General features: G+C 41.0%; 4 protein-coding genes across 6 annotated transcripts; all 4 read right to left on the reverse strand.

Annotated features, from left to right (window-relative positions):
- Positions 1-1,540: 1,540 nt before the first annotated feature.
- Positions 1,541-9,787, reverse strand: josd1 (Josephin domain containing 1). Its single transcript, XM_061756112.1, has 6 exons — positions 9,622-9,787; positions 9,262-9,389; positions 8,729-9,163; positions 8,516-8,644; positions 6,472-6,666; positions 1,541-5,022 (listed from the first exon to the last, which is right to left on the reverse strand). Exons 2-6 carry the CDS (start codon positions 9,288-9,290, stop codon positions 4,923-4,925), a joined length of 888 nt encoding a protein of 295 aa, XP_061612096.1. The 5' UTR covers positions 9,291-9,389; positions 9,622-9,787; the 3' UTR covers positions 1,541-4,922.
- A 2,112-nt stretch (positions 9,788-11,899) lies between these two features.
- LOC133469378 (GTPase IMAP family member 4-like) lies at positions 11,900-17,027 on the reverse strand. Of its 2 annotated transcripts, none has more exons than XM_061756338.1 (8): positions 16,889-17,027; positions 16,672-16,761; positions 16,290-16,367; positions 15,699-15,749; positions 15,527-15,577; positions 15,384-15,434; positions 15,025-15,075; positions 11,900-14,597 (listed from the first exon to the last, which is right to left on the reverse strand). In XM_061756338.1, exons 2-8 carry the CDS (start codon positions 16,715-16,717, stop codon positions 13,852-13,854), a joined length of 1,074 nt encoding a protein of 357 aa, XP_061612322.1. In that variant the 5' UTR covers positions 16,718-16,761; positions 16,889-17,027; the 3' UTR covers positions 11,900-13,851. The 2 variants fall into 2 exon arrangements, with proteins under 2 accessions (XP_061612322.1, XP_061612323.1); XM_061756339.1 differs by having other exon boundaries at positions 16,672-16,738; positions 16,889-17,013.
- A 123-nt stretch (positions 17,028-17,150) lies between these two features.
- xrcc6 (X-ray repair complementing defective repair in Chinese hamster cells 6) lies at positions 17,151-25,684 on the reverse strand. Of its 2 annotated transcripts, none has more exons than XM_061756337.1 (13): positions 25,601-25,684; positions 25,194-25,275; positions 24,922-25,031; positions 24,702-24,843; positions 24,044-24,295; positions 22,920-23,106; positions 22,626-22,812; positions 20,462-20,630; positions 18,549-18,710; positions 18,331-18,460; positions 17,976-18,076; positions 17,788-17,904; positions 17,151-17,667 (listed from the first exon to the last, which is right to left on the reverse strand). In XM_061756337.1, the coding sequence occupies exons 2-13, from the start codon at positions 25,264-25,266 to the stop codon at positions 17,459-17,461; spliced, it is 1,839 nt and encodes a 612-aa protein (XP_061612321.1). In that variant the 5' UTR covers positions 25,267-25,275; positions 25,601-25,684; the 3' UTR covers positions 17,151-17,458. The 2 variants fall into 2 exon arrangements, with proteins under 2 accessions (XP_061612321.1, XP_061612320.1); XM_061756336.1 differs by having other exon boundaries at positions 17,151-17,670.
- Positions 25,685-27,000: 1,316 nt separating this feature from the next.
- shisa8b (shisa family member 8b) lies at positions 27,001-55,609 on the reverse strand. The gene is made up of 5 exons (XM_061756767.1): positions 55,255-55,609; positions 54,173-54,839; positions 41,111-41,235; positions 32,798-32,911; positions 27,001-30,335 (listed from the first exon to the last, which is right to left on the reverse strand). The coding sequence occupies exons 2-5, from the start codon at positions 54,811-54,813 to the stop codon at positions 29,794-29,796; spliced, it is 1,422 nt and encodes a 473-aa protein (XP_061612751.1). The 5' UTR covers positions 54,814-54,839; positions 55,255-55,609; the 3' UTR covers positions 27,001-29,793.
- Positions 55,610-60,948: the final 5,339 nt, after the last annotated feature.

Here is a 60,948-nt window from a genome sequence, read left to right on the forward strand (position 1 = left end):
GTGTCCTGGAATCGGGAGGTGATTGCCTTTCCTGTCGTTTGTTGAGTCTTCTCTAACTTGTTTTCTACGTTTTCTAAGTAGCCCGAATTGACTGCAAGGTCAAGACAGCCGTCTGTCATCTTGTCACGTTCAGGACTGCCGCGCTTCAGTCTTGTGCCTGCGACTTCAAAGAAGCAACCGAACAAAAGGTCCCATCAACAACTGACATCAAACGACGACACGTGACACGGCCATCACCCCAAAGGCACGCAAACAACCAATCAATTACCAACAACAATAATGTCTTCAATTGTTGCTATTCAATACAAAATTGGACTGTAAATATGTAAATGACTATATGGACTGTATATAGTCACCAGTCGTGGAATGAATTATATCAATGAACTACACGGTTAGGTTACACATTAGGGATGGGCGAGTACCGATAGCAGCTATCGTATCGGGCCCATACTGGCCTTATTTCAATGGATCGGCTACTCGTGAAGGTTGGCGATACCAGTAATCGATACTTCAACCGAGGATCCGCTGTATACCTGAATGTTGGCAATCCACTATTTTCACACGTGTTTGGGAGATTTTGTTCACGTTTAATAAAACCAAGGTTGAACTTTTTGGCCATAACGGCAAAAAGTTTTGTTTGGCGTTAACACAATACCGCTCCTCACCAGAAAAACACCATACTTACAGTGAAGCGCGGCGGCGTCAGCATCATGCTTTGGTGCGGTTTTTCTTCAGCTTCAGTTTTTAACCGCAGCACTTCAGTCAGTAATAGGAAGCAATGAAGTACAAATACTTTGTTACCGTAGTGAAGCAGATGTTTCCGGTACAGTATCTGTACTTTGAGTATTCTTCTGACAACTTTTTACTTTTACTCCCGACATTTGAAAACAAACATCTGTACTTTCTAATCCTCAACCTGCAACTACCAGCCTCTGTGTTAAAAAAACAAACAAACAAAAAACAATCTGTCTAATCATAAACATACAGGTGAGGTCTAACTTTTCAGTTATGGCTAGCTAATTTAGCTTTTTTGTTTGTTTGTTAGTTGGTTCAGATTGTTGACAAAACTATGAGAACACGTTTTGATAACGTGTTATCGTTCTCCTCCAATAATTATTTTTCATTGTGCTTTCATTTTACCCTTTCAGAATCCATACATTTTTACTTTCACTTCAAGATTTGAAGCAGTACACAACTGATTTTGACACAACTGTCTGTCCTTTTACTTAAGTACAGAGTGTATGTACTTTTGCCACCTCTTCCATCTTTTAAGATGCTTATATAAATCTCATTAGGCTCACGGGTGAGCTGGAGCTTATCCCAACTGACGTTGAGCGCGAGGTGGGGCACACCCCGCACTGGTCGCCAGCCAATCGCAGGGCACATATTGACAAACAACGTTCACAATCACATTTCCACCTGTGAACAATTTACAGGGATGGAAATAACTTGTTAACTTGCAAATGTTCCCTTTCACCTCCGACCTCCCAACTGGGTCGAAGGAGCAAGTATCCGCTAAGACGACGACGACAACAAATAAGTCTTTCGGAGCAATGGCCCATTTAATACACTCGCACTGCAGCTTTGACATAAAGTGCAATTATAAGCATTTGACATTTATACAGAAAAAAACCCTAAACAAATAACATAGTGATATTTATAGTTGTTGTTTTTTTTAAACTGGACGCAATGATATGGATTGCTATGGCAAAGAAAGAAAAAATGTTTTGTCAGACATCATATGCTATGGCATTGGATTAGGACAGGAAAACGATCATTGTATCAAAATGAAAGCATTGTAAATCACAAAAATCCTTGGCAACAACAGCGAAGACATCTTTGATGGACTGCTCCTCAAAATTAGTGCTTTGGAATACATGCGTGAAACTGCTCACCCACCTTTCATGTAAACAAGTTAAGGCCAATATTGTCCCAAAGACAATACATTGAGCTGAATGATCTCAGAGCTACAACAACAAATCTCTCATAAGGCTCATTTCACAAGACAACCACGTAGTACTTTTTTTTTTTAACATTGTTAGACCAAATTAAGACAAACATTCTCTGAGGAGCTTCGAGAGGAGCTACAAATTGCCAAGTGTCACGTTAGTGAATTGTCTACCTGTGTGGCGACGCATCATCATTTGGGCTCCAATTATGTATAATAAAGTCATCAGATGACTTCCAACATCAACAGTTACTAATAGATACTAATCTTTATTTGCTTGTCCTGACGCTTTTGACTGTGTGACAAAATCAATGGAGGAATTCAAGTGGGAATACAAAAAAATAAATAAAAAATAAAAATCATATTGCTCTAAGAGCATGTCATCGCTGACAGGCGGAAGCATGTCCAAATATGGTCAATTTCATATATATAGATTTTTTTTTTTTTTACAAATTGATACTATTGGTCTGCCCCCATTAAATGTGTAGAAAACAGCTTGAGAAAAAAATCTATTAACACTCTTCAATGCCTAACTGCCTGAGAAGTGTTGTAAAACGCCACAGTACGATAGCAGTAAAAGGTATAATAGCAACTGAAAAAATGCGAGGTTTGGTAACTCAAGAAAGATGACGCCTTTTTGTTTTTGTTTTGTTTTAAATTATTTCCTGACAAGTAGTGATTTTAGAGATGTGATGATTCTGCCCGACAGCAATGATAGACTGTGTGCAAAACAATTCTGCCTTCACAAAATATAATCATCCTCAAGTTTTGATTAATTTCATGTTTAATATAGTAAGGCCCCGCATTTTATCAATTATTATTATTATTTTTAACCTATCCTCCATTATTCACTGTTTACATGTTTAGGCCCAAGGAATAAAAGTAATGCTTTGGCACATCGGGTGGCTCCTTGCGGCCATGGAACTGTTGAGGTGAGTTGAGGAGCTTCATTTAGACTAGTCATTTGCTGCATCTTGTGGTATCTATAAGCAATTACAGTACAATGTAAACCTTTTTTTTTTTTGGACTCGCGGCAGGGTTCAGTCTTTATTCATCCACTGAACACTAACGTGGCTGTAGTCCTGCAGCGGTGAAGAACGGCACTGCATTACTTTGGTTCTCTCATGTAGCTAAATGAGGTACCCGAAATATTAGAAACACCTCTCAGTGGAAAATGTGAATCATCCATCCATCCATTTTCTTTACCGCTTATCCTGACTCGGGTCGCGGGCAAAATGAGAATCCTTATATTTGTCAAGGCACATTGTACTTGAGCATGCAGTTACTGTACGACAATTAAATGAAAACAATGCTTCATTTAATTATGAGACAGTACATTCATAAAGTAAAACAGAAGTTTTTCACATTTCGGTGCAAATTGTATTTTTATACTGTAGGTTTATCTGTGCCGCTGGAAAACCCGGAAACTATTTGAAAGGAATGTCACACCTGACATTCAGATTACAATCGTGGATTTGTGGGAAAACAAAACCTCCAGAACAAGACACGTAAGTAGACATACAAACTCAGCAGCTAAACCGACCAAAAGTGTAACACGGGGCCACCTGATGATTATGAATTGGCTTTTATCAATGCGCCGACTGCCTCGCTAGCTGCTCAGAGACTGGGTTCCTGAATTTACCCCACTGCCACTTTGAACGGTGAACTAAAGCTACGAGCGCCAACTGTGGCGTTCCACTTTGTCACTGCAGACGCCGCTATTACAAAAACAAACAAAAGAAGCTGATACACACTCTACACTGGATTGTTTTTTGCATTAAACGGAAGTGTGCAAACATGGTTCTGCCATTTTATAATTTGGGAAATGCTGTGACATACGGGAAGGTGGTTGAGCATTTATTCGATATCCTTGATATCTAGCTGAAGGTACATGCACTACTACTCTTTGTCTTCTCTAGTAAAACAATTCTGCACACGAGTAGAATGTATGTCTTACTAGTAACATTTCCCCCCCCCCCCCCCCAACTGCTAGTGCCACTTTTGGCCTACTAGTATGCAATTAAACCTTACTAGTAAACTACTGTAAAACACTAGTAGGCACGTATCATTCACTAGCAACCTTCTTATCAAGGGTATCAAATAGATGCAAACGGCTTTCCAGAAAACCTTTTGAGCATTTATTCGTTGTCCTTGATAACCAGCATAAGGTCGGTGCACTGGTACACACTTGAGGACACAGCGCATACTAGTACATGGACCTTAAGCTGGATATCAAGAATATTTAATATTTGCTCAAACAGCTTTCCGTAGTGATATTCTCATATTATACTGTAGTTTAAGGGCAGTAAGTACTGCTTTAGCATTATTTGTTGACTACAGATTGAAAGGATGCACTACCCAAAATAATCGCTAGTGAGTATTTGGTGGGTGTTGCATTGTTTTGTTGCCGTCTTATTAAAGTGTCGCATCCGCACAGACTGTACGGTCTGCGAGATGCACCCTCGTCTTGCCTGCGGCACGTACGCGATATAAAAAGTGACAAGACGAAGCAATCACAAACGAAGAGTGAGACGCAGAAGTAGTGAAGAAGGGCACGCTTTGGTGAAAGTGAAGGAACGGCGAAGAAATGTTCCCTCCGCGAAGGGCGAGACGACAAGACAACATTTCAAGAGTACTCCCGGGACTTTGAGGACGTGAACCGTAAAAAAAAAAAAAAAAAAAAAAAAATTAGAAACCAGCAGATCACAACCGACTGAAAAATAGTCAAGTTATGTTGTACAAAAAAAGCAAAAAGAGCAGAAATTGAATATCTTCTTTGAAGTAAAGAGCTGTCATTCACTGATCCTCCCTGGAAAGTGTTTGCTTTCTTCATTTGCTTTGCAATCCGTTCAGTAGAGTCCAGCAATTGATCGTGTAAACACCCCCTCGCCCCCCCAAAAAAAACAAAAACATCCACCAGTGAATAAATCTCAATCGCAGGGCCAAGCGTGGCTGTGATTGGCTGCTCGAGTCCTCAGCTGTCAGACCGCCACGTTTGTCGCGCCTCCACTTCCTCCGACACCACCAACAGAAGTTCACAGTTCTTCCCTCGCAGCTGCTGGCGGAGGAACTTCCTGGTTTGTGGGCAGGATTTACAAGAAAACAGAACAGCCTCAGTCCAGAAAAAAAACTCTCGGTCCACCGGAGGAAAAACTACAAACCAACGACACAAAGACCAATTTCTTTTGGGAAAGCCTTTGACAGCAGTACAAAAAGCTTTTTGTATCCAGTTGGAAACTGCAAAGTTCAAAGTGCATGACTGTCAAATCATCAGAACGAGTGTCCCATTTGTATATTTCATATTTTAAAAGGAGAGGGAAATGTTGCCGTCTTCAATCCCAATCCACGACATGAGTGGTTCCCAAACTTTTTTACTCTCCAACTACCACAGATTGACCAACATTATGATGCAGTAACATAGTAGACCTAAGTGTTCATCAAAATATGAAGTTTTACTCATCAAATTCTTCCTTTTAAGCCACTGTAGCATTATGCAAAGTTTGAACATTGTCACTGCACTTAAATGTAGGAAAAGAAAAATAACGGGTCAATTAATATGTACTGCACATAAATGTTAAAATTATTACGGTACTTGAATGTTTTAAAACAAAACATTTCTTAAAGAGTAAATGCAAATGTATTGCACTGTACTTAATACTAAAATACATCTGAACTGTCCTTAAAAAAACTATATTTGAAAAGCAAAAAAAAATGTACTACTGTACTGCATTACAACAAAGTTTAAACAGGCGGTACGCATATCTACAAGCTTCATGTTTGATTGCATTTCATGCTTTAAATTTACGAGGTATTGTTTGATTTTTGATTTTTTTTGGCACAAGACAAATTCACGAGTTGTGGCGTGAAAATATTGTTCATGTAAGCAGAGCAACACACCTCAACAAGGATGGCTATAAATTGCTTTGTTTGTATTCATTCTCTAAAATACACGTAGCGCAAAAGATTATGTTATTATTATGTATTCGTTTGTTCAACATTGTATACACAAATTTGACCAGCTGACGTTGCTCTCGTACACTGTAAATATACGCCGGCATTGACGCAATTAACAGTGCGCCCGAGTCGTCAGCCAATCAGAAAATGGGTGACATGTTGAGAAAGAATAAAGTTTTACTCTTTAACCCTAATTTGAAGGCGTATTTGACCAGATTTCCTATAGGCGATATCATACAAAAAAGGCACACAAAAAACAAAGTTTCACCGGAAGCAATGATCCGATTTTCTAAATTCTTGCTGGGGGTTGCACTCAGGTTGAAGCGGCCGTTCCGACCAGACTCCACCATTTTGACAGATTGTCATTTTGGGCAAATCTTGTCACGTTGCTATTAAAATTATACAGTTCTGAAAAAAAATAAGCATTCAGAATATGCTTAAGTATTATTATTATTTCAAACAAACAAATAAACAAACAAAGATGCTAAATAAAATCCTCCTCTCGATCCACACCTGCTACTCCCCGGAGTTGAGGAAACACAACATAGTTAAGAACCCGAGAATCTCACCTGAGCTCATCTGGACTGCCGATGGGTTGAGGACCACGCAGCTTGGAGTCCAGGTTGTAGTAGACCCCCGCCACCTCTCGGACCCCGATCCAGTGCTGGCGTTTGAGCGGCAGCTGCAGAGGCCCCCAGCGCAAATTGGACGGAACGTTGAGAATGAAGCCGGTCACGTTGGACAGCGCGATGCTGCCGACGTCCCTGCACGGAACAAAGGCGACGTTTGTATGTTTTTGTCCTCATGTCACCTTTTGAGTTGCAGTTTTGTGACAAACATACCGTTAAAAGCAGCAACCTAACTGGCACCTTCGCACCAATGCAGCAAAATTTAGATTTAAAAAGAAGTGGCCTCTTTCACACATATTAAGACATACAGCAGACTCATTGGGCCCAAACATTAGGTATGCCTGCAACAATCTAATAAGATCCAATACAAATACTTGTACCAAAATGTTTGCCTTTATAGCGGTTAAAATACTCAGTTTTGACTGATACTGTCAGAGAGATATAAGGTATATTTAACAGTATTTGTATTATTGTAGTTATAGTCTACAGTATGCCGTATTGGTTTTATCATATCAACGTGATTTCATGTAGTAAAACACACAAGCGCAACAAAATATTGCTCTTGATATAACTTTTGGACTTGCTCTCGCAGATGTCCCGAATGTTTTGGCCAGTTGATTGATTTGTTGACAGGACCGTGTCGAAACAATGTTAATTAATGTCACATCAGCCTGTTTTGACTCGGGCAAACAAACAACAATCCTTCTTTTCTGATAACCTTTTGCTGAGGGAAGCACGTCTGTGGTTAAAATCCTGATAAAAAAACTAAACGGTGAGCACTGAATATATTTGAGACCCTCCAAATTAAGGAAATTGAGGCCAAATGGGATCACCTCATTTTGCCTTTTAAATTCCTGTAAAGCGAACACAACAGATGGAAAAGACATATACTGTGTTGTATTTTAGGCCACTGCTAACTGTGCAGTTTTGTTCCTGGTAAAACCGCCAGCAGTGATTAATTCGACCTGCATTCCATTTACATTTAAGAGGAATAATTTGAGGGTTTTTTATCACGTTTTACAGAACACTTCTTCTATATTAGATTGATCGATGAAATCAACATTTTTAAATTTCCGTCCTTTTATTCAAAAACAGGACATTATTTCAAATTGACAGTGCAGAAAATGCACAACAAATAAATTGCCTATGATTGAGTTACTAGTTTGGTCTGAAAATGGTGATCATTTTTTTCCCAAAGTCAAAGCAGACGTTCGCAAATGGCTTATTTTGATTAAACACAAATATAGTCAGTCACCTTGCAGGAAGGTCACAGAAACCTAATATTTACTGTCGAGGGGCTGAAATGCCAAGGATTTAGACAATGTTTCTAAACGACTAATCGATGCACCTGTATTGTAAATAATTAAAAAGTATAAGTAAAAACAATTTCACACATTTTAATATTTATTTTATTAAATAATTGGTTAAAGCGTGTAAGCGGTACAGAAAATAGATTAGTAGTATTACATTTATTCATTCTAACATTCGAAAGGATCTTTATTTCAAAATTAAAATGAATATATACTTTACTCATTCACAAGGGAAATTCACTGGCAACTATTTAACATATCATTGATACATTTTAACATTTTAGCTCATGTATGAATGACCTGTGCCCTCCGTCCCTTTTAAAAATCAAATGTGGCCCTTGTGCACACTCTCACACAGTAGGAGTCGCTTTCTGTACTTCAAGCTATAATCTTCACTAAAAGCGTTCAGAATTGAACTCCAAAGCAATGCTGAGTACCTTTCCAAGGGCAAAACAAAAAAGGTACATGCAAGTCGGAAAAGTGTCAAGGTTCAAAATGTTTGTGCGGCGCTCTGCTGTGAGATTTTTTGTAATGTAAACTACGTGCCTCAGCTGAATAAAGGTTGGGAAACACTGGCAAAAAGGGACGATGATGTACTTTGTATTAAGTCTGTGGAAGTGAAAACGCCATGTTGATCTTGTGCAAAGGTTTCCTTCGAGTCCCGCTTTACACACCTCCTTTTATCCCACCAAACGGCCTCAAAGCCTCGTGTCTGCAGGGCGGCCATGATGACGTTCACGTCGTAGTTCCCGTTGCCCAGCATGCCCTTCTTGTGAGGCGTCACCAGAGTGCTGGGGGAAAGCCTGAGAGAGAGAGAGAGAGAGAGGAACGCGTTAGGCGCATTCGTGCGTACGGAGGTACATTTTACTTGACAGATGTCCGCACACCTCTGGTAGATCTCCTGCAAGGTGTCCCTGCTGAAGGCTGACCCGTCCTGAAAGACGTTATTGAGCGCGTGCAGGGCGCACAGCTCCCGCCACTGCTTCTCGTGGTAAATCGTCGCGCGCGTGGCCGAGGCTCGGGGAAGCTGCGGCGTGGTGAGCGTGCAAGAGAAGGTGGGAATATCCTGCGGCGGATCCCCGCACTTGCGCTCCTCTGCTCTCGCGACCCCGCCCGCGCATTTCTGCTTGCTGACCTTCCAGGGCATGCAACCCAGCTCCTGAAGACCCCCCTTGCTCTTCCCCTTCCACTCGCCACCTGGATACGGAGTGCTGCCCATCCCGCGTCGTTCGCCACGCACCTTCAGGTAGCTACATCTGCATCCTGACAACCATCGCCATGGTGACCACGCAGCTGCTTGGACAAGAGGAGCTTTTGTGTTTCTGGTCGATTGAAAGGGGGGCTGAGGGTTAACGCTTTTAATTTGGGAAAAACAGAAGTGTGCGCATGGGAAATAGTGGAACTGAAAACTGAAGATTACACGTCCGCCACAGTGACAACTGTCTCCATCCTCTATGTGATTTTGCGTTGACCGTCTTCCGTCTTAGAGTTGTTTTGCTTTTTGTTCCATCGCCAGGCTTTCCAAACTTCCACAGTTGATGTCAGAAACTAAACAAATCACAAACAAGGATTACAGGACAGTCCATTATGAAGAGCTAAAAATCACATTTCGGTCAGCAGACCCCAGCATGAGAACATAAACATCCTCAGCAGCTTTGGAGGAAGCTGGCAGCTCAGTTAGCTAGCAGCAACACAACAGCCTCGCAAAGAACACACAGACACACACACACACACTCACACATTGGCCTTCTCTGCCGCTAAAAGCCGCAAATATACTCACATAGAAAACAAAAGCGTCCAGATTGGAGCGACCCCGAAGCAGTGACAGATTGGCTCGTCTTGTGCCTGCGCGACGCGACAATGTTGTCTTGAGCAAACAAGCCCCAGTGCCTCCTCTCTTTCTTTTTCAAATATGTTTAATAACTTGTTTTTTTGGGACGGCGACAACTTACCGGAGCACTTCTGCGTCCCACCCGCCCGCCCCGCCGCACACAGCTTTGAGGGCTGTGTCCTTTTTGGCTCCTTTGTCTCGAGTGACTTTTGGGCAAGTGGCTCCTCTTGCGGTGGCTGGCTGCGTCTGCGGCCGCGCATGCGCACTGGCCTGGCTGTGGCTCCATGTTGCCGAGGGAGGAAAGAAAGGCAGCGAGCGGCCCAAACCACACCTTTCCACCTCATTGTTTCAATGTTGTGCGGCAAACCGTCTGATTATCTCCAAACTATTTTGTGTGTTCATTGCGCACCGAAACCTATTAACTAAACATTCCTGAGAAAAACAAAACAAAAACAAAAACAGAAGTAGCCCACAGATATAAAAGTCATTTCTGAGAGTCAAGCATCTGCGAATTTTGTGAAAGCTGAGACACTTTCGGAGTCACGTGACTGGCGCTGTGTGGTCAAAACATTTGTTGCTGAGAGTCAAGTAATTGATTTATTGTGTGGCTCCCGAGAGCCAAGCAATGTGTCCTGATGTGCATTTCTCCTACTCTATTGTTGTTGTGCTAAAAATAACAATAATAATAATAATAATAATAAGTCTTGGGTAAGTGCAGTGGTGGATGGCCAAAACATTAGAAGCACTGACCAACGTTTACAACCTCAATTCAAATATAAAACAAGCAAATTGTACAACCCCAATTCCAACGAAGTTGGGACGTTGTGTCAAACATAAATGAAAACAAAAGATATTTAATGTTCAAACCTATAAACTTGATTGTTTTTAGCAAATAATCCTTAACTTAGAATTTTATGGCTGCAACATGTTTCAAAAAGCTGGGACAGGGTCATGTTTACCACTGTGTTACATCACCTTTTCTTTTAATAACATTCAATAAACGTTTGGGAACTGAGGACACTAATTGTTGAAGCTTTGGAGGTGGAATTCTTTCCCATTCTTGCTTGATGCACAGCTTCAGCTGTTCAACAGTCCGGGGTCTCCGTTGTGGTATTTTACGCTTCATAATGCACCACACATTTTCAATGGGAGACAGGTCTGGACTGCAGGCAGGCCAGTCTCGTACCCGCACTCTTACTACGAAGCCACGCTGTTGTAACACGTGCAGACTGCGGTTTGGCATAGTCTTGCTGAAATAAGCAGGGGCGTCCGTGAAAAAGACGTTGCTTGGATGGCAGCATATGTTTCTCCAAAACCTGGATGTACCTTTCAGCATTAATGGTGCCTTCACAGATGTGTAAGTTACCCATGGCATTGGCACTAACACAGCCCCATACTATCACAGATGCTGGCTTTTGAACTTTGCGTCCATAACAGTCCGGATGGTTCTTTTCCTCTTTGGGCCGGAGGACACGACGTCCACAATTTCCGAAAACAATTTGAAATGCGGACTCGTCGGACCACGGAACACTTTTCCACTTTGCATCAGTCCATCTTAGATGAGCTCAGGCCCAGAGAAGCCGGCTTTTGCTTTGCATAGTAGAGTTTCAAGTTGCACTTACGGATGTAGCGCAGAACTGTATTTACGGACATTGGTTTTCTGAAGTGTTCCTGAGCCCATGTGGTGATATCCTTTACACATTGATGTCGGCTTTTGATGCAGTGCCGCCTGAGGGATCGAAGGTCACGGGCATTCAATGTTGGTTTTCGGCCTTGCCGCTTACATTACATTACCTTTTGATGATATTATGGACCGTAGATGATGAAATCCCTAAATTCCTTGCAATTGTACATTGAGGAACATTGTCCTTAAACTGTTCGACTATTTTCTCACGCACTTGTTCACAAAGAGGTGAACCTCGCCCCATCTTTGCTTGTGAATGACTCAGCAATTCAGGGAAGCTCCTTTTATACCCAATCATGGCACCCACCTGTTCCCAATTAGCCTGTTCACCTGTGGGATGTTCCAAACAGGTGTTTGATGAGCATTCCTCAACTTTCTCAGTCTTTTTTGCCACCTGTCCCAGCTTTTTTGGAATGTGTTGCAGCCATAAAATTCCAAGTTAAGGATTATTTACTAACAACAATCAAGTTTATCAGTTTGAACATTAAATATCTTGTCTTTATAGTGTATTCAATTAAATATAGGTTGAACATAATTTGCAAATCATTGTATTCTGTTTTTATTCATGTTTAACACAACGTCCCAACTTCATTGGAATTGTACATGACAATAGCCAGCTTCACAGATTCCAATTCAAACAGAGGTCAGTAATGGTGTCGCTGACCACCTGAAATGTTTCTTAGTTAGAAAAAATTCCTACCTAACAACATAAACAGTGACCTATGATTAATTGCAGCAAAAAAGGAGGAATGCTAATGGTAATAGTGTGTTGATATTCAGTGGTAGAAGTTAAGAAATGTTCCACGTACACTCGTTCAAGCCAGCCTTGTTTACACTCACTCTCAAATTTTAGGGGTGCGAACAGGAACTATAGTAACAATGGGACTGTTCCATTAACCGCTCACATTTGAGATGATCTTCACAGGGCCAGCAATCTGACTCACAAATCACAATTGCGTCAGAACAAGTGAAGTTTGACGAGCAAAACACACCTGTAGCAGTCTGCACACATGAATACATTTTATAATCTGAATCTATAGGGAGTATTATGTATTTTATTTTTATTTTTTATGTTCTTGTCACATTATTAGATAAATGTTGAATTCCGAAATGCTTCAGATGATGTACTGTATGATGGCACGGTAGTGTGCTGTAGTATTGTATAACTGTGCCATGAGAGTGGCTTAAGTCAGGGAAGTCCCCTTTGAAGGTCCAGGTACCAAATGCGAGGCCCGCCAGTGGCGTCCTCAGAAAGTCCAAACAATCTCATTGATGCGGTTGTGCTCCAAGAGAGTGACAAAAACTCATGCTCCTCGTTTACTGAAAAAACTTGATAGAATGCTGAAAGTCACGCATTCAGTTGAAAGTAATTGTGTGAAAGTGGAGTCAAGCGTTTTGTCGAGCATTCACACGTACAGTATGCTGTTGTACCTAAAAGAAAGAAGAAAAGAAGAAGAAAAAAAAACCTTGATTGAGAAATGTAAGCGTTTGCATTTTTCCTTAAGTTATACATGGATCACACTTTCAGGAATTTCACTAAATGAGCTGACCATTCTGCTTTGGTTTCTGACATTTTTGGCTGAGGTTTTCCAATTCCTGCTGGTAATTAAAATGACCATCACAAGGGACTTTCCCAGACGTTGTGCCTGGCAAATGCATCAAGTGACTATGCAACCTTAAAGTGGCATTTCAGCTGTCTTTCCATGTAAAGTAACACCAACTCCAACCCTTCTCTCCTTCCCCACTGCACACCGCGGCCTCTGCGTAGCTAAATGTGGTGTGAAACTGTTGGAAGGTAATCTCCAACATGACACATCTTTCTCGCTCTCCGTCGCCCCATCCAGCTCGAGAGACAAAATCATGCAGGGAGCGCGAAAACAAAAATTCAGTAGATGCTGAACATTTTGTGGGAATAGGTGATTGCAGGTCATTTTAAACTGCAGGACTTAGAAAATTTAAAATATATTTAATTCATATCATGACATTGTTTCAGTCTGCTATTGTATTTTATTTGTATTGTTTTACCTGTAACAAGAACAGCAGAAGCTCTCCGATGTAAGAGGTAGGTGAGTGCTTTCAGAGCATGTTTTGACTTAAGATTGTCAGATTGAACAGTCACTTCTCCATACATCACAGCTTCCTATCAGATCCACAGTTAGATCTTAAAAGGAGGCTGCACATTCATGGATACCCACAACCTTGCCTGAATTTTTTATTTTCTTGTTATCATGCATTACTGCAATTGTTGTACAAAATGTGACTTTACCATACACAATTTAACTTTTTTTTTTTTAAATAAAAACCTCATCTACAAATGGCCTGGCCAATCTGTCTATTTTCAAAATTAAATGTGGTCCCTGAGGACAAACGTTTGCCTGCTCCTGCTGTATATGAATGCATGTAAATATGTACTTGTATATCTATCTCTCCATATATAAAAACCTACAGAGGTACTAAATTGGCAGTGGCAGTTAAAGTAACAGTGGCTCCTTTTTTTATATGATTTCATAGTGTCCCAGTTTTCTGCTCAGTGCAGAGGTCATGTCAGCAAGCAGCTCCTCTCTGATGCCTTCATCCCTCCTCTGCAGCTCATGGATAAAATGTCCCCCGAGCCCCTTCAGTTCTAGGACCCGCCCCACCAGCAGCCTGCGTGTCACGCTCTGCTCCTCCGGGGACCGATCTGGCCTAGTGTCCAGCAGCTCAGGCCTCTGACCGTATAGAGACGTCAGTCTTTTCACACCGCCGACATCCGTATCCAGCAGCCGCTCAAAAGTGTGCCGTCGACCCAGGCGGTCAGCATGGGTGAGCACTGGGATAACGTGGCCTCGGATGCCATCTCCAAACAGGTCCAGTATAGCTTGGATCACTTGCATAGTCTCCTGGTGGGTTTCGTTGCTGGAGCGTGGCGCCTGCATCACCAGCAGAACGGCGTGAGGACCGGGGCCCACGAGCTGAACGCTCCTCAGGGCTTCTTTGGCTCTCGTTATTCTCCCCAACGATACACCCAGTAGATCCGGGGTGTCGACCACAGTAAGTTCTCTACCGTCCACTATTGCCCTTCTTCTGGTGCTCTCCATGAGATGTTCCTCTGGTTGTTCTGCACTGCAGCCCAACAAAGTGTTTGCCACTGATGTGCGTCCTCCACCAGCAGGGCCCACGAGGATTAGTCTGAGGGCTGCTTTCAAGGGACTGGACAGGTTCAGTCTAATGTTCTCATTCTCCAAACTCCCTTCACTAGACCCTGTAGAGGTGACAAATATAGGTTCTCACTTTACGCCCAAAACAGTATAACTTGACTTTTGAGTTTAATTCGTTCCATGACCACACTCCTAACTCAACTCACTTTGACTTTTTGAAATGAATTGAAATGCCATTAATCATTTTGTTACCAGTTTTGAATAAGGAAAAACAGCACTGTATTGTATAAAAACATGATAAAACATAATGTAATAAACGAATTTTATAAAGTGTGATTTGCTGTACGTTACGAGTAGGTGAGTATGTGTGCCTTTAAGGGGCGTGGCCTGAAGAGTGTTGCCAAGAACTACTGCAAAATCCCTACTTGTTTGAAATAGTGATAAGAGTATGACGTTATTGTACACCGTTGTATTTGGCAGCTTTAAAATAGACAAAGCAGAAACGTCAGATTAGAAAGTACAAGAACTGACCTGTGATGGATCTGATGATAGGAAGCATCCAATGGAATTTGGAGGAAAACGCTGACGGGGAATTAATAGTAAAAATAACAACATTATTTTGGGTATTACTTGTCGTTGATGTGTGTTAGGTGAAAGGAGCACACAAAAACGTCAACCTGGACTGATTTCTTTATCCTATGGAACGGTCTATCTTCTCTGCCACTTTTATTAACAATGAGCTTCATTTCTCAAAGAATACTATAGTGATTACAATGATTTGGTGCTGAGTTTGGTACTAACAGCGCACAGTACACACATAATTGAAATAACTAGAGACTACAAAGTCTAGAAAGTAATGTAGTAACAAAGAAAGTGAGAAGTGTGCTTACCTTTGATAAACTTCCAAATTCGAGACAGCCATTTACACAGGCTCTGGATTCCTATAGACAAAACGTAGCAGACAGGTCGTGTATGTTGTTGCTGTTCGGCACTATCTGAATTTATTCTGAGGGAATATTGTTGCATGTTGTACCTCGGAGGGTCCCCACAATGCGGCTCACCCAGCCCCAAAGAGCTGACAGACCTGAGAAAAAAACGGACATGAGTGGCATCGTGGTCATATTTCTTATTACATACACAGTATGTAGAGATCTGGATGTGGTAATAAAGGTACAGCACAACAGAGTAAGCGTAACTGAACTCACCCGTCAAAGAGCAGAAGAGACGAATTGGCCATCGGATCAGTGCAGGAAGGGCTGCAGATGGGGGACAAGACAGCTTCACTGAAAACATTGCCTCAACTTGCCAAAATGCTTTGAAAGTACCTAACTTTTCAGCTACATTTACTATTTCTAGTCAGGTTGTCCCCACTTTTACTGAAGCTCCCCAATTGCCACTTTAGTCTTGTTGATGACATTTTCACTTAGGGGTTTACTCACTTCTGTTGCCAGTGGTTTAGACATCAATGGCTGTGTGTTAATCCTTCTTAAGGAGCAAGCTGTACACTAAGTGCTTGACATTGTAGCAAAGTGTTAATTCTTCTGTGTTGTCCCATAAAAACACAATAACATGAGGGGTGTACTCACTTTTCTGAGCGATTGAGTAATACATTCAAGCCCCCCACACTACTCTCTGGAGGTCAACTTTTAACAGTGGGACTGATTAGTGCAAATCTATTCAGTTTATCAAGTTTCTAGCCTTCGCTCTGTACAGTGATGACATGAGAGTCGTCGTGATTTATCTGGCAGGGCATCTTTCCAAACTGAACCTAACCGGTGTGTCAACAGGTGACTGACTCTGTGAGAATCTGTAGAGAAGATACCCCACCACGGTGAAAGCTCCCCACTGGGCATTGCTGCCGCTCAGCCACCAGCCTAAAGAGAAACGCAAGGGGAAAAAAGTAGTGCATCATGAGCATGAATTGACCTACAAATTGTCTTCTGGATGAATGGATACACATCCCCGCAGACCCATTCTAAAAGAACATCATCTTCCCAGACAAGAGGAAGTTATTTTAGCTACAAGGAGGGTGGCCAAATTCACATTTCCTTCTATTTTCACTTCCTGCAGAACAGGAGGTCCCAAAAATACTTTTTTGTCCTCATAGTGTGTTCATGTAGTATATTTACAATGCATACATATACTGTAGTGAACAATGAAGATAGATTAGTGTCTTACCTGTAACTGCATCCTCAGTGTTGCTGGTTTCACATTTACAATCCATTTCTCAAGCAAACTGACAACCCTTGAACACAACACAACTGGAGGCTTTAAAAGCACGCCCAGTTTCAAGTTAAACATTCATTCGAAAAAGATGAGCTAATACACTGACAAATAGATTCAAACAATAGCTGAAACTTGCAGACAGTTTAAACATAAAAAACATCTGTTTTACCGAAAGACAGATTGACCTCGTCCTTTCCGTAAGTCAAACTTTGATCACATAGACTTTGACCGTGATGCCTTCTTTGCCTGCGCAGGCCTGCCCCCAACAAGAACACACTGCTTATGCTAATGTACTGCGCGACCAAACAATGTTGCGGTATGCCACTCACGCTGCAGCCTTTCTTTCGGTCAACACACCTTCTTTGTGGGACAAGTAGAACTGGAAATGTTGCTACGATGTATTGAGCTGCAGTTCAAATAAAACAAGATGAGTTATTCAAAGTTTTATTTTTGCAAATGAAGTAGTTTAGATCACATGCCAATGCACGCAGATATATATATAAATATATATATATATTTTAAATGAGGCTGCGTTACTGTAGCATAAAGACACAGATTACAGAGATATCAGCATTGACATTCCAGCCTCAAGTGTAGTCCTAGCAAACAAATAAGGATGTTTTAATGACACTGGAAAGCTATTTCAGTCATTTCAAATGATTGGTCACGAGTCTCCAAAATGACATTTACAGCCACTATCAAGCATAACTTGAACGACGAAAATGAGCACAGTTGGTCACTATCTAGAGTCACATGCGGCCAGTTGCTTAATCAGAGCATCCATCAGCTCCTGCTTCTTGGTGCCAGTGGTCCGAATGCCAAACTGCTTGCAGGCCTCCTTGAGCAGTGCCACAGTCATCTTTCCCAGAGTACCTTTCTGTATGTGGGCTCTCAGCTCATCTTCCGATACCTCCACTTTGGGCTTCTTCTCTGCTGTCCCGCCAGCATCTGCTTTAAGACATGAAAGTCAACAATGAAATAAAAAGAAGATAGCAAAGATTGTGCTACACACTTGCACAATTCAGTAACAATCACTCCAAATAGTTTCAGGATGACTTAATCACTCACCCGCTTTGCGTTTGGCGCCTGGTTTGGTGTCCGGGTTATAGTCTGCAGGGTAGACAAGATCTTTAAAATCCTGGACCAGAGGACCCAGACGGCGGTCAATCTGGTCCACTTTTGGCACTGAAAGAGACCACAATAGAACTGAGATGACGGCTTGACAAACAATGAATTTGGTGTGGCTTTTGTCTTACTGATGAGGTCCTCTATGTCGTCTGGAGCCATCATACCCAGAGCCAAGGCCTCCAAGTTCCTGAAGTGTTGCTGGAGGACAGGATTCTCAAATGCCTCACTCCTGCATGATGTTACAGAGAATGGGAAACAAAATCTTCACAATCTATTGTGAGGCAATACAAAAGTTGTATCATAAATTCTGCTTTTACAAAGATAAAACTGTAACTGTGGTTGTAGCGTATAACTGCACTGCATCACCAAAATGTTACAAACAGCTCCTATACGCACTCACAGAAGAAGAAGGTATGCCGAATGTCGTATCGTCTATTGCAATAAATCTCCTTAGAAATTAACTTTTTCGACAGAACCTCCTACCTGTACTTGAACCTTAGCTTATGTACAATCTCCCTCATCTTGTCCACTTGCGTTTGTGAAGCACACGGAGCCTGCGGGGGATCCAGATTCCGCAAATCATCAGCAAACGGCAGGTAGATGACATTAAAACCTGAAGAAGACAGAAGATTAGAGAGAAACTTTAGCATTACATTTCCTTCGTTGCCTGCTTGTCTTCATTTACACTGGCAGTGTAGTACCTGGTGGCGTCGTCTGTACCTTCCCCTCGTCCACCTCCTCTTTCTGAGGCACCAAGGCAACAAATCGAGGCGGGTAATTTCTGCGGGAAATGCAGCGACACAGAGCAAAGACGTTCCTCTCGATGCACTTTGTCAACAGTGCTGAGAACAGACAGGAGCTTCCTGGCAAGAAAAAACATTATTTGTATATTACAACCCCAATTCCAATGAAGTTGGGAAGTTGTGTTAAACATAAATAAAAAGAGAATACAATGATTTGCAAATCATGTTCAACCTATATTTAATTGAATACTCTACAAAGACAAGATATTTAATGCTAAACTTTATTGTTTTTAGCAAATAATCATTAACTTGGAATTTTATGGCTGCAACACGTTCCAAAAAAGCTGGGACAGGTGGCAAAAAAGAGTGAGAAAGTTGAGGAATGCTCATCAAACACCTGTTTGGAACATCCCACAGGTGAACAGGCTAATTGGGAACAGGTGGGTGCCATGATTGGGTCTAAAAAGGAGCTTCCCTGAATTGCTCAGTCATTCACAAGCAAAGATGGGGCGAGGTTCACCTCTTTGTGATTAAGTCCGTGAGAAAATAGTCGAAGAGTTTAAGGACAATGTTCCTCAACATACAATCGTGAGGAATTTGGGGATTTTATCATCTACAGTCCATAATATCATCAAAAGGTTCAGAGAATCTGGAGAAATCACTGCATGTAACCGGCAAGGTGCTACATCCGTAAGTGCAACTTGAAAATCTACTATGCAAAGCAAAAGCCATTTATCAACAACACCCAGAAACGCCGCCGGGTTCTGTGGGCCCGAACTCATCTAAGATGGACCGATGAAAAGTGGAAAAGTGTTCTGTGGTCCTACGAGTCCACATTTCAAATAGTTTTTGGAAATTGTGGATGTCGTGTCCTCCGGGCCAAAGAGGAAAAGAACCATCCGGACTGTTATGGACGCTAAGTTCAAAAGCCAGCATCTGTGATGGTATGGGGCTGTGTTAGTGCCAATGGCATCGGTAACTTACACATCTGTGAAGGCACCATTAATGCTGAAAGGTACATCCAGGTTTTGGAGAAACATATGCTGCCATCCAAGCAACGTCTTTTTAATGGACGCCCCTGCTTATTTCAGCAAGACAATGCCAAACCACATTCTGCACGTGTTACAATAGCGTGGCTTCGTAGTAAAAGAGTGCGGGTACTAGACTGGCCTGCCTGCAGTCCCATTGAAAATGTGTGGCACATTATGAAGCGTAAAATATGACAACGGAGACCCCGGACTGTTGAACAGCTGAAGCTATACATCAAGCAAGAATGGGAAATAATTCCACCTACAAAGCTTCAAGAATTAGTGTCCTCAGTTCCCAAACGTTTATTGAATGTTGTTAAAAGAAAAGGTGATGTAACACAGTGGTAAACATGACCCTGTCCCAGCTTTTTTTAAACATGTTGCAGCCATAAAATTCCAAGTTAATGATTATTTGCTAAAAAAATAAAGTCTATCAGTTTGAACATTAAATATCTTGTCTTTGTAGTGTATTCAATTAAATATAGGTCAAACATGATTTGCAAATCATTGTATTGTTTTTATTTGTTTAACACAACGTCCCAACTTCATTGGAATTGGGGTTGTAAAACTAAATGTTAATAACCTGATGTCTGTCAGCATGCTCACATACAAATACACACTAGAAATATGAAAAATGAAAACTCTGCTGCCACTGTGATTGAAACAAAATGATCTATTAGGAGCATCTTCTGATTTACTCATGACTTGCTAATTCAATAAAATGCTGATAAAGTGGAACATCTGCAGAGGGCGGCTAATGATTTAAAATAATTATTGGAATCATAATCATCTTCATTAAAAGAATATTGCGTTCGTATCAGAACAATTAACATCGGGTGTTACCTTTCACCTCGCCCTCCTCGGGATAGAGGAAGACAGCGGGACGAATATGGTGGTACACTTTGAGCTTTTCCATCGCTTTGAATCCGATCAAAAACAAACCGGGATCGTCAAACTTCTTGATGGCATCCACCTCTTCTCTCTCCATCACTATCTGCTTGTTACCATACACCTGCAACAGGGAGGGGGTTATTCCTCTTGAAAACACTTAAGGCTGAAAAGGTTGTTTATTTCAATAAGCTGTGTCGCAGTGTTGTACGTGAACGAGTTCAATGAAGGAATGTTCATAAACTAGTTCATATTTTGTGCGACCGTAGAACTGATTTGAGTTCATTTCAGCCTTGATGAACGTTATTGAGAACGCGCTCATTTTGGGGTCAAATAACGGTTTTCGAAGGAAAGTTCATTTTCATTCAAGAGTGCCATGTTTTGTTAGGGACTTCCAGGACAAACCCATCTGAACACACTAAACACGAGCCTTCATATGTCGGCGGATAAACGCTGTATTTGGCAACCGATTCAGTGCGGCCACAGCCGCCATTCGTGGCAGGCACGTCGCGCAGCGTGAGAACGTGAGGTGCGTTCGGGGACACTGCGTAAATGGGGGTGAAAATGTGCTTCGGTGGTTCTTTTGTAATACGGTACATAATTGTAAAAAATGATTACTAGGGAAATGATTATTTGTATCAGAATTCGTTAGTTAAAACTCTGTTTGATCACACTGTCGTGATATGGAATTTATTAATATCCATCCATCCACTTATCCTCACTAGTGTCGCGGGCATGCTGGAGCCTATCCCAGCTATCTTTGGGCGAGAGGCGGGGTACACCCATAACTGGTCGCCAGCCAAGAATAGATAAAATCGAACATTTTCTTAATATAGTCAGCCAAAGCTGCAAGGAATGCAAAGTTATCAATATCCTTACACCATTGTTCCCGTCATACCATGTTGCGTGTTTTTGTTCACACATTAAGGACAAAAGTCCTGCATTTTTTTTTATTCCTCATTTTAAGAAAGACCATTCAAGCAACAAGTCTTTCCTCAGGTTTTTGAGATTGTAGGGTGAAAGCTCCAGCTGGCTACTAGGGTGGACTGGATGAGTGGCAACAATGGGGAAAATGAAATGCCAGTATTTTAAGGGCAATAGCCCCTCAGCAACATATTGAGAAAAAAACAAAAAAGAACTATGAACTAGATCCGTTTTGGAATGGTGAACTCAGAGCTCCAAACCTATTTAAAAAAAATAAATAAAATAAAAAATACCAAAAAATAATTTCCAGATCAATTTTGTCAAAGTTTGTCTGAATATCCATATTTTCACAACTTTGTCAAGAAAATTACCTTGCGAGTCATAATCGTTAATAGATTATGGCTTCCATATTTGTCATTGTAATGTTTTTATTCCATCAACCATAGTTGACGCCTGAAGCAAAGTACCAGTATATGAGATTTCGACATTCCATCATCAAAAATGTCTATGGATTAATTCACATTTTGCCAATTCTGTTTTCAACCCTGGTAACAAACAGATTAATCAGCTCTCAAAACGTCAAAATTAAAACTCAGCACTCTATTTTGTAAACAAACAACATTGTTGATAGATTGAATTGGATAGTTTATGTATGAACATTCGTTTTGGTTTCTGTTTTATGCAATGTACTTCTTGTACAAGTCTTCTCTTCCATGCTATTTATATTTCCTATATCCACAATTGCTGCTGAAATGACGCAAGTTTCCCCATTGTGGTTATCTTCTCTTATATTACAAATATTTATTAGTAATAATAATATAGTTTTTTGCTGGCCACATTCTGAAGTAACATGCGCAGTGACGTACTAATTAATTTCCGGTTCAGACACAGCGTCCTGTGTGGACAATGTGTTGACACCGGACACAAAGACAACATTCGCCTCCGCGGCGGGTATAATAAAATAGCGTGCTCCAAGCAGCTGTTCAATGTGGATGCGCCGGTAATGTCAGACGCTGGATTATTATTATTTTTTTCCCAGTATCTGGAAAACTCAGTATCACGGCCATAACGAGTCAACGTTCAGTGATTTCCCTAACAAAATACGGACGTTCCGTAACATTTGGCAGCTCTGTGAACTGAACTTCTAACTAGTTTGCATAGAAAATTAACTTTCCCAACACTGCTGTGTTGCTACCTGGGCTTTCTTTATCTCACTGGGCAGCAGCAGGCTTCCTGTTTGTGTATGGAAGGTGCGGGTTTTGCTGCGGACCGGCTCGTTACTTTTCCTGTACAGCCTGATGGTGCTTGGTTTTCGAGCAGTCACTGCAATGGAGTACATTCCAACGGCGACACTCACGCCCTCACCGAGACACAGATTGAGCCTAAAGATAAGCGACAAGGGTTGAGAAGATGAGAGGGAAAGAGTGCATCTACTAAAGAAAGACACAAAGATGAAAAGCGAAGCATGGAGGTGCAACTGAAAACCTACCGGGTCATCGCTCTCTTCCTCAGCTCCTTGGCCCGCACCCTCTTCTGGAGGTCTTCCAGTTTTTCACAAGGCTCAAGCTGCAAGCCCAGTTCACTCTCATCCTCCGGCGGTGTTACGACATCACGGAAGAAGAGGGAGACGTCGAAGCCGCCTGCTTTCATCAGGTGCATTAGCTCTATGACAACACCTGAAACAAAAAAAAAAGAGGACAAGCGAATTACCTCAAAACAGGAAGTGAATATATGGCCAGCTTACAAGTGTCAAACTCAAGACCTGTGGGCAAGATCAAGGCTTTCCATGGCATTTTGTGTGACCCACAGAGGCTTGCAAGTTTTCCTTGGCTTATATTCAAATTCTGTCTTACGATGGAGCAGTTATTAAGGTTCCCATGCAGAACATATAAGGTTCAGGGACAATGCAGTAAGTGTAACTGCCTTGGACTCCAGCCACACACCGATAATTCACAATGTTCTACCTATTATTGTTGGACTTGTCTGCATCCTTCATTTCCGAATACAAACGATTGATGTTGCACTGTCCTAAAAAGAAAAGATTTAAACTGTTGATGTTTAATTTCAATGTCATTAAATGCTGTGTTTGGCTGGCGACCAGTTCCAGTTGTACCCCGGGCTCTCGCCCAGAGTCAGCTGGGATTGGCTCCAGCACGCCTGCGACCGTAGTGAGGAGAAGCGGTACGGAAAATGGATGGATGTCAAATGTGTTCCTGTTTACATTGTTTTTTTTGTTTGGTTTTTTTCTGCATTTTGTTCCCTTTCTGTACTCATGTGAACTGAACTGTGAACCAAGGACTGAACTGAACCATGATTTTTGGAAGACTGTTATATCTGCAATTACACATTTATGTGGTTTTACCCTTATAATTGGCACCCAGAGGGCAACCATAATGCCGATGTGGCCTCTCATAAAAACAAGTTTGAAACCCCCGGCTTATACTCTTCAGGGAAAACACAGATACACTATATTGCCAAAAGTATTTGCTCACCTGCTTTGATTCACATATGATTTTAAGTGATATCCCATTCTAAATCTGTACGGTTTAATATGATGTTGGTCTACCCTTTGCAGGTATAACAGCTTCAGCTCTTGTGCTACTTGGGACCCACCAGTTTCTCTGAGGTCGCTGGCTTGTGTGCGAGCCAGTCGATCTTTGGGACTATCGCCCCCGTGTGGTTGATCCCTGCAGGTAAAGACGAGAAGGAGTTTGTGCCCCAGTTGGAGCTTGCAGTCCCGGTACAGATTGGCACAACACCACAGTGCGTCGCACAATGATGTTTCGTCACTGCCCATGGTCTCCGCTGCCAACAGCGCACCCTTTTCCCCCCGTAGTGCGTCGACTTGCTGCACTTGCTTTGCACCTGTGAAAACGACAATGGATGTATAGAGAGATAAGTAATAGATGAGAATCAGTACAACCTTGAATCCAATTCATGTTCCTGTTCAAAAGGAAAAATACAAAACACAAATGCATTCCAGTCAGAATGACTGGATGCAGCAGCCAATCATTGCAGCAGAGCGAACTCACGTGGCACTCATGATAGGCTGCCACTGTGGTCTGCACTTTCGTTTGAAGGGAAGTTTTAACAGTTTTGAAAACCGCAGTATACCTCCAACCGGTGAATGGCCCACACATACTGGGAACTGCTTTAAATTGTGAAAAAAAATTCACAATACGACTCCTTTAAACAAATCTCAAAATCTGAACTGCCAGTAATACAACACTGAGACTGGTTCAAATGTTTACAGACTGGAGGAATGTCTCACCAAGTTCACTCAGGCTGTGGTACACGTAGACATGCTTGAAAGAGTTGGTAGGGTCTTTGCTCTGCTTGGTGCCGTAGAAAACCAATGCTACAAGGTCTCCGGGACTGCTTATGATCTTCCTGGTGTACACGCTGCGTACCACCTGCAAAAAACAAAACACTTTTGAGCTGTGGCATACTGTATGTGCAGTATATAAACAGACTGTGAAAGAGTTACTTACTTGCATGGTCATGTCAAAATTTGACAGCTCGCCATCCTCTCCTTTGATGAACATTTCCTTTGACGCATCCACCAAGAAAATTAAACAGTTTCTCCCTGTGATTTTGTAATCTAAAAAAAAATAAAAATAAAAATAAATGTTTAAGTATGGCAAAATGTTTTTTTCCAGTTTGTTAGCATGCAGAAAACATGCATGTGATACAGTGTAAAAGTGAAACCCATTCTAAAAGAGCAGAATTCAATTGTGGAGTGCAAAAGAGGCATTCCGAGCACCTTGTGGTTGCTCTCCCTCCTCCTGTGCTACACCGTCATCGTCATTCCGGAAGTAGGCGTTCCACTCTGCCATTGTTGACGTCTGTAACATGTTATAAAGAATGGCGCAAAAAGAGTCACTCACAACGCTTCGTCATTGTGCCTTGTTCTAAAATCTTCCGTGTCGTGGTCGTACAATCGACTTAAGAACCAACGGGGAGATAATGTTCACGTGATAGAATCAAGTCAATTCCTGCACTACGAAGAATGCTAGCTTAGCTTCGCCAATGTTTGCCTTATTTGGATTTAGACATGGCAGCGATGCAGATCCAATTAGTCTACTGGCGCCCAAAGAACTATTCGGTTTTAACGGATAATTAGCCCGTTTCTTCATGTATGTAACTGTGTGAGACAACAAAGTTACTTACTGAAAGGTTTAGCGCAATGACAGGCAGTCCAACTCTTTTCGACGAGTTGCCCGTGGTGCCCGCGCCTCGTCGACGATTGGTCAAATTTGGTCCATCCAAGAAATTGACCAATCACATTGTAATAGGCGGAGTTATGATCACGGCGGGGTGTTTCGGGAAGTCATTTTTTTTCTGGGTCATGCTTTAAGTTTTCGATTTAAAAGTTAATCTGTTATTCATTTATTTGAACGCTGCAGTTAAAGACTGTAGTGCGTATACATCCTTTTATAAGGTTAAATTCATGTTCATACCATTAAAAATGGAGAAATACGTTTTATTTTTAATTATTTTATTTTAATTATAATCAATTGTCCCTCTGCAGCAATTGTAATATTTTTTTTTGTAGTTATTAAAGATTTTTATTTTAAAGTTCCAAAGTAATGTACCAAACTTGTAGATTTACAGAGGCACCGACACGCCACGCTCTTGAGTTAGGTAAGTTTTTGACACGCCACCTGCTGGTGGTGAAGTTTGCTTCATCAATGCCGCCAATAAAACAGTAGAACCAGTAATTTCCCCAGCAACAAACCAACAAATTAAATGTTGTATACTCTCTGCGTGCGTTCGTAGCAAAAGGTTGAAGATATAATTGTTTCTATTATCGTCATTTTAATATTTCAGTTATTCCTTGTGCTGAGTAATAGGGTGTTTTTGGACCGAATTACCTTTCAGTAAAAATATTACTTTGTAGTGTTACATACATATTTACATACAGTAGGCTATATCCAATCCTTTAAAAAATGTGTTTAATTATAATGCCTCAAGGGAAATTGAATTTACCCTCTGCTATATATTTTTCTTTGCACAACCAGAGAACCAGATGATACACATAATTGAGGCGTGCAAGAAGAGGTGTCAGAGAGAGACTACTGAAATGGAATAATAATATAATATAAAAATAAAATATTAATTGGGTTAACTGCATGCTATTGTAAGTTTAGGTTGTGGAAATATACTTCCCTACAAAATGTGTGTAAATTGAACTTCTGCAACGTTGCGTGCGCCATGTTTTGTTTTAATTTATTTTTATTTTTTTAGGTTTCTGTAATAGTAGAAACAGCCACAAGGTGGCACTGTAAACTCATAATAAAAACCTACCTTAAAAAGTCCATCAAACGTGTGTCATTGAAAAATAAAAAAGCAAGGCTGTCCTGCTCCACTCCATCGTCTGCATCTGGCTGATCATTGCCCCCAATGCAAGTGGACTATAACAGTGAAAGTGTGCTCAATTCTTGTATTTGCACGTTTATTTAGATGTTGCCACAATGTTTTCTCACTTGGAACTTGTACCGCTGTAAAATTCCATAGAATTTGTAGTGCAGTGCGTAATCCTGTTAACTAACAACAGCAATCAAAACCTCATTGCACTTGGTGGGGTCAATAAACCAATACCATCAACACTGTAGCGTCTGTGCTATTATTGTGAACTGGAGACGACGTGAACTGCTTGTTGAACTTTTCAGAAAGACCCAGCATATATTTGATAAATGTACACAAACTTCAGAGTCGTTTTTCAATATTTAATTAATCTCTTTTAAAAAGTTGGGATCGGTTACTGTACAGTTTCTGCAAAGAACAGTGCTGCTACTGCTGCTTTATTTTTTCTTGAAAACATAATACTTGGTTTTGCTTACATTAGAGCTCACCAGTACATAGTAGATTTAATTGGTTACAATTGTTCTAATCAAGCTGCTACACGTTTCATATTTCCATACTTGCTGTAGCTATTTAAGTTACAATAGAGTTTGAGATGCTACAAATATTACACTTAAACTGGGGGGCTTTACTCCCATTTCCACAATGCACACGTTTTCCTTGAATACATTGGCCGCTTGTCACTACTTCAGATTCTAATACTAAAAAAACAAACAAACAAAACAAAAACCTGTCCACTGCGGTTGTTTTTCTAGGGCCATATTTAAATTGTGGCACTGCAATGTAAAATACACTGGAATCATGTGACATACAGTACCAAAGGCCTACTATAACACATTAATATAACACACTCATTTGCACATTAAGTCAAGCGCACATTTATGCCAGAGCTCTCTGTGTGTCGTATATTTCATGTTACTATACAAAATAATCAATTCTGTTTGACTCTGACATCAACTATCATCAATCTTTAGAAATAAGTACTACATAAAGCCCTTTTCCAACTAATAGTGTACAAAATGTACAAAGCTTCACATTGAGTTTTACAAAGGAAAGAGACTTTCACAAAACATTACACGAATCCCAAAAAAATTTGTTTAAAAAAAAAAAGACAACAATGTATATTAAAGCAGTAATTGGATGAACAAAATGCAGGATTGTAGATGCGTAACATAGTTCTCATTTCATAAACTGTATTAGCCATTGCATATCATACAATTCTATCAAAACCAAAGGATCCTTACGTGAGAAACTCCAATTAAAAGCAAGAGGTGAACAAGTGTTGTGCATTGTTTTGTGTTGTTGTTTTTTTTTTTGTAAATTTGGGACATTTCCATAATCTAAGAAGTCAAGATTTACGAGAGGAAGTCTTGAAATACTTGATCTTACTTCCATGTCTCCTTTGAGCTATTCTAAATGTGTTTCCTCAACACAAATCCAGTGATACCTCCTGGGAATAATTGTCTGCTCCATATTGTGAGCTCCATATGGCACCACGAAATCTTGTGGGTGCTTGTTGCATGTCAGATGTATTACAGTATCATCACAAAAGTCTGATGCAGATTTGTTTTTTGTAAATATAGGCAGGCTGTTTAGCTGCAAAAGTAAGGTGATTGGTCAGAGGTTTGATTCTAATTTCAGTTTTCAGATGTGTTTTATTCCGCTGTAAATGTCACGAAAGCCTCACTTTGTTTGTACATTTCCATATCACTACAACATTTGTAAACACCTCTCTGTGCACTTCCTGATCTTCACCAACAAATAAGATTAACTGTTGCTTGTCCGCAGCAGCCTGTGGATCTGCACGGTGTCTTTTGCTATCCAGGCTTCAGTGGTGTTTGAAGCTCCAGGCTTGAAAATGCCCACACTTATTTCTCTGCAATAGTGCCTGAAGGCTGAAAAATAACATGAGTGTCCTCACAGGTCCACACACTCCAAGTTATGACCCAGACAATTCAGTAGTGAGAAACTCAGATTCACAGTGACTCGTTGCCTTTCATTCCCCTAAGGAAGGAAAACATAGAGTGTGTTTTCTATTTTCCCATCTCTCCTCTCGCTTTCTCCTCTTTTCCAAAGGGTCCGTGCCTCTGGCTCTTATGAGCTCCCTTTCCTCCTCTCCCCCTCCATGGTTTTCGATGAAGCTTGATGGGAGTTGACGTGATGGTGGCATTGTCCTCACCGTTGAGTTAATGCCGCCCCGGGGCTGCTGTCCCTGTATGCTTGGCCTGATGGCACCAAAAGCAAAACACTACATAGTGGAGCTACGATGGGAGAGTTTGAGAGCCAAGCAAAAGGTACACAGGGAAGCCAGCTGTGCATAGAGGTAGACAATGAGATACAAAGTACTGTATTTTTTTTTTTTTTTCAAGGACAATAGGCTCAGCAAAGCATCTGCAAAAGTGTGTTACGTACTGTTGATTGTATTCTAACAAGATCATAAAGGATAGTGGCCTATTTCCAGAGTGTGGTTAGGCTCAGGGTTTGAGGAAAGGTGTAAAAAGTTTATGTAATCCGTCATTTAAGAAGCAAATGCTTTTTTTTTTTTTTTTTTTTTCTGTCAATCCCCAGAAAATCTTATCACAAATAAAGCAAAGCTCTATCCCTGCTCTGTCTCTGTGCTAATGTATCTTAAGATCCCTAAGACTGAGAGTAGGAGAGCATATTATGGTGCTGGATCTGAAGTTGTTTAAGTCAGAGGATGGGTGATGGTGATTGGAAGGAGCCTGAGTGGTTTTCAAGTAACCTTGCTACATTTCTTTCCAGCTGGTCTACACAATTTCTACAAAGCACAATATGCTTGTTGGTATCTAAAGTTACTCTTCTCTCGCTACCATCTGCTGTATATTGTTGTCTCCTAAATTCTTTCTGCCCCCTTTTCACCTTTCTTGTGTAGTGTGACTGAAACTCTCGGGCTACCAATCCCAAACTCGGGTGTTTTCCCTAGCACCAGCTTTCAGAATGTTAAACCGTGGCAGGCCACTCCCAGTTAGCCACATCGCTCAGACTGTCACTTCTGTCGAACTGTGTGTGGAGTAGTTCTTTTGCCTGGTAGTAGCCTGTTGGTAGTAGGTTGGTTGAGAAGGGTGTTGCATGTGGAAATGCATCCCATGGCCTCCCACACCTCCTGCTCCGCCTCCTGCATACATCCCTCCACAGGGCTGGCTAAAAAGATTCGGCATGTTCTCGATGCTCTGTTGCCGATGGGTGGAGTAGCCGTGTCTCCAGTGGGAGGTGTGCGTGGGCCCGGACCCCGGGGCCGAGCTCTGCCTTTGGACGTGCCGACCGACCGGCTCCCAGGCTTTAAAGGCCGAGCTGGAGAGCAGTGGGTGCGTGGTGGTCTTTGGGAGGTGGGAGTGTTCCAGATGGCTGGAGGGGATGGAGATGGAGAGGGGAGCGTGGAGGTTGGATTGCGATGGAAGGTGCTGGTGGATGTATGACTTCTCTTTGGGCTGCACTGGCACTGGCTGAAAGGCGGGCGCCCGATAGTGGGCGAAGTCCATGAGTGGGAAGCTCTTGTAGTAACTGTGAGATGCACTCTCCGCTGCAAATGAGAAAGAAGGCAAATAAAGATGAGGGCGTTGTATTGCTGTTGTTCTGGTAGAGATCTGATGCGACTTCTGAGGGCACCTTCCTTGTTTAACCGAACCCACTTTAGTTTGGCTCTGGACTACTAATGGTCTGCTATATTATCAGAATGTTAGAATAAATACAAAGGCCTCGACCAATTTGGATTCTTTTTTAAGCCCATGCCGATTCTGATATTGGCAGAATAAAGTTTCGAACCGATCAATTATCTGACTATTCATCCATCCATTTTCTGTACCGCTTATCCTTATTTTTTGGTCCCAAAACACAATAAACATCGAAATTACAGGCAGGACATTTGACTGTTTTACAATACTTTGTCCTTAAGTATTTGTTCAAGTCTGCAAAAATAAATCGCTATTCATTTTTATGTTTGTTTGAATGTCATTATCCTTGTCTTATGTTGTAATGTGATAATGTGTTGAATAAAAATCTGCAAAAACATTTGCCCATTTTTGCCGTTTTGAAAAGGGCTAATATCGAACGATTAAATCGGCCAGCCAATTAATCAATCGGGCCCTAATAAAAAGACACCTTGACCATCTGTTTATGAATGTATGCTATAGTAAATACAGTTGTTTTATCTATACCCTTGGTGGATTTATTTGATTATGACTGAATCTCCCCAAATAACTTAAATGACAGTACAGCCTCATGAGTGAGCACATAACCTCATGCAACATTTGGCCATTTTCAGACGTTTGTCCTTCAGAGTCATTTTCAATTTGTCACAGTCTGATGCAGTTCTCGGTCACATCCAGATGCAACCTAAAATGAACCAATAATGTGTAAACAAAGTGTTGTATTGTGGGAGCACTGATAACAAGTCATACTTAATCCATGTTTTGTCTCTTTTAGGACCTGCCACATTTTGTCAGCAACGCCAGCTAGTACACTATATGCCCATATTTGAAACAAAAAGTTAAAACAAGTAACTGATGATGATACGTATTATCTTAATTGCTCTTTTCTCTAATCCCAAAGGACACAATCTACATAAATGTGATGAAGGGACATGACGGACATATAAAGGTACGTGTGCCAGGGTGTGGTAATGTGGCAATGGTGATTTATAAATAGTCTCGCCCAGAGTCCTGTGTGTGTGTGTGTGTGTGTGTGTGTGTGTGCATATTTACGTATGTCATGGGATGGCATGAATGTCAAGGAGAATTGTATAAATAAAGTCAACACTAAGGTTATCGCTGCAAGCTTTCTCATCACCTGAACAATTTTTCTTTCTTTATGCAAGTTTTCATCTTTTGCCCAAAAACGTGAATATTTTTTGAAACCGAATTTAAAGATTTGATTCAGTACGACTATTTGGAACTTACTGTATATACTTGGAGAAAACCCCTCACAAACCCCTGTGTCCTGTAAATGAATAAAAGCCATGCCTTAATTTCCTGATTACAAAGAATTAAGCCGAATAATTTCGGATGAAAACCACCTTGCCCTGGTCTTGATACTGTTACCTGCTGGTCAAGAATATAAATAAATGTACTTTTTATGTTGATTTTTAAATAATTTTACTACTTAATATGTATTTACGTGAGCTCAGTAGCAGCACAATTGGAGAATATTAAGTAACATCTACAACAAAGTACAAAGTTAACAGCGATGTCGGAGGAAAATTACACTAATTGGAAAGTGTATCCACAGAAACAAAGGTGATGGGCAAAAGGCAGCTGAAAAAGGGCATTTGTGCAGAGGGTAGCCTCCATGGTGGATGATAAAGGTTAATAAAATCCATCTTGTCAAGCAGAGATTTCCCTTTGGCTGAGGTTTGTTTGCTTCTAATGGCGTGCCTGAGGCTGGAGGGAGTTCTGTGTCCTGTTGCACCCGCTCAAGGACAACAACAGGTTTTTGCATAAGTGACCTTTAACCGACATGAAACTTTCTGTAAAAACACCCGATAAAAAGCATCAAGCTTATTTTACAAGGCGGAGGTTCACTTTTACATGTCGACGCAAGATAGTCTAATAGAAAAGGACTTCACACGAGGATGTGGATGAACATTTTATTGTACAATCCATCACTGATAATACTGTATGGCTACTATGACTTAACAGAGCCGGTCAAAATCATTTGTTAAGGCACTGTGTTTGGATATATTGGATTTCTCTAGATTGCGTCGGTGTACCGAACGAAGTAACCCTGAGCCCATACAGTATCTCTTGGACTCAATAGCATTTACGGATGAATCATCAAGCAGTTACAGCAAATCGCCCATCACACCACAGTGGCCTATAGAAGCTTAGAGTGCGGCCTCCTCTTTAAGATCACCTCTCAGGTCGCCGCTGGGCAACGACACCGTCGTTAGCTGGCTGTTCTTGTGTTGCCAGCCAGCTCTACTCAAAAGGTTATCATGCCAGTTGTAGTCAGTGTCATATTGTGGAACAGCGTGCGTTCACGACTTACCCACGGCTTTGAGAGAGGTGTACTTGTTGAGTCCTACTGTGCCGTGGTTGCTGTGAGAGTGAGGAAGGCCTTGTCCTAATGCGCCACGAGCTGAGTTATTTAGATGGTACTGCTCTAGTGGGACACAGAAAAAAGGGAAAAACAGAGGAGGTCAGAAAGGCGAGCACCGTCACATATAGAAACATTCCCTCACTCGCCGCCTTGTTCATCGAGCGGCAGAATGTGCCCAGCGCGTTGACCGAATGCCCCCCATCCCAGATGTGCTCTGATGCCGACACCGCTTCAGCTGCTTTTTTTCCGGTCTGCAACAGCTGTCTGTCCTGTCGTTGGCTGAGAAACCCGGTGTGGGTGTGGTTATTATGCTAATGAGCTCCACTGTTTGGTAACAGTTGGGTTGAGGTGCTCACTCACAGGCATTTTCAGAAATAGGCAGACAACTCAATTGACTTGGTTGTTTAATTTAACTGTTGATAAAGAGACAAAACAATCTGTACACAAACATTTAAAAAATAGATGGGTTTTTTTTCATATGACCCCTTTACAATCTGACATGAATAATGAAGTAATACCACTTTGCACCTCTAGCGCAGTGTTTCCCAACTTTTATTTTGAGCCAAGGCACCCATGTTACTTTAGAAAAATCACAAGACACAGCCCCAAACAAAAATGTAACAAAAAGTATAATTATTGAAATAATGATAATAATCCCATGCCAATTTACTCACAAACTGACTTGTGAAGTCTTTGCTCGTTTTATTGAACACAAAGCTGATATACCCGCAGGAAGCCATGACCTATTCTGTTGTATGAATGGCAACAGGTGGATGTACCTTCTGCTGATTAAGTGCAGTTGAATGACGATGATCTCTCTCTCTCTCTCTCTCTCTCTCTCTCTCTCTCCCGGGCCACGGCATACTATGGTGCCCTGGCACACCGGTTGGGAATTATTGCTTTTGAGGAAATAGTGAATGACATTGGGTTTTTGTGTCTTTACTGTACCTCTCTAAGGATGTCAGTTTAAGCCCATCCACAAAGACAAAACTCAACTCCACAGTTGTAAGATTAAGATTCACAGTGTAATGTAGTAATCTAATGTAATGTAATGTAATGTAATGGAGACAAAAAAAAGATGCAAGTAGGTTTGTTAGGTTAGTGTGGTTAAATTTTCGTGCACCTGTGCTTCCGAGTCGGTGGTCTCCCGGGAGGACTCCGACTTCCGTCTGGCATGGGGTGAATGAAGATTTCGAGACACTTGGCATTTGGGCTAATTCGATTTATTGAACAGGCCTTAGTGTCATAGCAGCTGCTGCATTGTCAGAACGACGAAAAAGCCCCCGAAAACCCTGGGATCTCAGTTTATCAAGGTTCTAATTCTCTGGGCGTGGACTTAGCCCCCTCCCTCGTTGCATCCGGAAAGATGCTGCTCCTCATGACCATATTTGGAATCGTACCTGCCAGCTGGTGTCTCTTTGGGTGTGTGAAATACCACTACTCCTCTGCTGTCGTCTCTCAGCCTGGTCAATCTTACCCCCGGGGGTCCTTTGTTACGATAATGCCAAACAGTCCTCTTTGAAGACCAGGACCGGTTGTAAACCCCCGACAGGTTTCTGTCAGGGGGATGCAAGACCCCCCAATCAACATATAACTGGTTAAAGGATGTTCTTTGATGTAGAAGTACAAAGAAAAGACAGTTGGTGGGAACACAGGTCTCCAAACATTTGTCCTTCCCGAAGGAACTCTGATTGTGTTACTATGAAAATATACTACATTAGCAAATATGTACTTGCTTTTTTTTTTTTTTTTTTTTTGCCTGGCAACATAATTGTCAAATCAACTGATAATAAAAGTGCAGCAGTGCGTTGTCAAACCGCACTATATGAGGCCATGGTAACAATTGTGGATTATGCTGTATATGTCACGCACCAAGCTGGAACACCCTGTCTCAGATTGTCTCTGTAGCTTTCTGCATTGTCTTGTTCACATTTGCATCTTTTCTCCTCACCCACTTACTAATCCACCTGTCACCTGTCTGCTGCTCTTCCCACCAGTTCTTTTCCTACGCCTGCTTGTCATCTTTCAAAACAGTTCATTGTGCTCGTCACCTCTCAGCTCGCTGGTTCTGCCACTTTTTCACCACCCCACCCACCCACTTGTGTTCTGCCTTGTTTTGCACATTGAGATTTCAACTGTCTGCACTTTGATTTGTTATAAGATGTAACTGTATGTTTAATTATGCATGGGTGCTTCTGTTTCTGGAACTAACATTGACATGGTTATTTTATTTTTTTTTAACTTTGAAAAGTTACAACTCGTAATAGTCTAACAATGCAGATTTGTACCACTCAGAACAGACACTGTGGAAACAAATGAATTTCAGTTTAGGACAGTGTGGGACAACAGCCCCAACTCTGACAGCCTGTCATTCCCATGCCAAATGAACTGAGGCTAATGAACAATGGAACAAACTAGCTGGGAGAGTAAAGCCGTGGTTATTAGCATTAATGAAGCCCACTGATGCAGCCAACGCACTTGATGTCAGCCTCGGGGATGTATGCGGCACACACGCAACCACACAGCAGGCTGTTAAATTCACTTTGGAGAGAGTGCAACCAAATAAGCGGCATTTAGAATTATGGCAATGTCTTTAACCCATAAAATGTGTGTGGCAGTGCCTGTCTGAGTCACAGCTGTTTCATTTAATTCAATAAGTATTGTGTATTTGTGTGCTCATCTGGCTGGTTTACCAACGCACAAAGTCAAGTCTATTTGTACTTGGGCACCGCATCAAAGACAAATCATCTCATCACTTCAATGACTGTCGGTCAAACGCAATACATGTAACTGCGGAATACTAATCTCTTGTCACACACTGGGAAGAGAGAGTGAGCGTCACTTGTGGTTAGGGTGATGAAAACAGAGAGAGAGGGGCGGAGGAAGGCAGGATGTTCTGGTGAAATAAATTAGAGATTCATGTGGAAGCCAGAGAGGTAGAGAGATGTCACTTCACTGCAACAACACTTTTAACACTTTCGCCTCACATCTTTAAACCTTAATCAGCACGCACACATATGCATACACACACATACACTCACACTCGCACGAAACACGCATGCACACACTGGTTTAAACTGATTACCCAGTGAGATGTTTCGTACTCTGGGTGTATGCGAGCCAGCACACAAAACCAAAAAACATCCTCCACCATATAATCCAGTGATTTCTCAGCGTGTGATGTATGGATTATGAGGAGGGGCGGGGAGAGTCCTTCTTGATCATCTTCATTGTCTGTTTTGTCCTTCTGATTAGCTCTGTACATTCATCAGTGATTTTGTGATTAAGTGTTAGAAAAGTGACGCCATTGCAGAACTGTCTGAACGGGAAATAGGCACTGTTCTGAATAAAAAACGGGAACCACAGAGAAAAAGACACCTAAAGCTATTAATGAGTCTATCTTTCCCCTCTAAGGTTGCAACATGTGAGCAGCTCACATGTGAGCGGCGCCTCGCTGAAAACGCATGTAATTGTTCTTGCAATTTGAGTTAGTACGTTAGCTCTAAAAATCTACGGACCTGTGTGTTGTTTTTAACGACCTTTTGTAGAATCGGAAAATAATAGGACATATACACAGTGACAAATGTTATATATGGTCATTACCGCACTGCCATAACAACATACAGTATGTCTGTTGCCTTAAGACTTTTGCACACTAGTGTACATAAATATTGGAATTTGTAGAAAAGGCCAAATAATTGAGAAATTGAGCGAGAATTTGGTGCCATGTTATATTGCTCATTTCGCCACAGAAAGGTTTACATTTAAAAAAAAATTATACCCATTATAATCCCCCAAGGTGGCACGGTGGGCGACTGGTTAGCACATCTGCCTCACAGTTCTGAGGACCCCGCCTGCGTGGAGTTTTCTCCGGGCACTCCGGTTTCCTCCCACATCCCCAAAACATGCATGGAAGGTTGATTGAAGACTCTAAATTGCCCGTAGGTGTGTATGTGAGTGTGGTTGTTTGTTCATATGTGCCACATATGTGATTGGCTGGTGACCAGTTCAGGTTGTACCCCGCCTCTCGCCCGCAGATAGCTGGGATAGGCTCCAGCACGCCCGCGACCCTCGTGAGGAAAAGCGGTACAGGAAATGGACGGATGGATAATCCCCCAATTGGAAATTCAACTCTCACCAGAGAACCAGATCACACACATGCAGGCATGCAAGAGGAATTGTCAAAGTGAAAGTGGTGCACAAACAGCACTGCCATGCTTGAACAGTGACTCTCCAGCTCTCAAGCCCTGAAAGATGAGCATCCAAATGTAAACAATTAAGTCGATAATTATTATTTTTTTTATGACTCAGAACTATAGTGTGTGCATAGTGTCATCCATATATTAAACATTTCCCTTTCCCCACTTTTGGGAGGAATGAAGGAAGCTACCTCAGCAAATTTGTCTCATTTTAAGTAAAAAAAAACAACAACACGACAACAAGAAGGTATTTTGACTCTTGAGGAACACGGCAGAAATACTGATGTTGGACTCGCATCTTTGGGGACGTTGAATTATTTACACAAGCACAGAACCAGCCTGCACTTTCCACTTTTCCACTGGTGTGCTATTGTGAGTGCTCATGACCGTGAAAGAATGGTGAAGGCCAGCACGTTTCTGAGCAAATTTGTGTGTGTGCAGGTGCGCGTGCGTGCAAGTGCATGGGTGTGTAATGAGACATAAAAGAGTTTTAAGGGAAAGCAAAAAGCAGAGAGGTTTTTGTCTGGAGGAAATCTAAATGTCTCCGTGTGTATTTGCGACACTGCAGTGGTACGAATGAGAAAGATTAAACGTAAAGATGCACACAGAGTTTATGCCGCATCCAAGCTTGCTGTGATATTTTACTACAATGGCGCCGTGTGATGTACTGAGTTAGTCAAGAAGACGTCACAGCAGCGCAAGAGCGCAGATTCACATCGGCATCGTTAATTTGCAAGAAGCCGTTTGCCCTGTTCTAGCCTCACCTGAGACTAGAGAGTGTGGACAGACTTTTAGACGAGCTGCCAAAGAGCAACTGCTCTTAACTGCTGAGGGTTAAAAGTTCAAATCAAGGTGAAACGTGCGTATTGATGATGTTCTGTTCTACTGTCACGTTGCTTCTGCAGTCGTGTTCGTTAAATAGGTCAGTTTTTGTTTCTCGCTTCCAGCTTTTTTTTCTGCAATGAGTCATGTTTGCTGGAGAATATTGGACCATATTTCTGCTTCTAATCCTTAACTGAACATCGCTAATCTGCTAATAGCTCACGGAAACCTTCAAAACTTTATATGGCTCGAAAGGTTTCTGACTTTATTTATTTATTTATTTTTTTAGGGGAATGTCAGCAGACCTTTTACCTCATGCCTCTCATCAATTTAAACATGCTCAATTACCCTGCATATGTGTGTTTAATCAGCATTAGTTTTACCCCCCCCAAAGCCCCTCTGCTGTCTATTCTACTGTGGAAAAACCAATACTGCTCAGCTGTTTGGAGCCCATGCAATCTATCCAATGTTCCACTTTGTCTCATGGCTCAATTTACACACTCTGGTTCAACCTAACTTCAAAATAAAATGTGTAAATGAAATGCAATCAAATAAAAAGAAGACCAATTGCTGAGAAATCCAGCAGAGGTCAGAGCGCTGCATCTCAAAGAGTGCTGAGAGTGCAAAATCTTCTACAGCTGAAGATATCACATGAATATACTGAAGTGTACTGCACTTTTACTTCCAACAAATACTAATAAAAGCCATGCACAAACACAAAAACAATACTTTCCCCTTTTTTATGGCAGTGAGATATTGAATATATTATTGTGTTTATAGTTTGCAGTACATAGTTTGACCACAGTCATGATCGTCTTTTCCAAAATGAAGGCCTTAATTATGCCTAAAAATAACAACAACAAAAAAGGCTTTATACTTAAACCTAAATATATGCTGATCAAGGGTCCTACCACAGACACAATGAAGCATATACACTATACGCTACATATTCTTTGGAAAACCTTGTTTGGAATCTGCAGTCACTTAAAAGTTTTATATCCTGGTGGTCATATTTAACTAAAATTACAATAGATTGGCCTTGTACAGGCATAGACTATGTTGTATTGCAAACAGCTCTCAGGATAATGCAGTACAGCTCTCCACCACTGCAAACCACAACTATGACAATTATACTGATAATAGTAAATGGCACTCTTATAGTGTTTTTTGGGGACTCCCTAAGACAAGCACACTCTCATAGCAATTGTTAAAGTAATACTGCACGTCTCTGACAGGGTCAAGCAAAATTTGGCCGGCAGTTCTTGTATTGAACCTCATTAGAGTCGATAGGATATAGGGTTTTACAATAATACTTAACAATAGCAATAATTCCATATGCACGCAAGCTTTGACAACACAAATTGCATTTTCCGGTTACGAAGACATACAGCCAGCCAACCGCCAAGATTCTACAATAATACTTAACATATTTACGTTTTCATATGTACCTTTGCGCCAAATGTTGTGGCTGGTGAGTGTTAAATGCCAACTATACCCAATCTGAAGATATACTTCCAAATGTTTTTTTCACAACAGATTTAACAAAAGGGAACACAACTACAAATGAAAATATGCTATCAGTGGTACTCATTGACACCAGAGAAATCCAAAACCAACTGACTTCATCAATATTTATGATCTTATTAATTCGTTAAAAACCTGGACTAAGAGGCGTTTAAATACCGGCAATTTGGAGACTCTAAAATAAGCATTTCAAGCGTACGCAGTAATCAGTGAAGCACTTGGGATTAAAATGTCCCATTCATATCATTAGCAATTTGCGAAAATCTCCTTACTAAGTATTTGAAGCTGCGGGGGGCCTCTCATATGAACCCCCCGCCCCACTGCACCCCCCACCCCCCACCTTCACATGCACAAACTCTCGTGCATGGTCACATGATCACATGGAGACTAACACCAGTGAATAAAAAGAAACTTGGGCAGCATAAATAAAAACAAGACGACACATGCGTTTTAATCTCCATTATAATACTATATCGGCAAGTGGCTTATTCTGTACCTCATTCATATGGGTTGTATACATGTTGCTGGTGCACATGGGGCCTAAAGGGGTCTAGTCTGCTTACATTAACATAGTAATTAGAAAGGGTGTGTTGTCATCCTGCAATGCTGCACGTGCAGCAAGCATGTGTTCTATGCATGTATTACAGATACTCTGTCCTCTCCCTTCTGACTACATCACCCCTTAAAATCCAAAATGATCAGTAATCACTTATGAATTGTGTCTGTAGTGTGTCTGTTTTAAGTTAATGTGTGACATGATGCCAATCAATAAAATCAATAAAGTGTACTAATACCGATAAACTACGTAAACTATTTCCTCCCCATTACGTATCTGTCAGTCATCTTCAAATGCTGAATAGTTTGACTTTATTTAGTTTCTATTATAGAGTGGTTCATTTATCTTAATACATTCAGGACAATTAGGAATTGCACAACTGTTGATGGCAACAATTTGAACCTGGGACAAATAAAGTCACTATACATTATATTTAAATAATGGCATAAAAAATATTGTTTCAAAATTACAGCAGGTTTGCTGTCAACCGGTGTTATGGACTAGATTACTGTTTGTTTCACTTTGGAAGTTACGCTGCAGTGTTAACTCACAGAACATTTTTCATACATGCTGTGTGCGGGGATACAATAATTAATCATTCTTGGTATCATCACTCGCCTCCCAAAAAAAATAAAACAATAAAAAATAAATAAATAAAAAAAACATCAGCAACCATTGGAAAAGCTCACATTATCCAGGTCAAGACTTGTTATTCCACTTACAAAAACGAACAGTTTACAATTGATCCAACACTCACAAGCTACAAAGTCCTGTAACCTTGATTTAAATAGAAAATGGAAAGACTGATGACGTGTGGCTGGAAGGTAAAGCGTAAAAAGCCTCTGGGACTAACAAGAGTGACAGACTTTGACTCCCCCACTTTTTGAGTGTGTGTTTGTATGTTTCAATATATGCAGCAATATATGCAGCAATATATTTATATATTGAATATATTTGTTGGTCCATGAAATGCAAGTGTCACTTTATTAGGTACACCTTATGTGACTATTATAGTACCTAACATGGTGCAAGGAATATTCTGGAGACATTTCGGTGACATTACCACACAAGTCGCCATCTTGGACATTGTTATTGCTATCAACTAAATTGCTGTACGTGTCAGTCAACCCGTGTGTGTCCACGCCCTCCCGTTTAGCTCACCGCTCCTGCTGCGCTGCATCCTGGACGAGACGCCGTTGGCTCTGCCTCCGCTAGGCGAACTGGTCACGGCGGTCTCCACCGGGCTCAGTTCTCCTCCCTGTTGCTTCAGCAGGTCAGTCAGTGTCCTGGATGGCAATCAAACAGTCTTGTTTTGAATCAATAGAAACCATAGTCCGCATTCATGACTACTGACAATAATGACTAAACTTAGGTCCTCGTTCTCATCTCTCATTCTGAACCAGAAATGATCAGTCATCCCCTCCTCACATCTTGACTATTGCATTTCTCTCTTCTCCTGTCAACAAAACTTCATTAGACTGTCTCCAACTAGTTTAGAATGCTTATGCTTTTGTCAAGATCCCGTAAGTTCGTCACTCCTGGTCTGTCGTCCTTACTGTTTTAATCGGTGGTAATATTGCAGAGCGGCTACATTTAAAGTGCTGTGTAAAAGTATCTGCCCCATTCGCAAATTCTTATTTTTATTTTTTTTTTGCATAGTTTCCCCACTTTGTTGAAGATCATCAAACAAATGTAAATATCAGAAAAAAGATAACCCAAGTAAACATAAAATGCAGTTTTTAAATGAGTGTGGATAAGCGATTCACACAATGGATGGATGTATTTATTAAGGGAAAAAAAGCTATTCCAACTTACCTGGCCCTGTGTGAAAAAGTAATTCCCCTCCATTAAATCAAGCACCGACTGTGGCTAATCCCACTTTCTAGAAAGCTGAGTTAATTTTCACTGACCAAATCCAAGCCTAACCTGTTCAATCATGAAATCACTTAAATAGAATTTGACAAAATGAATTTCAAAGAGCTGCAACAAAATGCCACGATCCAAAGAAATTCAAGAGCAGACGTGAAATAAATTGACATCTATCAGTCTGGAAAGGGTTACAAAGCCATTTCCAAAGCTTTAGGACTCCAGCAAACCACTGTGACAGCCATTATCCACAAATGGATAAAACATGGAACAGATGAAACTTCCCTGGAGTGGCCGGCCTACAAAAATTACCCCAAGAGCACAGCGGCGACTCATCCAGGAGATCACAAAAGAAGCCAGGACAACATCTAAAGATATGTAGGCCTCCCTTGCCTCAGTTAAGGTCAGCGTTCATGACTCAACAATCAGGAAGAGATTGGGCAAAAATGGCATCCATGGCAGAGTTTTAAGGCAAAAACCACTGCTGAGCAGAAATAACATAAATGCTAGTCTTACTTTTGCCCGAAACATCTGAATGATTACGAAGATTTTTGGGAGAATATTCTATGGACTAACAAGCCCAAAGTTGAACTTTTAGAAAATGTGTTTCTCATTACATCTGGTGTAAATGTAACCCAGCATTTCAGAAAAAGAACATCAGGCACAGAGTCAAACATCATGGTGGTAGTGTGATGGTCTGGGGTTGCTTCGATTCCTGAGGACCCGCACAACTTGGTGTGATTGAAGAAACCATGAATTCTGCTCTTTACCAGAAAATCCTGAAGGAGAATGTTCAGCCATCAGTTTGTGACCTCAAGGTAAAGCGCACTTGTGCTCTGCAGCAGGACAACGATTCAAAACACACCAGCAAGTCACCTTCTGAATGGCTTAAAAAAAAAAGAAGGTTTTGGAGTGGCCTATTCAAAGTCCAGTCATCAATCTGATAAAAATGCTGCGACATGACTTTAAAAAGGCCCTTCATCCTGGAAAATCCTCTAGTGTTGCTCAATTAAAACAATTCTGCAAGGGAGAGTGGGCCAAAACATCTCCAGAGATGTGAAAGACTAATTGCCAGATATAAAAAATGCTTGATTTCAGTTGTTGATACTGAGGATGGTCCAACTAGTTATTATCATTTCCACACAGGGCCAAGTAGCTTTCAATATTTTTTTCCCCCCTTGATAAGTAAATTCCTCATTTAAAAACAGCATTTTATGTTCACTTGGGTTATCTTTGTCTGATAGTTACATTTGTTTGATGATCTTAAACAAATTGAAAACTGTTTGCAGTTTTCAATTTGCAAAAAAACAACCAAGGACTTGAGAAGAGGGAAAATACTTTTGGCACTGTAAAAAACCAAAAATCTATTTCAAGAGGCACATTTCCAACGTCCGTGTTTTACCTTGCTCAAGGCTGAAATCCAGTCGTACTTGACTGGCGGCTTGTTTTGCTGTACAACATATGGGCAAGTTTTCCTGCAATATGGTCCTTTTGGATTAAGAGTTTTCTGCGTGCATACACACACACACACAAACGCGTACACACACACACGGTAATAAACACATTAGCACTCTTTTTTTCAGATTTTAGCACTGATGCTATTCACTCTCTTGATCAATAATTCAAACAGTAGTGCCTCTGTTCTTCTAATGAAGCGCATGTAGTAGCGTGTGCACGCACACACACACACACACACAAACCTAGATTACAACCGGCCTGCCAGTGACAGCAAGCGGCAGCTTGTTAGCACTAACGCGACCGTGATCTTCTACAGATTGTCTGTTGTAGGAATGATGTCATTGAAAAATGGTGTCACAGATGCCAAAATGGAACCGCTGCAGGCACTTTGCTTATGGCATGGAGGTGTCTCTGTATCAGATATGATAAAGTTGCCTGATCAGCCAAATATAAAATGACTACCATGCATATCTTTTGTTTCATACAGAAATACAGCGCAAATGGACTTTAATTGGCAGAACCTTTATAAAGCATTCTCATAATAACATGCAGTAAATCACTCACGGTGGAGAGATTCATAGTAATAGATACACACGGATAGGATGCCCCACTTGAATGATGAGTGTGAGCAGCTCTCTTTCACACCAGCAAATTATATTCATTCATTCAAATCAATTCCCATCTTAATCATCTTACTGTCAATCCTTTTGTGCCAGTGAAAGACTTTATTCAATTTTGACGCAAAGTAGCCCCATTTAAAATATTTGCCTTGGCACGACAGAAGCACTTATCCTGCACAATCTTTTCTCCTTCTGCTCCCCCCATCAAGCTAAAATTGGTCCCAAATCTATTTCTCTTCTTCCTCCTCCTCTTTAAAGCATGGCGTTAGTCTTCGTCTCCTCCAGTCTCTCTGACTCATTGCCATGCAGCGCCTCGGGCCACCACACGCGCCTCTCTTGGCTCGCCGCTCAAACAACTTGCTGATTTGGACTTTTAATCTTCAACAAAAAGTGCACCTGTCCCCGAGCGATGCAGTGTTTATGGAGCAGTGGCTCAGCGTCATGCTACTTTCTGGGGATGCCTTTGAAAGAGGGAAAATGGCAGTGCTATGGGCTGGTTAGAATTTTATGACACGCTGGGCAGCGACACAAATATCTTGCGGTATTTGCAAATTAAATCCAAACCAGTGACGATATTGATCACCTTGTCACTAGCCTCCTATTAAGCCATACTCTACATCTAGCATTTTCACTTGTGTGTCAGAGTGTAGAAAGCGACACGGCACAATATTCAAATCATCCATTTGAATATCTAACTACAGCATGTCTTCATATACATTTTCATAACACCAGAAAATTATGTCATCTATCAGCCCATCAACCAAAATATAAAAGTAGGCCTTTAGCAACATAGAGAGCAATGACACAAGAGAGCAACTGCTGATGTGCTTCAAAAGATTGTTTTTTTCGATTTATCTTTGCTTGTGCTATAATTTCAAAACATTTCCAAACTGTAGCTCCAGAATACTTTTTTGAATGTACATAAACCTCCAAATAATGTGAGCAGTAAACTGCTTGTCCATGTTACTATTGCACAAATGATCACCAAATACAATACATCCAGTTGTCAATATATTTTGCAGCAATAGGATGAAACCCAGCTTTAGGAAACCACACCAAATTTTAAGCGCTCACATATCATATTCCATGCGTAACCTTCAAATGTTATGTAACAACACGACTGACAGCTGTGTGTGATCAACCGCTTCCACACCCTCGGATCACATTGCAGCCACGGGGAGTTGAGACTTCATGAATGCCCTGTGACAATCAATAACAATAATGTCGGCCACATCAGAACACAGACACGCTGATTAGTAAAAGCTGATATTAGCGAGACCTTATTGATCGCTATGGCGCGCATATACGAAGCTTAACAAACATGATTAGATAATCATGTTCTAGCAAGACTTAACATCGAGCATCGTGATTTGCTTTCATGCGAACTCTTTCAATTTTAGCGAGCGCTCAACCATTTGACAATTTTGAACAGGAATGATGATCGAGGATAATCAAGCAGAACCATTAAAAGTCTTTTATTTTTTGTATTTGTTAATGTTGGCAATAAAGATATCATTTCCGTTGAAGGGCTCCTGGTGTATTTACCATTACAGAAACAGACAAAATAACTTTGGTAATTACCAATGTTGTGAATTTAGGGCAGATGTGGCACAAACCTTGCATTGGGTGGTGGTCTAATAAATTTGTTCAGCACTTCCATCATGCACATGCCCTTGTAGTTTGGCCAGTATACGTTATTATTTCATCTCTCTGACTTTAAAGTCACACTGACAGATCAGTGATGGTCCGCCGTTGCCCCCCGTCAGTGCAATAATCTACTTCGGCCGCACATCTTGGCCAAATGTTACTTGACAGCATGTGGCTTAGCTGGAAACACGACACTTTGAGATAATGCTCGAGTGAAAACACAAAGTGACCTTGGCACGTTTCTCCGTTCCGCCGTGGTTTTAGTTCTCTTCTGTAGTCTCCTGTGTCTCTTCATCAAAGGTTAAAGAGATTTATCTCACTCACTGATAAAATAAAGACTAAAATAACAATCATTTTAGCCATGAATTAATCAACTTTGTGATACATCAATACAGCGGATATAAAAAGTCTACACACCCCTGTTCAAATGGCAGGTTTTTGCGATGCAAAAAAATATGAGTCCAAGATAAATCATTTAAAAACTTTGTCTACCATGATTGTAACCTATAGCCTGTAAAAACTAACATTTTTTGAGAGGGGAACTAAAAATAAACTGAACTGAAACAATGCGGTTGCACAAATATGCACACCCTCTTATAACTGGGATGTGGCTGTGTTCAGAACCAATCAAATTTCAACTCAGTTCAAATGGGAGTCATTACACACCTGTCACCTCACATGACAAAAGTGCCTCACATTGGATCACACAAAATCCATAGAAATGTGGATTAGTCCCGTCATAAGTCCCGTGATTAAGATTTTACACAGTTACTTTCCTCACTTCTATTTCTCTCAGGCAATCAGGGAGACAGATTTTGAACTAAAACCGGTCAAATATTTACGCTTTTTGGTCCGAAGTAAGCTCGAAACAACAAGTTTGTCATGCACATACTGCTGTTGAGCATGTAGATGCAAAATGGAGCAATACTGCGTAACTAACGGAATAATGGTGACACACACGTGTGGTGATTTGACATTTCCCAAGTAGCACACACAACCACCCGACTTGGAGTACGTAACATGTTTCTCTCTTGCGGAGTCAACCGTATCTCAAAAACGGAGAAAATTCAATGAAGGTGTTTGCACATACAACCATCAGCGCATAATCTTGAATAAAAGCATTTGCGTCCATCCTTCACTCGGATTTGTTTGCATTTAGTTTACTTTTAAAGTCAAGTTTTTTTTTCTGGGTTATTATTTAGCCGTTGATGCTGCTGCATAACTCACTGAAAAGTTGTCAAATTGAGAAAATAATAAAATTACTCATGAAAAAGTGAGTGGAACACACAGTGATGAAATGTGTGTTCAATCTCAGCTAACAATTGTTTTCACATCTTATTGATGTTGTGCGTGTATGTGTTTGTCTGCCGGATGACACACAAAGATGTAAGTTAAAAAATGAAATGAAATAGTTTATTTTGTCTCTGTTTGTGTATTTGTGCCCCCCTCTTGCCCAAAGTCAGCTGGGATAGGCTCCAACTCATGCGACTTTGAGTCACTGTAGAAACGGATGGATGGATATCATCACCCTGTTGTGTAAATTCAATACATTTCAGCTTTGATAAACTAACTCACTGTTATATATATTTTTAAATTAATTAGTTTACATACATTTATTGGTAACATTTTTGGTACCTTGGCAGAGGAATGCTTTTTTAGTTATTATTCTTCATACCAATAAAACTCATATTTATCTATGTTTTTTTTTTGTATCTATAGTGAAAGTAATGGACACAGATGAAATGAATGCCCTCAGAGTCTTGCTGCGTGTGACTCATATGAACTCGACCCTTTTTTTTTTCTTCCCTTTTATGAACTTGAAAAAGAAAATGTTAACATGCTGGTCCTTAAGATTAAAAAAATAAAAAGCCGACAATCGTTTAGATGTGAAGCATTCTTGCGTCGCCTTGAAACGTACAAAAGCAGAGAGCTAAAAAGAAAAAGTGCCGACCCACATTGAAGTGTTTCTGGGGTGCCCAGTGGAGCTCGGCGAGACTGAAGAGAAGTAGGAGAGAGGAACATAATGCTGCCTGCGGGAGAAAATTGACACATTTGATGGGAAGTTGTCAACGTAGATGTGATCAGATTGGAAAGAGGATAGAATTGCAGTTATGGGGAAAGCGCTCACGTGCGACATTAACACATTTGCCGGCAAGCATAAATGCATGTGAAGACGAACTTCAACCAGCAATGTGGTGGCAGGTGAGAGGTGATAGACAGTGACAGCTCCACCCCTGGAGGTAAGAAACTCGCTGAAAACTTTCATTCTCTTTTCTTGTTTTTTTTAAATACTTTTCTTCACACGGCAGCCATTTAAAGCTCAGTAAGTTGCCTGGCGTGCGTCTTTCTTCTCGAGTGGAAGTCGTTGGAAAAAATGGCAGCAGCAGAGGAGACAAAGCTCACCAGGGAGCAGTTATCACAGACGGCAGTGATACGGTCCGAGTGGAACCACTCTTGGTTAGTGGGGAGCATTTGTTCAAAAATAATAACAATAAAGATGAATTTTACTGCAGCTGTCATTTGTTCTTAGCGGGTTTCTCAAACATTTTCGCTTCAATACTTGAATAAAAAATCTGGTTCTTCCCCAGCACCCAAATTTAAGACATCCACAGTATATACAGTGAGTTCGGAACATATTCGGACCCATTTACATTTTTCACTCTTTGCTATATTGAAGCCATTTGCTAACAACATTTAAGTACATTTTCCCCCTTACAATGCACACACAGCACCCCATATTGATAGAAAAAAAACAGAATTGTTGAAATTTTTGCAGATTTATTAAAAAAGAAAACTGAAATATCACAAAGACCCTTTGCTGTGACACTCATATATTGAACTCAGGTGGTGTCCATATCTTCTGATCATCCTTGAGATGGTTCTCCACCTTCATTGGAGTCCAGCTGTGTTTGATTATACTGATTGGACTTGATTAGGAAAGCCACACCCTTGTCTATATAAGACCTTACAGCTCACATGCATGTCACAGCAAATGAGAATCATGAGGTCAAAGGAACTGCCTGAAGAGCTCAGAGACAGAATTGTGGCAAGGCACAGATCTGGCCAAGATTACAAAAAAAAAATTCTGATGCACTTAAGGTTCCTAAGAGCACAGTTGCATCAATAATCCTTAAATGGAAGATGTTTGGGACGACCAGAACCCTTCCTAGAGCTGGCCGTCTGGGCAAACTGGGCAATTTGCTAAAAAAAAAACACCTGAAGGACTCCAAGATGGTGAGAAATAAGTTTCTCTGGTCTGATGAGACCGAGATAGAACTTTTTGTCCTTAATTCTAAGTGGCATGTGTGGAGAAAAGCAGGCACTGCTCATCACCTGTCCAATACAGTCCCAACAGTGAAGCATGGTGGTGGCAGCATTATGTTTTTCAGCTACAGGGACAGGGAGACTGTTTGCAATCGAAGAAAAGATTAACGCGGCCAAGTACAGGGATATCCTGGACGAAAACCTTGTCCAGAGTGCTCAGGACCTCAGACTGGGTTGAAAGTTCACCTTCCAACAAGAAAATGATCCTAAGCACACAGCTAAAATACCGAAGGAGTGGCTTCAGAGCAACTCTGTGACTGTTCTTGAATGGCCCAGGCAGAGCCCTGACTTAAACCCCATTGAACATCTCTGGAAAGACCTGAAAATGGCTGCCCACCAACGTTCACCATCCAACCTGACCGAACTGCAGAGGATCTGCAAGGAGGAATGGCAGAGGATCCCCAAATACAGGTGTGAAAAACTTGTTGCATCATTCCCAAAAAGACTCATTAGCTCAAAAGATGCTTCTGCTAAATACTGAGCAAAGGGTCCGAATACTTATGGTTGTGTGAAATTTCAGTTTTTCTTTTTTAATAGATCTGCAAAAAATTCAACAATTCCGGTTTTTTTCTGTCAATATGGGGTGCTGTGTGCACATTAATGAGGAAAAAAATGAACTTAAATGATTTTAGCAAATGGCTGCAATATAAGTTAAATAATAATAATAATAAGATAAAATTGTGCCCACGGTATGACTAATTGATTATTTTGCCAGGTAAATCAATAATATAGTTAACTATTTTACTATAGCATCCTGGGATAATTTTTTTTAAACACACATTAGATATAAACTCTCCAGTTCAAATGCCAGGTTTTCATTTATATAAAATAATGAGACTAAGAGAAATCATTTCAAAACCTTTGCCACCTTTGCATGGCAGCAGCCGCCATTGGTGTGTTGAATGTGAGCCTGTGTAAAGCGCTTCGGGCACCATGATGGCGTAGATAAAACGCTATATAAGTGCGCAGCATTTACATCACAAAAACCTGTCATTTTGACCAGAAGTGTGTCAACTTTTTATCTTCACTGTGACCGCAAAACATCTTTTTTGACATCACGACAAACATCCACTTTGAGAGCAACCACATGGCTGCTCACTGTGATGAACCCAGACAGCGATTGTGTCAATACGTGTGCTCGCTTCCTCTCTGTTGATGCACTCAATGGCGGCAGCGTTCGATTGCACGGCACATGAATCAGGTCTGGATTTGCTCTCGCTCACATTATATTGTCGTATTTTGAACAAGTTCTCCTCTAACAAAACTCAGTGGTTAATTTTGTAGGATCTGAGGGACTTTTATTTTCGTTCCATACAGAAATTCCAGATTTTGTTTTTGATTTGAAATTTTTTTGTAGAGCCTCGTAAATTGGGATAGTTTATTTATGTGGCTTAAAAGTCACATCACTTAATGACATGTCATCAAGTGTTGTCAAACATATTTTTCAAGTGATGTATTAATCGTGGAAACTGTTTAAAAATTTTTTATTTGTATGTGTGTCTTAATACTGACATTCTTACTACACAGTATATTTCTAGATTTTGGGATTGTGCACATCTATATATATAACTATATACAGTGTATTGGAATCGTTAGTTAAAAACACTAATTGCAAGAAATATATATATGTATACATATAGTATATTAAGGATAGTAGATCTATGCAATTTATTGAACAGCAAGACTATCTAAACAAAACATGTTTCTTTGCTTGCTTCTGAAATAAATGTAAACTGGACATCAGCTTTTCATCAAAATGGTAATATTATAAGCGATATGAGAGTATTTCAATTCTATACTTTTTTGTATGCTAAATGTTTCCGTCTTCAGTTACATAGATGTCGTTATGTTTTGTTGATGGCTTTCTTCCACTGTATCTGTCATTGCTTAATCGGTGTATTGTGACATTATCAATAGTGTTGTTCTAATATTGCATTGTGAGTGACTCTGCCATTAAAGTAAATACTGTAGCATACACTTGTCCCTTAAACTTCCAAACAAATGAAAAAAAAGCTTGAATCTAACAAGAGTAAACATGATCACATGCATTTGTCACACGCATCCATATGTACTGCATTGAGTATTTTGTATGTGTCCGACTTAAATCGGGTCAGCAGTCAAACCCTTTAAGTGACTCTGTCCTTCATTGCATAACATAGTGGCTAATAAGATCACTGCACATGCACACGTGCAAGCCAGTCAAACATATACTGCAGCTCCATGGCTGTCACCTCCCCCCCCCCCCCCCGTGCCCCCCAAATTAAACACGTGAAGAAAAATACTGAAGCTCGATCATCTCACTGGGACTCGCCAGGCAGGCATAAAAGCACACATTTGCATGTGGACACACGCGTACACACCCGCATACTCGCAACCATGTGACCTCTGCTGAATACTCACACGTTGGACTTTAAAAAGCGGTGTATCTCGCCTAGTGGCTATTCTGGTGACGTGAACTGTGCTCATGCAACCTAAATGCCATCACTATCATTCTTGTTGTTAATTGAACTATAAATCACAGCGTATGTGTGTGTGTGTGTGTGTGTTTGTCTGTGTCTGTCTGTCTCTCTATCTATACACATAGCAGGAAGGTAATTGGTGACAAACAATGACAAAGTTTACTGAAAAGGGCAGAATAAGAGCACACTGAAGCCAGTTTTGAGAAGTAGCATACTAGAAGGTATGTGGATGTGTGCGCATGTTTAATCTTAGTGTAGGATCACTTTGGATTTTAGGTTCCAACGCTGATTGAGGAAAACTGCGGGGATTCAAGAGTGCTAATCATTTTACGCGTACATGTGCATACTGTACATACTGATGTACATACTGTATTTATGATTTTTAACCACTTAAAGTGCTTACAGTATATATGACATGTGAGATGCACGAAGCTGGGATTACCGTCAGCATGCTTATTAACTAAATGAGTCCAGAGACAGTAAAGCTGTAATCTTGGAGAAACTGGTTTAATCTCAATGAGAGGGGGTAATCTGTTGAAATGAGAGGCCACTGATTTGAGCAGGGTATGGGAAATATTAATGAGAAGCATCTCTAGTTTCTCTACCAAAATTGTCTTTGTAATGATAATTAAGGAGGTGATGATGGAAGAAGGTGATGCTAGGAGACAGGGTGCTTGAAAGGTTAAATGAAAAAGATGGTAGAGGTTGACACCAGGTAGCTGGGCCTTGATCAGCTCTGTGGCGCCTTGAGGACTTTGTTCAGAAGAAAGGGGAAAGGGAGGCAAGCAAAGGACACAGAATAGTTGAGGGCGAGATGTGGAAGATGCTTGGAGGACTTTTGAAGAATACACACAGCATGATTTATGACCAAGTGAGTGAAGATGGCCCCGTATGGAAATGTTTGAAAAGAACGAGAGAGAATGGAGGTTAGCTTAGCCTGTGATGAAAGCGAAGGGGTTGTACGCATCATTTCCTCAGGAACATGGAACCCATGGACTTGACTGCTCTGGCTTTAATGTATTTTAATGCATGCATTAATAAATAATCACTCAGGCATTAGATACTCCTAAACCTTACTTGTTTTATTGAGACATGTTTCTACATTCTGCTTCCAGTGTTAGGGAAGGCATTGTTAGATGAGTTTGGGGTGGAAGAACCTTCAGTGATTTCTTACCTCACAAGTTTATCAATGGACAAAAAAGTCCTTCAGGTGCGCTAAAATCTTGTCCTGCCAGAACAGTGGACGGTGCAAACTCCATATTTTCTTCCGCTGATAAAGACTACCAACTTAATCCCACCGCCTTTGTTTCTTTCGGAACAGCATCTAATTGCGTCATATCGGAGACACATAAGGGCATTCGAAAATCCATCCATCCGTCCATTTTCTGAGCCGCTTCTCCTCACTAGGGTCGCGGGCGTGCTGGAGCCTATCCCAGCTGTCATCGGGCAGGAGGCGGGGTACACCCTGAACTGGTTGCCAGCCAATCGCAGGGCACATAGAAACAAACAACCATTCGCACTATGAGCAATTTAGAGTCTCCAATGAATGCATGTTTTTGGGATGTGGGAGGAAACCGGAGTGCCCGGAGAAAACCCACGCAGGCACGGGGAGAACATGCAAACTCCACACAGGCGCGTCCGGGATTGAACCCGGGTCCTCAGAACTGTGAGGCTGACGCTCTAACCAGTCGGCCACCGTGCCACGCATTCGAAAATATATTTTAAAAATGTTACGTAATGAGTTATTATCTCAACACAGTCGCCCTCAAGGGAAATTTAAACATCTATTGCGGCAAAGATAGCTAGCTCAATTAGTGTTCTTCAAAATGTTAGTTTTATTTCATATATAAATCATGCTTACAAGCAAAGCAAATGTTACACAAGGGGTGAAATACAACGCTACGTGGAAAAGAAAGCCAAAGTAGGGCAATAAGACACACGGAGAAATAAAAACAAAGAAATTAGAAACGGGGTTACAAATGGAAAAATGTGCAGCTTTGCTGCTTACTGCACAGTCACTCGCCAAATCACTGACTCATTAAACATTTTGTGACTCATAAAGCACAATGTAGCAACCTAAAGTCAGCTGGGATTTTTAGTGGCTATTTTGGATACTGATGTTGTCCTAATTTGATTTGATTTAGAGCTTCCCCATCCATCCATGCATCCATCCACCCAGCCAGCCAGCCATCTTTTGTACCGCTTGTCCTCACTCGGGTGGTTGCGGGTGAGCAGGAGCCTATCGCAGCTGACTTTGGGTGAGAGGCGCTACACCCTGGATTGGTTGCTCGTCAAATCGCAGGTCCCAGTGTTCCCATGACAAACCATGATCAAAACTATTTCTCCGGGATCTGTTGACCGTATTATCATTTGAATATACTACGTATTAGTTTCACATTTGCGCAGGGAGAACAAACATGCACACATTTTTGGTAGGCCTTCAAATGTGCCTGCTTCCAACTTGCTTGTAAAGTTGTAAATTTATGTCATTTTCCCCCACTGGGACACTTTGGAACTTTAGATATTTATTCCAAATTATTTTTTCGGATTTGTTTTAGGAAGAAAAGAGAATTTCCAACTTTCCAACCATGCCTAAAACACATGCATGTGCGGGCACATACAGTCGACTCACTGTTGCATTCTGACAGAGTGCAACGCTATCAGCTGTATAAATAAGTAGACAGCTTCCCGGTCCGAAGTGTGGAGATCAAGTGGGACTGACCTCTCCAGCAGGCAATTGAGCATTGTTACGCTGTCCACTGTTTTGTACAGTTGAATGACATCAACTTCTTTGTCTTTGCATTCTCTCTACTCACACGCACATACACATTTTTTGTCATGCCTCCTACCTGGAGTTGAGGTCAGCGTGTGCGGCGGCGATGGCCGCCGCGCCTCCTCCGCGACTTTTCTCCAGGCCCAGTTTGGTGAAAATGCCCACCAGCACCATGATGGCCACCACGCCGCAGATGATGTAGACAATGAGGTGTGTGCGGTCACGCTCCTGGTCCTCCTGGCCCTCTGTGATGGCGGCCACGGGCTTGCCGGTGTTGGCCCAGATGGGCGTGTCGTAGTTGGAGCAGATGCGCTGGTCCAGCCGCTGCTGGCGGAACTGGCAGCAGAACCGATAGAAGCAGGTACCGCAGCAGTACAAAAAGACACCGGCGTTGCAGTTGAAGGGCGGGTCCCACTGGCCCATCACGTCGTAGTAACCCTGGCAACGCGTCCCCCCAACAGGGGGCCCGTCCTCGTCGTCCGCATCGCCTCCACTGGAGGGAGTGGACAGGCCCGTGTCTTGAAGGGGGTTTTGGGTGGTCTCCAGATAGGTGGGAGTTGTCTTGTTGACTAGTGTGGAAGGGACGACGAAGGGGCTGTCTTCAGTAACCGTCACCGTGGTGACAGACGGATCTTGAGTGACGCCGGGCTGGGTAATTAGGGAAGAGAGGTAAAAGAGGAAGAAAAGATGGCGGGGGGGCAGAAGGACTGGTGCCATGCTGCTGTCCAATGTGCAGCTTTCAGCTAGAAGACAATTAAAGACAAGGAAAATGTCAGTGGCAAGAAGTTCCATTTTAGTCCAAGTCTACACATTCGAAAAAATGGATACCTTTCAAAAAAATTCTAAACACAAAAATTGCACTTCGGGGTATCAAATGCAATTTGGGGGGGCATCAAACAAATTCTCCTCTTGTTTTTTTTCAACTGACCTAAGACACATGTTGAATGTGGATGAGACGCTAAACAAATTGATACATGTAAAGACCACAACCACATCAGCAAGAGCGCATTGAAAAGTAGCAACAACGACTAATTTGGACTCAAGTGGCTCTTAGTACAAATAGTCTATTTAAACAAAAGGATCTTATGTTTAGAAGCAAAATCAGGGGCGTTGTCATCATTTAAAAAAAAAAAGCAGAAACTGAATCCCTGCTCTCACCTTTTCCCTCGGTGTTGTCTTCTTCGGTCCTCCCCCAAAAGTCCAAAGGTTCAAAATTCCCTCTAGAAACGTGTGCTAACTTTACTCAACAGCATCTTTCCCCCTCTTAGTTCTTCCTTTGTTTTCTTTTCATGTGTTCTCCATCGTTGGCCAGAAGAACTGCACGCTCCTCTTCTTTTTTTGATTCAAATAATAATAATCAACTCTTCACCTTCTTCTTCTCCTTTCAACTGTCCTGCACAGTTAAGAGGTGACGAGTGCAATGCGCGAGTGTGCGTGAGTGAGCGAATGTGTGTGTGTTTGAGGGGGTAGGGGGGATGCTCCACTGAGTGCTGCAACAGTTCAGGAACCCAAGCAGCACTCCTCCTCTGTTTACCTCTCATCAGTGCCAGAGAGGGAGGAGAGAGTTAGAAAGAGACAGAGAGAGAGAGAGAGAGAGAGAGAGAGAGAGTTGTGTATTTGGAGATGGGGAGGGTAGAAAAAAAAACTGAAATTAACTTATTTGGGGATGCTGTATATTAATATCTAGTTCTACAAAAAACAAACACTTTCACATTGAGTCTGAAGGAAAAATATAGAATTTTTACCATAAAGTTCCAACCTCATCCTTTAAACAACAACGATTTTTTCCTGATCCTGGCAGCTTCGCGTTTGTGTTGACTGTTCATGATTTTATTATACGTCAGTTAACTTTTGTAATTAAATCCGTCGCGTTTTCGACATACCGAAAACGCGACGTCATGCCTGCGATGCAGCTTTTAAGTTCAAGGTCCTGGTCGACCCGGCCATTGAAATAGGCAATCGAGCAGCCGAATTGCTGTGTGTATTTTCTTGTAACATTAGTGGTATTTTCACTTCTTTGTTACTTTTTCCCACGTCACACGCTCATGTCTTGTCTGCTCATTTGTTTAGTTTTTATCTAGCTGTTCTCGTCAGCCCTCTACCTTGTTTCCACCAATCAGCTCCCTTCAGCCACTCGTGTCTTTTCCAGGTGTGCCTTGTTGTCTCGTCAATTTATTTAGTTCCCTGGCTTCTTTCCCTCCTTTCTGGATCATCGTCGTCGTTTGTCATGTTTCCCGAATCCTGTCGTGCCAGTTTCCCTGTTGTGTTGTAGTGGTGAACGTTTATTTGTTACTTTGAAGCTTGTTTTTTGGCCTTTGTTATTTTAGTGCTTGTGTCCATGTGCTTCATTTGCCTTTTTTTTTTTTTTAAATAAATCATCCTTGCATCGGTGCTTTCCTGTGCTGGGGTCTGCTGGGGTCCTCCGTTTTTGCCATCACCACAAAACATGACAAATTAAACTAATGATAATCTTTACATTCTATTTACTTATTACTGTACTTTTTTTTTTTTATAAAGTACAATAATGAAAAGTGCTATTTTTTCTTATTTAAAATGCGTTCCGTTTTTTGTTGGTGTTTTTTGGAGGGCTGGAAAGGATTATTGGCATTTCCATTCATTTCTATAAGGAAAATTTTTTTGAGACAGTGAGTGTTTTGCATTACAAGCGTGGTCATGGAACAAATTGAATTTGTATGTCAAGGCAACACTATATTATTATGATTATTATGCAATCCAAATAAAAAGGTCTGTCATAAATGTGACTTCCATAAACATCCAGATACTCTATTCCAGGTCATTGCTGTGTGCATGCTGGAACAGAAAAGGGTCTTTCCCAAACAGTTCTTCACAGTAGCGAGCATTCAAATTGTCTGAAATGTCTTGGTAACATGAAAATGTAGTTATACTTCATTTTCCTTTTTTAGAAATTAAGATTCAGGAAGGAATAAGGGGTCGGGTACAACTACATCCATCCATTCATTTTCTACAACGCTTGTCCTCATTAAGGTTGCAGGTGAACTCTCGATTCTGTGTGTGCGTGTGTGTGTGTAGGTGTGGGTGTGCGACATGCAGAGGACAGTCAACATCTGCTGTGGTCACTCCTGTTCATCTCCTTATCGGTATGCCCGTCCACGTCTGCTCTTGCTTTTCATGCATGCATGCGCAACCACACACATATAACAAATACACACACATTCTCAGATATCCATCCGCGTTGCAGGTGTGCGCGTGTGTGTGTTTTGAGTCCAGAACGTTCACAGGTCGCCCGAGTCACACTGCAGCTTGGTAACACGTTTGCCAACGCTCAACGCAAACTCTCTCACTTGAGCAGATGTCACCGTACAGCCAAGTTGAGAGAGTTTTTTTTTTTTCGCTCTCTCGCCAAGTAAAACCGCCACATGGACATTTCTAATGAAATTCTAAGCCAGATTGACAAGGGCCTTTTTGCTCCGCTTTCCACAAATCGCCTCTCTCAAAAATCCCCCTTTTTTATGTGTCGTCATCTCCAAACAAACTCTGCACATCCTCCACGTTCCGTTACATGCTCTGTGTGTGTGTGTGTGTGAGAGAGAGAGAGAGAGAGAGTATAATCGAGAGCGGGAGTGTAATGGAGAGAGTGAAAAAACGGGCATAAATGTAGGACAGCGGGGAGGAGGTCGACTGAGAAGAAAGAAAAGAAAGAAACGAAAGTGGGGGAGAAAGAGTGAAGGAGAAATGTTTGGCTTGAAACCAAAGAGAAAGATGGTCACATGAAGCATTGCATTGTGTTTAGGTTTAGTCCAAGTGGAAAATATCTAACAATCTGACAGTTGGATAGAGTCTGGTGATGTTTTGTGCAAACATGCATGTGTCGTTCATTTAAGCGCCATCATTTGGACGTAAATTTCCTTTGTTCAATTTGGGATTGAGAATGCATCGTTAAAAGAGACGCAATTCAGATTTCTATCAATTTGTCTATGTGTGCCCTTTGTTTGGATGGCAACCAGTCCATGGTGTTCTCCCGCCCTCCCAAAGTCAGCTGGGATACCTTCCAGCTCACCTGTGACCATAACGACGACGAGCAGTATAGCCAACGCACACGCAAACTCTACTATACACTACTGAATTTTAACAAACAAACAGGCACATTAACATTTTATAACTTTATAAGAGAAGAAAACATTCTAAAACTTGAAAAGATGGATATGAAATGAATATTTAAATGTTATTTTAGGGTTTGCATGGACTGCAAGGCCTTGGATGGTTTCGTATTACTCTTGTAAACAGACAATGCAGCAAACATAAGACCGAGAATAAATGATAAAATACTTTTTGTGTACTGTATTTAAAAAATATATACATATTTGTTTTTATACCTAAAGTCATGTCTCCGGAAATATTCCATGGTTTAAAAAGAGTAACATTTGTGATCTATTAATTAATTTATTTTTTAAAGGAAATCTTTCCCAGACATAAATAAAAGTATTAGAATTAAATTTGCATATAGTCAGAAAATGCTGCAATTGAAAGTAGTCTGTGCTCTTTATTTGACTATATTTGCATTTTGGGTTACTTGTGCTGTGTCAGCGTATGTTTCCATCTGTAACTTTGTTGTAAAAAAACAACAAAAAACAAAACAAATGCATAATAGATTTAAAGAACCTATAAAACAGGAATTCCGAATAATTTGACTGAATTCATGTGTATCTTTATCTTGAAGTTTATTCACAAAGTGCCTCTAAGTTTCCAATTATCCTGTCCCCATACACATGCCCAATGTGTTGAATATTAAATTTGAATAATTCCTAGTGTTGATGAATATTCATATTTTAGCTTCGTATGCGTCCACTGATAACACTTAATGGAATGGCATTTATTTTGTTATATATGGCAATTATCCAATCCTTCTGAATTGTCACCTGCCAAGTGGAATTCTGGCACATGCAGTCAGTCGTGAAGTGCAATGGAAAAAACATTGCAACAAGTTTATGTGCACTTATGCATACCATGTGTTGGCAATCAGAGGGTGAGATGGAGCCTACTCCAGCTGACTCTGCAATGACTGTACAAACGTTTTGTGGTGGCGCCTATAATGCCACAATATGCATGTCTCACATTTGATGCTGTTCAGTGATTTACAAACATACATTTCATTGAGTGTCATATCAGTAAGTTTTAAAATGCACCACCTTGTGCACCTTTTGCTTGTGTTATATCTTTTTATTTATTTATTATTTTTTTTTACCATTCTGATTCATACATTGTTACTGTAGAAATGATGAATAATGGTGAAAAATAAATGGTAATAACAGCCAAACTTGTAGAGCCATTGATTTTCCATGTCTCCATTATTCGACATTTTGAAATTAAATTGATGACACAAACATTTGCACCACTGGAACCAGCAACATACATAAACACGCAGAGCAGGGTTATTGTCTAGAATGCTGACAGATGCGTCTCCTGGCTGGCGTGACAGAGTCCCGTGTTGTTGTCTCAGGCAATTAGAAGCTCAACTCCTGTGGAGCACACACTTCAATAGGAAGCACATTGATCAACAAACGTCAGCCTATTGATCACTGCTTATAGGATGTAGTGCCAGAAACTTGTGTCACCAAAGGTGCTTAGCGTGTGGCTGTGTGAAACAAACACAGGGGCAAACATTTAAGATACGAATGCGCTATGGTGGCAGTGAACTCAAGTGAACTCCAAAACAAGCAGCAGTTTGGCAGAAAATTGAACAATTCTTTAAAAAAGAGCCCTCAAGCTGTCACTCCTAGTGGAAAAAAAAAAAAAAAAAAATTCCAGCACGTGTATTTCAAACAACCACATAACAACAAACCACACACTTAGCTTAATGCTAACAAACAATACAAAACGCCACAGTTGGGCTAATGAATCGCATTTGTGATAACCCTTTAATATGTTAGAACAAAAGTGGTGGAGCAACATGTAGACAGACAATATCACAATACTCACAGACATATTTTCTTTATATTCTGTGAAAAGTAACTATTGTTACTGCAGCTTACTGAGTTGAGTTGTGACCATCTCCATGTATATCCACATGTTTGTATTATACTGCCCCCAGGTGGTCAAGGCGCACACACCAGAAGGAGTCGCACAATGAATTAGGATGCACAAAAATAAATTAAAATTGTACCTCAAGGCACCCCTGTAGTTTTAAACAACCATTGGAATAAATAAAACAAGCTGCAACTGAGCTCATTTTTGCGATAACCTTTGCTCATGTTAATTTTTTTCTAATGAAATCCAATTAACATTGTTCAGTTAGGTAATGCATAAGCTGCGTTTCTAATGCTCTCATTTATTCATTGAACCACATTTTAACATGAAGGGTTCATTTGCCAGGGAACTGGAAATGGTCATTGCAAATTAAAAATTCCCTTATGAGATTTGAATTAAATTGTGTATGCTCCCCTTGCACATGCAAAGAAAATCAAAAACCCATGTTTCCACTGATGCAATGTTTAACTGACAGACGTGTAAGGTTTTTCTCCTTCTGGCGTTGACATAATGCTTTTGATTGGCTTGTCATTTTTATATGCGCTTAAATGCTTGGCTGTGATTACAATAGAAGTGTTACTGTACATGATGTTTTGCTCATGGTACACAGCAATAGCCAAAGAGAGACTTCTGTTCATAAGTTCATACCAAAAATACCTCCAATGTTATGTATGATAACATTTTGTTTTGAAAAGTTGAATTTAAAATGTTGTCTTCATATACAGAACTAAATTATTATTTCACATATATATATATATATATATTTTTTTTTTATTGTTTTATTTTTTTTCCGCACTCAATGGCCACAACATTTCAGGTAAGGTAAGGTAGGTAGGTAGGTAGGTT

This window comes from Phyllopteryx taeniolatus, chromosome 19 (genome assembly GCF_024500385.1).
Source record: "Phyllopteryx taeniolatus isolate TA_2022b chromosome 19, UOR_Ptae_1.2, whole genome shotgun sequence".
In the NCBI taxonomy this organism is placed as follows: domain Eukaryota; kingdom Metazoa; phylum Chordata; class Actinopteri; order Syngnathiformes; family Syngnathidae; genus Phyllopteryx; species Phyllopteryx taeniolatus.

Excerpts from the sequence above, each read along its gene's own strand:
- josd1 (XM_061756112.1), bottom strand. The coding sequence starts at position 9,290 with ATGGAGACAGTTGTCACTGTGGCGGACGT. Across the intron at positions 9,164-9,261 it reads GTTGTCACTGTGGCGGACGT|AAACACAAAAGCTCCTCTTG; the intron begins GTAATCTTCAGT and ends TCAATCGACCAG. Across the intron at positions 5,023-6,471 it reads GGCAGTCCAGATGAGCTCAG|GAAGTTCCTCCGCCAGCAGC; the intron begins GTGAGATTCTCG and ends CCCACAAACCAG.
- LOC133469378 (XM_061756338.1), bottom strand. The coding sequence starts at position 16,717 with ATGGATTGTAAATGTGAAACCAGCAACACTGAGGATGCAGTTACAG. Across the intron at positions 16,368-16,671 it reads CACTGAGGATGCAGTTACAG|GCTGGTGGCTGAGCGGCAGC; the intron begins GTAAGACACTAA and ends GTTTCTCTTTAG. Across the intron at positions 15,076-15,383 it reads AATTTGGAAGTTTATCAAAG|CGTTTTCCTCCAAATTCCAT; the intron begins GTAAGCACACTT and ends ATTCCCCGTCAG.
- xrcc6 (XM_061756336.1), bottom strand. The coding sequence starts at position 25,266 with ATGGCAGAGTGGAACGCCTACTTCCGGAATGACGATGACGGTGTAGCA. Across the intron at positions 22,813-22,919 it reads AGGAAGAGAGCGATGACCCG|GCTCAATCTGTGTCTCGGTG; the intron begins GTAGGTTTTCAG and ends GCTTATCTTTAG. Across the intron at positions 18,077-18,330 it reads AAGCTAAGGTTCAAGTACAG|GAGTGAGGCATTTGAGAATC; the intron begins GTAGGAGGTTCT and ends AACATCATGCAG.
- shisa8b (XM_061756767.1), bottom strand. The coding sequence starts at position 54,813 with ATGGCACCAGTCCTTCTGCCCCCCCGCCATCTTTTCTTCCTCTTTTAC. Across the intron at positions 32,912-41,110 it reads GATGCAGCGCAGCAGGAGCG|AGCAGTACCATCTAAATAAC; the intron begins GTGAGCTAAACG and ends GTGTCCCACTAG. Across the intron at positions 30,336-32,797 it reads CACCTCTCTCAAAGCCGTGG|CGGAGAGTGCATCTCACAGT; the intron begins GTAAGTCGTGAA and ends TCTCATTTGCAG.